Source organism: Pongo pygmaeus, chromosome 4, assembly GCF_028885625.2.
Source record: "Pongo pygmaeus isolate AG05252 chromosome 4, NHGRI_mPonPyg2-v2.0_pri, whole genome shotgun sequence".
NCBI lineage: Eukaryota > Metazoa > Chordata > Mammalia > Primates > Hominidae > Pongo > Pongo pygmaeus.
The window spans coordinates 5385789-5441142 of NC_072377.2; the positions used below are offsets into that span (position 1 = coordinate 5385789).

At 43.4% G+C, this 55354-nt stretch overlaps 1 pseudogene; it reads right to left on the reverse strand.

The window, feature by feature from the left end:
* Positions 1-4506: 4506 nt before the first annotated feature.
* Positions 4507-54034, reverse strand: LOC129036129 (dol-P-Man:Man(5)GlcNAc(2)-PP-Dol alpha-1,3-mannosyltransferase-like; annotated as a pseudogene).
* Positions 54035-55354: the final 1320 nt, after the last annotated feature.

A 55354-nucleotide genomic window follows, 5' to 3' on the forward strand; every position in this document is an offset into this window, starting at 1 on the left:
CTGACTCATTTGCAATAATTCACTGTTATCCTTATTTTTTTGGAATGCCACTTGTCCTGGGCTTGGCTAGTGGGAGCTCCTTCTGGTGGCTCCGTGTCCTTGTGTGACGTGCTCCTGTCATTTTTTATTTTAAGCAGTTTCTTACTTTCTAACACAATAAGATGTTTCAAACTGACAAAGATTCTCTCCTTGACCAAACTCTACTCAGGCCCTTTTGAGAACTTTTTCAACTAGACCTTGACTTTGGGACTGCTGGGTTTGTCTCTGTGTTGTCCAATTTTAGCAAGAATTTTTTTAAGTCAGTTTAGCCCGAATCCACCATTCTCCATATCTGGTCATGCTAGATATCTAATCAGGTTTCTCATTCCCCACGATCCCCCAGGAGATGTCAGCTCACCCTGCCTGCCTTCAGCAAGCATCCTGCCCAGCCGGTTTAGCTAGACTCTCCCCTGGCCTCCATTGTTGCCCTTCAGTAATTTTCCATCCAGTGACTCTCATCCTGCCCCTTGGCTATAAATTCTCACTTTTTCATGTATTCAGAATGGAGGCCAGTTCTGTACTGGGGTCTCTTTTACCCTATTGCAATAGTTTTTCTGAATAAACATGTTTTTACCATTTTAACTAACTGCCATCTATGGTTTCTCTTTGACAAAACTCATCTATTTTCCCCACCCTCTCTCAGGGTTCTGTCTTTTTTAAGCCTAAAACAAGGCAACTGACCTCCATCTATCCAACTTACTTTAATGCTATAAAGAGTGTGTTCTTTACTACGTATCTGGGGTTCTGAATGGAAGTCTACTGGTCAAATAGGACTCCTTGGTAGCAAGAGACAGAAAACCTGACTTGAATGAGCATGAGAAAAACATCCATTAATTGGTCAAAAGAAGCCAAGGGAGAGTTGAACAATGAACCCCTGGGAGGGGAGGGATGCATCTGGCCCCAGGGACTGCTGACAACCAGGATGCAGATGCTGCCAGGAAGTCTCCCAGAGCCTCACCTTTGCTTCTCCCAGTGGGCCACTGCAGCCCTGAGCCGTGTCCCTCAATGGCAGGACATGGCATGACACCCCTGCTGAGTTTCTACCACCAGGGAATTCCTGTTCAAAAAACAGGGAAGAAACTTTGAATTTTCTGGCTTGGACAAGGTTTCCAATCCTGGATTAATCAAGAGGGCCATGGATGCAAGCTCATAAGAAAGGACAGACCTGGCCAAATGGAAGAATGAGAGGAGGAGGGCCAGGGAGCACCGAGCAGAAAATCGTGTGCCTGTTTGTCACAAACATGATGGTTGCTGACTCCTGCTCACTATTCTCAGGTGTCAAAAGGGAGTTACTTTTTTTCTTCTAAGTGACATTGGATGGTAAAGTTCCCAACAACTACAAAACCATATGATGTTCCTGACAAAGTTACATGGGTAATAGCAGTGAAGTATTGAGAATGTCAACCAACACCACCTCCTTGTCTCATATTTACTTCTCTGCACTGTGGCATTATGTATGTTGTGTAAATACTGAAAAAGCCATCAGGAGAGACAGGCACTTGGAGATCAGTTCTAACTCTCTGTGACTTTGGGCAACTGGCTCAGCCTCTTGGACATGTGTCAGCAGTGGTGAATCCTCATGGGTCTGCAGCAACCTCAGTTCTTGCCTCCTCAGAAAAAAGAATTTGACTGAGGAGGCAGAAGGCAGAAGGAAAGACAGAGTCCGAGGCAAGTTTTAGAGCAGGAGTGGAAATTTATTAAAAAGCTTTAGAGCAGGAATAAAGGAGGTAAAATACCCTTGGAAGAGAGCCAAGCAGGCGACATGAGAGATCAAGGGTACTGTTTGACATTTGACTTGGGGTTTTATATGTTGGCATGCTTCTGGGGTCTTGTGTCCCTTCTCCGTGATTCTTTGCTTGGGGGAGGCTGTCCACATGCACAGTGGCCTGCCAGCACGTGGGAGGGCCACATGGGCAGTGTGTTTACTGGAGTTGTGTGCATGCTCACTTTGAGGCGTTCTTCCCCTCCAGTTGAATGTTCCTAGAGGTCTTAGACCAGTCAAACACCACCATTTTGCCTCTTAATGTGCAAGCTTGAGCCCACTTGCCCAACTCTTGAGATCTTATCAGGAAGCTGCCGATCACCAGCTTCAGCTGTTTTCTATCTATTGGGAGACTGCCTTTCCCTGGTGCTGGCTGTGAGCAATTATTATTCTAGAGAGACAGTGTAACAACTGCCTGAGCATCACCAGATGGTGGCCTGATATTCCTGGGGGAAGGGAGGGGCCTCTCCTGCCCTGGTCATCTCCACCAGACTACCCACTGCAACACTTGGGCTAGCTTGAAAGTCCCTCGCTGCTCTAACATCCCATGATCGCATGGTCTGTGTTCAAGGAGGCTCATTATTTTGACAGCTTTGGCCTTGCTTTGTGTAGCGCTCAGCCAACCCATGACTGTTGGTGACCACAGATGGACACAGAACCGAGTCATGGACCAGCCTCCTTCCCTCCCTATTACCTAATTCCCAACTCCCTTCTGGCAGCCTTTGACATTCTTCTGGTTTGGAATCCATCCGTGGGTCCTGTTTCATCCATCAAATTCCAAATTAGGTTCATCTATTGCCATAACAACAAGTGGACAGCATGAGGCTGCCGGCCTTTTCTACCCCAAAGTGACAGCCACTGTGCTCATCATCCGGGAACAGCCTCGCCACACAAAGCCACCCATGTTTGCAGACCTCATCATCACCGCCATGGTGGTCAGAACAGCAGCCACTCCCACCACTCACTGGGAGGAGCTCCATGAGGCTAGGGCCTCCACCAGGATTACAGGACCTGCAGAAAGACATTTGGAAGTGGGTGCTGAGTTACAGAGAGGGTTAGGTGACTTGTGTTTTGACTCTATTATGAATGTGTCATGTTTCTAGGAGTATGAACATGCCTGGAAAGTGGAGTTGAGACTAAACTATTGGTTCCACCATAAGGGATGGGATTAGTGGTTCCTGGGCCCTGCCAGCAACGCAGCTGTATAGACAAGCCACGGTGACCTAATCTCCCCAAGTATGAGCTGGCCCCTCCAGCTGTGACGGGGGAGTTCTAGCTGGAGGGTGTGAGATAGATTTGAGTGGAGTGGGAAAGTCTGTGAGTGCCTGTGGATGAGAGAGGAGAAAGGGGATGGCTGTAATAAAGAGAAAGAAATACACCCATGATTATAGAGGGAGACCATGTGGGCAGGTGGTGAGTATTCCTGTGCTCAGCAAAAAGGAAAAAGGCAATGGAGAAGATATGGGCACCAAACAAATTAAGAAGAAGGCAATGCCCATGGGAGAAGAAAAGACCAGCAAAAAAGGGGACGGACCACTCTCGTCCAAAGGAAGTGAGTCATGTTCCATTTGCAGAAAAGTGGCTAATAAAAAAAGTTGGTAAAATCAGTAAGTTTTAAACTACTTGGTTATTTTCAAAAAAAGGATTAAGGATTAGGGAGATGTTGAGTCCTCATTTTGAGCAGATTTTCCCTGGTGCTGAGCGTGGTCAGGCTCACATCTTCCCCCACATGCTTCCTTGAGGAGGCATTCTTGTACGTATTTCTTCCATTCACCTTGTTAATTTCCAGCATATTATTCCAATTGTAGTTAAATCATTCATCGTGTAATTAGCTGATGGTCTAATTTTACTCTCTCTCTTCCTTTTCTCCTTCCCTCCTGCCATCCTATCTCTTTTGGATAGATTTACAGGTGAACAACAACTGAAAGTGAAGAAATTTCAACAACTCTTTGGTTTATTTTAACCAAACTTTTTCTAAGTATGTTTAGATAGTTAAAAAATCAATAAGGAATTATTGAAAGCGTGTTTTTCCAGGCCTTTTGAGCTTAAAAATTAAAGACAATATCCCAAGGAAAGGATGCAACTAAATTTTTTAGACAATAAACTTCAAATACTCATATTTCATGTATTTCTTCATATCAAAATGAAACTGAACATTTAAACTAGAATGATAGAGCATGTAAATTCAATTACTTAGCTATCACTCATTCTACGAATACAACATATAAGTGACTCAATCAAAAGTGGATATTTTTAAAATATGTAGAACAAATTATAATTTCTGAAAGGCTCAAATTAACCAGTATAGAATGTTCAAAATGTGGTCCAAAAGCTGGATACCAACTCTTATAAAATTAGCATATTTTATACAAATGGATTAATCCAGCAGATAATACAAGATCCGTGTGTACTCCTGTGAATTCAACTTCCTTCTGTGTCTTTGAGTCAATATTGTAGCCATAGCATTGTTGATCGAGATACATAAAAGTCCCAGTGATTTTGCCTGGATGTGTGGCTGTCTGTCACCTTTCCCTGCACATCCTGTGTGAGTCCCTCTATATATAGAGAGGGGAAGTCTATGTGTGTGTGTGTGTGTGTGTGTGTGTGTGAGCTGGACTTGGCAAGGTTTATTTGGAAGGGCACAGAGTCTATCCCCCCACCCCCGCCCTGGTCCTGAGAGTGCACTGGAGGGAAAGGGGTGGATTTCAAGGAACTTTCTTGATGCATTGGATGCTCTTGGGGAATGGCTGCAGGCCCAGCCAGAGCTGCAGTAAGAGGATAGCATGGCACACATGCTGGGCAGCAGAGTTGCAGGATGTGGAGGGGTATGTGTTCCAGGAGAGCTCCATGAGCCCCAGCACCAGAAACCTGAGCAGGTGTGTGAGCCAGTGTGCAGTCCTGGCCCACAGGAGGTAGGGCAGTGTGTGGAAATACCAGACATAGAACTGGTAGTGGAGGGGGGTGGCTGAAGCAGATGCCAATGAAGTTAGAGGTGAAGAGGGTAGAAACGATCTGGTTGGGTATGAAGGGGTGGGGTGGAACCTTCCTTTTGGAGGGATCCTTCCTCAGTGACAAGATACATTCCCCCATCCTGTGCCACCCGTAGAGGGTAAACAGCAAGAGCAAGGTGAGGTGGGTGGCCAGCAGGGCCAGATGGAAGGCATGGTGCAGGCAGAGAGCCCCTGGGAGGAAGCGCCGGTTCACTGTCCAGCAGAACAGAAACTGGCGGCCAAGGTCAAAGGAGCGAGACAGGTAGCCAGTGGGCTTCTCCAGCAGGAAGGGCAGCCCCAGCACCACCTGAAGGCCAACACAAATGCCCAGCTTGCGGAAGGCCCCATGGCAGCCAAACTGTGTGAGAAGAAGAAACAGTAACCCAGGGGCGAAGAGCAGCACATTCATCTTCACAGAGGCTGTCAGGCTGGAACACCAGCAGCCCCAGCCCCAGCCCCAGCACTGGACTAGCAGGAGGCTGGTACTAAGGGCATTGGGTCATAGAAGAGCCACAGCACAAAGGTGGAGTGAACACAGTAAGAGGCGTGGCACATGAAAAATAAGACGAAGGGAGGTACCTTGTAGGTCTGGAGGTAGATCAAGAAGACGAACAGCACGGTGGCCAGGTAGAGCACAGCAAAGATGTTCTGGGCGTGTGAAAGTCAGTGCCTCGGCCAGGGGCATAGAATAGCCCCATAAAGATGGACACAAAACCAGCTGGGTACACAAGTGGCCCACTGTCATAGGCCACTGTCATCCCGCAGTTGGGTCTAGTCATAGGTATTGCCGATGATGCCTTCCACCTGGGCCATGTAGGCCTTCTGGTCGATCTCTGTGTCTTTCACTAATTTTCAGACTTTGTAATAGGAGTCGTTCAGGTACCTGTAGAGGAACTGGCACAGGATGTGCAGGGAAAGGAGAAAGACAGCCACACATCCAGGTGAGCCAGGTGTGAGAAAACATGGGCAGGGCCAGGCGTGGTAATCCCAGCACTTTGGGAGGCCGAGGCAAGTGAATCACCTGAGGTCAGGAGTTCGAGACCAACCTGAGCAACATGGTAAAACTCCATCTCTACTAAAAATACAAAAATTAGCCAGGTGTGGTGGCGGGTGCCTGTAATCCCAGCTACTTGGGAGGCTGAGGAAGGAGAATTGCTTGAACCTGAGAGGTGGATGTTGTAGTGAGCTGAGATGGTGCCACTGCACTCAGTGAGCTGAGATTGCACCACTGCACTACAGCCTGGGTGAGAGAGCAAGACTCCATCTCAAAAAAAAAGAAAAGAAAGAAAGAAAGAGAACATGGGCAGATGCAGTACAGATTTGACTCAAAAGCAACTTGTTTCAGAGGGTCAAATTGATCTATGCACCCTTCTAAAGCACTCAAATGGTTAAGAATGTCACCAGACAAATCTCAGAGTAAAAACCAAAGCCCAGAAAGACTGCTCCAAAAAGAGACTCATCATCAAGAACTTCTAGGTCAATTACACATTTTAAGGTCACCAAAGCAGGAATATCACTAAGGTGAATTTTTTCTTCAGTGCCTGCTAAACAATGACAATACTCAGATCAGGAAAGTAAATGAACTTATTGGGACTGATTTTAAATTATTTCAGTTGCCTGAATGAGCACTATATTCATTTTCATCATTGTCCCACCCCAGGCTTCTGGTAAAGCCCTAGTGTTTCAACTACTTTACAAACAGTCTTAAAAAGCAAGTGGATTCTCATTTCACACTCAAGTGAATCAGCTTTTACTTTGAGTTTCCATAATGACAAAGTAAGTCTTTGATATGCTTTGGCTATGTCTCCACTCAAATCTCATCATGAATTATAGCTTCTGTAATCCCCACATGTTGTGGGAGGGACTCGGTGGGAGGTAACTGAATCCTGGGGGTGGATTTTTCCCATGCTGTTCTCATGATAATGAATAAGTCTCACGAGATCTGATGGTTTTATAAAGGGAAGTTCCCCTGAAAGCACTCTCTTGCCTGTTGCCATGCAAGATGTGCCTTTGCTTCTCCTTTGCCTTCCACCGTGATTGTGATGCCTCCCCAGCCATGTGGAACTGCAAGTCCATTAAACCTCTTTTTCTTTATAAATTACACAGTCTTGGGTATTTATTCATAGCAGTATGAAAATGGACTAATACAGCCTTAATGAAAATTGCCCTTTGAGTATAAAAATTACAGGGCCAGAGCAAATCTTTCCAAAGCAAGCATCTTGGATTCTGTCTACAAGTTGTGATTAACCCACCTGGGACAAGAAGAATGTGTGTTTTCAAATGGCCACCGATCTGTTGCAATAAATAGTATTTTCAAAAGTAAGGGATGCGGGAGTAGAGCAGTAGCATTTAGTCAACTTAATTTATTAACACACTTAGTGTGTACTCTAAATGTACCCTGAATGCAGGTTCCTGAGGTGCCAGTCTTTTGAGATGTGTTGGACCTGAGAAAGGGGTCAGGGGTAGTGGGTGCTTAGGGCCACCAGGTGCTTTGAGCCATGGCAGAGCTCAACAGTCATCCTTGTTTTCCTAACACACAGTCTGTGGAGGCTGCTGCCCTTGTGAAGCTGTCCCGACCATCCTCCAGTAAAGCCACAAGCCCAGGAGGGAAGAAGTCCAACAGATATGGGAGATGTAGGAGAAATATATGGAGAAAAACATGGACTACTTCTATTTCAATAAAACTTCTTTGAGCATCTGAGCATCTTTTGTCACTACACTTTTGTCCCCTTGTGAATTTGGTGCTGGTACATAAATCTGCTTCCATGAATATTTCCTAAGTTGACCTTCTGCTAGAACTTGAATTTCAAGCTGGGAATGCAGGGCTAAGGAATACCTGTCATGCTGTGGATGGCCCAGGCAGAAGGACAGGGCCCACCTAACTGTAGAACCCATATCTCCTGGCCACCAAATGTGCCAACTTTGAAATGAAATAAAAACCAATAATCTCTTCTGTCCGTTTTAGTTGTGAAAGGAAAATAAAATCTTTGCACCCCAAACTCATTATGCCAAGGAGACAGTTAAGCTTGGGAACTAAGTCATGCAAAAAAGAAAAAGAAAAGAAAAGAAGAAAACTTGCCTTCCTTTTTGTTCCCATACAGATGGCTGCAATGACAGAAGGCCACATATCTCCCCAGGTGGCCTCCCTCACAAATTGCTTACATGGAAATTTTGTATGGGCTCCCAAATATTTCAGAATACATATCCCCCTTATAACCCATAACCCTAAAGCAGAGTTCTATGGAATCTCACCTGACAGTGTAAAGTAGTAGCTTATCTTCACAGGCATGGGACAAAAACAAGACTAGAATGCTGCCTCCCTCTGCCCACCCTGAAAAAAATGTACATTTGACTTCTTCCTCTACTCTGTGTTTACCTTATCCTGTATAAAATGCAGATTTACTGAATGCAGATTTACCAGTGCAGATTTACAAATGCATAATTAACTGTTTCTTTACCGCCTCTTTTCACATGTAAAATGTGGATTCAGCCAGTGCTAATCAAAGCCTCCCTAGAATGTAACACTCCACTCATTGTCGACCTTCCTCCCCTTCTTTTCTTCCTTCCCTTGCTGCTCACTCTTTGCCTTTTAAATACGGAAGTCCTCAAAACCTTCTTTGGAAAAAGCCCTGACCACAAATCCTATTGTGACTTGTGTCTCTTTCTCCTGGACACATCCTCAACCTTGGCAAAAATAAACCTCTAAATTGATTCAGATCTGATTCAGATACTTTTTGGTTTACATAGTCCTCTCAGTAAAGGTAATACATTGTTTTCCTGGTTAAATTTGCAAAAACCAGGACAATCCAAGGCTTTTCATTGGACACACGTGGTGAAAATCCAGCGTGCCAGGCTGAGGTCAGTGCTATGCGGAGGTAGTGGGAGTTATCACAAACCTCTGCTTTCTCCTGAGCAACCCAGAAGTGCAGAAGGAGTTTTTGCAAGACATACACAGATTCTTACCTACATGTACTTGAGCTGTTTTCTCTAGTTTAACTGCCCTGATAACTTGCCTCATAGGTGAACTTTTACAAAGTAAAAAGGCAGGCTTAAGGAAACAAAAAGATAAAACTGCTTGTCCAGAATAAGATCAATCTGAAACTGGATTCTATTCAATTGCCATTACTAATTCAAAGAACCACTGGAATCTAAAACTGAAATATCTCCACGCCTCTGTTTCTCTCCCTTGCTCTCCCATACCAAAGTATGGGGTCTTAAAAAGGAAGCCAAATTCAACAGGGACAGATATTTTAGAAGAAAAACTCATTTTATTTAAAACTTCATTTTATTAAACTAAAGGTATTTGTCTCTAGTTGATCTGATGACTCAAAGGTTTCATGTTGGCCTCCTCTGAGGGCTTTGGAAAGCCTCGCATGCCCACAGAGGATGCAGCTGATAAAACAGAGACGGCCAGAGACAGTCACTTATCCCAACATCAATGGGTGCTTTCAGTTGATTCAGATGTAATTGAAATGCCCCATTTGCATTGAGTTCGCCAGTGCAGGAAAACACAGAAAAGAAGTGTCGGCCTTGCCCCGGGTTATAAACAATGTCCGGGTTTTTCACGAATTACATCTTATGACTGTTTCTAAATTTGAGAAAATAAATTGTCTAGCCACCAATGTGTGCAGATCTCATTTCATCTTCATTCAATATCCACTCAGCAGACAGAAGGTAAAAACCAAATGAACAGATCACCAGACTCCATCCAGAAGAGAAGACATTCCTGCCAGGGCATAGTCCACATAGTCCCCACCCCATCCCCTCATAGCAGCAAAAGTGTGCTTTAAAACAGCAGATTTCTCTGGCAGCTGTGTGTTTGTAATCACCAAAAGAAATATGTCCCCCACAATAAGCTCAAAACCATCACATACGTATAGAACGATTAGGTGCAGATGTTGATTCTTGTACAAATATTTTACTATGGATTCAATTATTAAACTTTTGCCATACTTAATCACATAAACTATGCTTGAAGAATATATACGCCTCTTTTCAACACAGCAAATGCTGGGTAATGCTTGGATTAGAGGAGGGATAGGACCATGTGCCACTGTATATTGGGGGAAAATTCATTTTCTTCCTAAAATGACCCCATAGTGTGATACGAGAATGACTGGAGTCATTTTATTAAAATGTTTAGTGTGAAATAAGGCAAAACTTTTAGAGACACACACACACACACACACCATGCTAACATCCATGCCTTTAATTATTACAATTAATTAGTAGAGTAGTTTTTACTTAGAAGGCCTTAGTTGACAGATTTGTTTGTGGTAGAGCATCTCCCCCTCTATGGAGCTAGAAATATCATTGTAAATGTGGCGGTTAACAACATCTCTATCTGCTGCTAAGAAAGTGTTGACACAGATGTTTGGCTAATCATTTATAGCAAATAGCTATTCCCATAAAGGCTAAGATTAGTCGGAATTGGCATGCACTTCTTTCTTCTGTGAGTCTCATTTGATTATGGATGATGTTTTGTTAGAGTGTATCCATGCAACCTCATAAATGATGTAAAACCCAAGAAAAACACAGACTCTGTGCCAAAACTGAATTAAATACACATCAGAAAAATGTGAGCTTGATTCAGGTTCAGGTACCATGAAATTTGCCTTGGTCTATTGTTGTTAAAACCTTCAGGAAAACTATAAAAAGCAAGCTTGACATTAATATCAATTTAAAGTTGGCGTGGCTGCCAACAGTAATTCCACATGAAGCTCAGTTGGCTGCATCGTCTCCAGCACAACATATGGTGGCAGCAATTGCAGCCTCCAAAAGCTGTGAAAAATGGCCCACACAGAATGGGCAAGGAAAAGCCGTCTTATCTGTGTAGATGTGCTGCCACTGTCAGCATTTTTCTAATGATGAGCACAGACCCATCTGGGAGTTGGATGTGGAGGTAGTTGTTCCTCCCACTTGTGCTCTGGGTGAGCAGTTTCAGAGTCTCTTATCGGTGCCATACTCCCTTTCTCCTTCCATCAACTGACCCCAAGAGGTCTATTCAGCATGCCACCTCTCTTCTCTCCTTTGCCACCCCCTCCTCACACAGATTCTGGGAGATACAAGTAGAACTACCCGTAGTATTACTTCTGGAGCCTCTCAAGGAATCTGGAAGTCCTCTATCTTATTTCTCTACTATCCACAGTCCCAGTAATGGGGCTTAGGAGAACAAGGGCAATACCAAAGGCCAGTCAAGCACCAGGGCCTCCAAGAACCAGGAAAGCATCTGTTCATTTGTGACTTGAAACATCATGTATTCGTATGGCATGTGCCTGCTACTGGGAAAGGTTCTACCAGGTGTTGGGGGAGAAGGGAGAGGGACAAAGACCTGGATGTGAAATGGTTGCATAAACTTTACCTGCTTGCCTGCTCACTAGGGAACTGAATGATAGACACCAGAAAGCAAAGTCACAAAGGGAAAGCAGTAGAGGGTGTGAAGAGTTGAAACTCTTGAGTATCAGGTGGGCTGATAACCATTTACCCTGACAAGGAAATAACTGACATCAGGTGAGTTGAAGAGAATGCCAAGTTAGCTTCTCCCAGGGGAGGAGGCTAGGCCATTAACATTGTGAGTGCACAGGACACCCAAGTTTGTGGAGGAATCCTGTTCTAAAGCTGAAACCATTACTTATCACAGGAGTGTCTCATGTCCAGAAACCTAAGACTCTGACTCCCTTCTTGAGAGTTTTTATTTGTATGAAAATACAGCGTCCCCTTCAAAATTCATACTGAAACTTAATCTCCATTGTGGTGGAAGTAGAAGGTGGAGCCTTTTAGGAGGTAATTAAGAGGGCTCCACCCTCATGAATGGATTAGTGCCTTATCAAAGGGCTGAAGAGAATGAGCTTAAGACTCTTTTTGCCTTTCTGTCCCTTCTACCAAGTGAGGACAGAGCGTTTTTCCCCTCCTGAGGATTCAGCAACAAAGCCCATCTTGGAAGCAGAGACTGGGCCCTCATCAGACACCAAACCTTGATCTTAGACTTCCCAGACCCTAAAGCAATGACAAAATAAATTTCTGTTCTTTATATATTAACCACATGGACTAAGTCCAGCAGCTCACACAATCTTACTCCATCGCTATCTCCCAAATGCAAGTTAAGCTGCTGCATGCCATGTAACTTAGCCCAGTACTCCCCAGCACTTTTCTGTTATAAACTTCTATATATGTCAATCTCAACTATGAACAAAAGAGGCATGCTTTTTATTTTAAGCAAAATCTGTAGGGAAGAGAGTAGAGAAGAATGGGCAAGCAAACACAAAATCACACTCAGACCTTTACATCTTGTGCTGAATGCTTTTTACATGTATTTACTTTCAAGATACTTAATAGGATCAGCTTCTAATCTCCTACACTCTTCATTACCTGGTAACTCCTGGTCCTGCTTGAAGACTTGGCTCAGAAGTCAGCAACTGCAGGCCTCTTTGGCCTCTGGGCATCCTTAGCACCCATTCATACATCTACTAGGGACTAATTAGATGGTGTTGACTCACCTTTCCTTTCCCAGTGGATTGAAGTTCTTAAGAGAGGGTAACAATGCCTTTAGCAACATTGTATGGCAGCTCTGTGCAATGGAACTGATGGCAATGACAAAAACGTTGTACATCTGCACTTCCCAATTGGCAGCCACCGCCCACACGTGTGACTACGGAGCATTTGAAATGTGGATGATGTGTCTGAGGAACTGAGTCTTTTTTCATTATATTTCATGTTAATTCATTTAAATGTATATCTCAATCACTGCACGTGGCTAATGGCCCTCATATGGGACAGTGCAGCTCCCGAAGCTCCTGTACTGCTTGGAATAGGGAACCTGGCCCATTGTTAGCAAAATAAACTGACCTTAGGAGCTAAAACCTATCTTAGTTCTTGGCTTAAATGGTGAAACCTTCTGAAATATCAGGGAAGTTACTCATCTCTGTCTTTATTCATTTTCCACACATTTGACCAATCGCCCTGTGCCAGCCTGGCGGGACTGCTGTCTCACTAAACTCCCATTCCATGCAGCTAGGGCCTCTCTGCAGAACCGCATGTGAACAGAGACCTGTGCCTTGTGTGGGAAGATCTGGAGAGGAGGCTGTGTGCTCCAAGCAGGAGTCCAGTACCTGAAAATGCCCCTAAAGTCCTGGTAAGTGAAAAGGGGAGTCTGCTCTTGAAGGCAGCAGTGGAAGAGGTGGTCTGCAAAGAATGCAGGGCCCTACAGGCATCAGAACATTTGCATTCTACTTTAAGCACAGTGGGAAGCCATTGGAGGGCCCTGAGGAGGGCACAATGTGATGTTCCTGAGGGTTTAAACCCCCTCTTCTCGCAGTTGGGAGAACACTAGACACAGGTCGGGGGCAGGAAGGAGAGCAGCAAGGCAGGTGAGGGCCCCTCCCCGGTGGTCTGGGGGCAGAACTGGCCTGGCCAGAAGGAGGCAGGCAGAGGGACAGAGCCAATAGGATGTCTCCAGGTTGAGCTGGAGCACTGGGCACTCCAGACACAGATGTTTCCTGCAGTGAGGTCGGAGTGGGTGGCAGAGCTGCTTGCTGAGAAGTCCAAGATTTCAGGATTGCCAAGGTGGATGCAGGGAAGAAATGTTGGCGATCCCCAAGGGACATCTATGTGGGCATCTATGTGGGCATGTGGTAGGTGAAAGCAAGCAGGGAGACATCCAGAAGAGCTGACCTCAGCAGCCACCACTACCCTTTGCTCTGAGATGTAAAGCCTGTTAACACAAGAAGACACTGTGATGGGAGCAGACCAGTCACATGCCTCTTTCTGTCTCTCAAAGATTACAGGAGAAGGTCCGCCCAGTGACTGAGCTCGGATCCCAAAAGCTTGGCACAGGGCTGGTGACCTACTGGGGTGCGCAGGATGGCTGCGGCACTTTAAATCGCCCCGGAGCTCTATTTCCCATGAACTGAACCCTTAGATATAGTTGTTGAGAAGAACTGGGATGCCCCCCAGATTTTCTTAAATTTTATTTCTCACAGTGGACTCTCAGCAATGAGATAAATTTAGATTCCCAGTTAAGCAACGCACCATGGTAATTGTGCAAGTATGATGTTTTAAATTACACTTTTATTATCTTGCCTTTCTCTTCCAACTTCTAATTCTCCTTTCTCATCACTCTCTGGTTGTTCCTGATCTGTAACCCTTCCTCCTCACAGGACAGTCATTAAACAGCTCCGATCTCCAGTAAATGGTGGAAAGAATGAATGGGTTTGGCTTTAAGCACTCCTAAATAGACAGTTGGGAAGTGGTCGAAAATTGAAACCAGGCAGCTTAATGATATTAATATGGTCTGTTCGAGAAAATGAGCCTCAGCCCCTTGTCTCTGGGCTTGGCTTTGTCTATGACCTCAGAGCTCAGAGGGAACAGCTGGGAAGGGGAGGCTGTTGGTGACTGGCCACCCCCAGCAGAGGAAACCAAGCAGTGGGGCTTCTCTCTAGCCCCCAGGGTAGCTTCGCTCACCTCACGTGGAAACAGGAAATCCAGCTTCCTTGGGTCAGAATAGACAGCCGACGGTTCCCACAGAGACGAGGCTAGTGGAGGCTGAGCGGATAATCCCTCAGCATCTCTCCAGCACCTCTTTCCCAACTCTGCCTGAATATGGAGAGCTGCAACCAACTCACCCACACCCCAGGCAACCTGTTAGGGCTAATGTTTTTACTTGCTGGGATCTCACTGAAAACTTTACAAATGGAGGAAGTTTTACAAATCTGACATCAAGAATTCAGAAGGTGTGTCAGCTATAGCCTGGTGAATACAATGACCTGGTGCAAGGATGTGATATTCATATCCAAATGTCTCAGTGTGAGAATTTGCAGTTGGTCATTGCTTTTGATTTATCATTGGGGGCAAACAAAACGTGAATTATATTAACATCCTGTCAAGAATAGCAGTGCCATGATTGTTTGTCATTTCATTGCCCGAAATATATCGAGCACCATATCAACCACAGACAACAGGGAAGCCTAAAATGGACTTTTTAAAAATCATACATAAAATGGTAACTTGCTAACAACTATGCTGATTATTCTGATCTCTAGAACAGGAAGCAGGCAGGAGGGAACGCATTTTGTCAGACATAAAGGCTTTTCCAGGTTGTCCTCATTGGCATCTTCGGATGCATTCTACTCACACTAAAACAAATCTGTTCAGACTCATTGATTTCCCCAATCACATGTGGATCATCCTAGTAGCACAGGAAGGATCTAAAGCAAGTACAGTCCTGATGCCCCAGTGAGAATGAAGTGAACAAGTGGCAAAGTTCTAAGATGACTCCTGAAAGTCCCTCTTCATCCCCGGGCCTGGTATACACAAATTGTCACCCAGTTATTAAATCAATTACTAATCTAGGTTCTGCTGTGAGGAGATCTTGCAGATAAAATCAAAGTCTTGAAGATGAATCCAATGAGTTGACTTCAAGATACAGAGATTATCCCAGGTGGGCCTGATCTAATCAGGTGATGAGGCTCTTCCTGAAGAAAGATATTTGAGGGTGACCGGGAGGGAGATTCTCTATTGCTGGTTTGAAGATGGAGGGTCCCATGTGGCAAGGAATGTGGGGAGCCTCTAAGAGCTGGAGTTCTCAGTCCTACAGCTAGGAGGAACTGAATTCTGCCAACAACCTGCATGAGGCAGAAATAGATTCTTCCCAGAGCCTCCAGAAATGAAAAATGCCCAGCCAGCACCCAAATTCACTGCACAAAACCTTTAGCAGAAAATCCAGCCTCATTCCACCCTGACTTCTGACCTGTAAGATCTATGAGCTAATGAACAGTTATTGGTTTCAGTAATTAAGTTTGTGATAACATTTACACAGCAAAGGAAACTACAAAATCTGTTTTGGAACCAACAGATAAAGACTGCTAAGCAGACTCCATGGCTACACGGTTTCCATGCTCAGCCTCAGTTTCCTCACCATACCCGTGTGGCAATGCCTGTCTATACCATGCCTCATTGGGAAGGGGTGAGGACTGCCAAGAAAATGTGTAGAAATCTCTCATAAAAATAGAAGCTGCCACCAAAGGTAGAATAAATCCTATTCTTGTTGTCAGTGAGTATAAATAATTACGGTCATTCTCATTTTCACTGTTGGAGACATTTCATTTTTTTTCACAATGTTGTTTGGAAAAACAATAGTATCAGGAAAATAGCCTTTCCCAGGCAGCAGTGCTCAGAAAGCAAGCATTCATTGAGATGTTGGTGGTTATTTCTTGAAGAAGTGTGCCAAGGTCTAATAATCATCACATTCTCAGAAAGTCACAGGGTATCAGAGATGAAAGGTCCTGAGAAGTCCTGCAGCAGAGGAATTTGCTCAGTATTATCTAACCTGGCACATTTTTCCTCACTGACTCAGTAAGCACTCTCCTCCAGCCACTCGGCTGAATCTCATGGAAATGGAGTGGTCCATGGAACGCACTTTGAGGAGCTGGTTGAGAAGCTAATACAAACAAAGAAAGAAATGAAGATCTGCTGACTCTCTGTAGCAAGTGATCTGGTCCTTCCATCACGTGGGGCTGTGAGAGTGCCTGCATCCCATCTAGTGCCCAGGGCTCTCTGCCAGCTTTTAGACACCCCCACCCCTTTGTCCTTGGGCCTCAATGTTCCAGGCACTCCGGGCAAAGGAAAATGAGCTCTGGTAACAATATTTAAGTTGAGGGGCACCGCACTTCAATACACGGGGAAATGTACATCCTCAACATGTTCACTAAGAAGTTAAAGGCCATTTTTAATGGGAAAATATTTGGCTAGATAAGAGAATGAAAAATCACTGTCCTTAAAAAAAAAAACACCACCTTTTAACTTATCCAAATTCCATAAAAATGAACACTCTATCTACTGGCAAATAAAAGATAAGGCATTTAAAAGAAGACCTGCTATGCCAGATAAAGAAGTATATTATAAATCAACAGGAATTTATATTGTATGGCCTTGGGCCAAGACAATAGGCAGATCAAGGGAACAGAGTAGACAGTCCAGAAATGGCCTGTCACACACAGGGACTAAAACATGAGCAATAGGACTTAAAAAGATGAATTACTCAATAACGAAGTCAATAAAACTTGCTAATTCTTTGGTAAAAAGAAAAACAAAGTCACCAACTCTCATCTTATTTTAAAATAAATTTCAAACAAATTTAAGTATAACCTCTAAATATACTAAAAAAAAAAAAAAGATACATAAATATTTAATCCCAGGGTTAAGAAAGAACTTTTCCACATAATCCCAGGAGTGAAAGCACAAAAATAATTGATGGATTTGACTACATATAAATTTCTATATTAAAGAAAAACAAATGAAAAGGCAAAGGAAAAATGGAGAAAATTTTTGCAACATTTATGAAAGACAAGTGGTGTTATACAGATGTAAATGAATAAGAAAAAGTTGAATTCCCCAAAAGGAAAATGGACAAAGGACATGAATAGGCAAAGTAAATTAAAACACAAATGGCCAATAAATATGTGAAAATATATTTAACCTCACTGTTAATGAAATAAATGGAAACAAAATAATGAGTTATCTGTCCAATAGGGTATAATAAAAATGAGTAATAATTTTTCCTGCTGGTTTGGTTATGGGAACGGAGTCAGTTAAAGGGAGGGTAAATTTTAAAATTTCAGGAAGGCAACGTAAGAAAAAAAAAATCAAAACTTGGAAATAGTCAAAAGGATGGCTCTGTCTTTCCGTGTTCTAATTAGGGGTAACGGTCTTTACTTTGACTTACTATTTCTATTGGTTAGAATCTACCACAGCCATGTGAGGGTCCCTGGTATTATAACGCACAGAACACTGACAGCAATGCCCATGAGTCTTGTCTGGTGTTGACACAAAGGAACGACGCCCCGTGGACTCGGAAACAACCGCAGCCCAAGCATCAGGGTGTCCTTGTATGACTGAATGACCTTCTTCCGAGGCTTCTGCGACCTCTTTCTGCACTCTGTCCCCGTGCTGCTGCAGCCTCACTGTCCTGCTGGCTCACTGCATTAGAGAAATACATCTTTGACATATGTTCTGTAGGTGTTTGTATGAAAGTCATGTTTTTAACTTTTTTTTTTTTTTTTTTTTTTTTTCTTTTATTATTATTATTATTATTATTATACTTTAGGTTTTATGGTACATGTGCAAAATGTGCAGGTAAGTTACATATGTATACATGTGCCATGCTGGTGCGCTGCACCCACCAACTCGTCATCTAGCATTAGGTATATCTCCCAATGCTATCCCTCCCCCCTCCCCCCACCCCACAACAGTCCCCAGAGTGTGATGTTCCCCTTCCTGTGTCCATGTGTTCTCATTGTTCAATTCCCACCTATGAGTGAGAATATGCGGTGTTTGGTTTTTTGTTCTTGCGATAGTTTACTGAGAATGATGATTTCCAATTTCATCCATGTCCCTACAAAGGACGTGAACTCATCATTTTTTATGGCTGCATAGTATTCCATGGTGTATATGTGCCACATTTTCTTAATCCAGTCTACCATTGTTGGACATTTGGGTTGGTTCCAAGTCTTTGCTATTGTGAATAATGCCGCAATAAACATACGTGTGCATGTGTCTTTATAGCAGCATGATTTATAGTCCTTTGGGTATATACCCAGTAATGGGATGGCTGGGTCGAATGGAATTTCTAGTTCTAGATCCCTGAGGAATCGCCACACTGACTTCCACAAGGGTTGAACTAGTTTACAGTCCCACCAACAGTGTAAAAGTGTTCCTATTTCTCCACATCCTCTCCAGCACCTGTTGTTTCCTGACTTTTTAATGATTGCCATTCTAACTGGTGTGAGATGGTATCTCATTGTGGTTTTGATTTGCATTTCTCTGATAGCCAGTGATGGTGAGCATTTTTTCATGTGTTTTTTGGCTGCATCAATGTCTTCTTTTGAGAAGTGTCTGTTCATGTCCTTTGCCCACTTTTTGATGGGGTTGTTTGTTTTTTTCTTGTAAATTTGTTGGAGTTCATTGTAGATTCTGGATATTAGCCCTTTGTCAGATGAGTAGGTTGCGAAAATGTTCTCCCATTTTGTAGGTTGCCTGTTCACTCTGATGGTAGTTTCTTTTGCTGTGCAGAAGCTCTTGAGTTTAATTAGATCCCATTTGTCAATTTTGGCTTTTGTTGCCATTGCTTTTGGTGTTTTAGACATGAAGTCCTTGCCCATGCCTATGTCCTGAATGGTAATGCCTAGGTTTTCTTCTAGGGTTTTTATGGTTTTAGGTCTAACATTTAAGTCTTTAATCCATCTTGAATTGATTTTTGTATAAGGTGTAAGGAAGGGATCCAGTTTCAGCTTTCTACATATGGCTAGCCAGTTTTCCCAGCACCATTTATTAAATAGGGAATCCTTTCCCCATTTCTTGTTTTTGTCAGGTTTGTCAAAGATCAGATACTTGTAGATATGTGGCATTATTTCTGATGGCTCTGTTCTGTTCCATTGATCTATATCTCTGTTTTGGTACCAGTACCATGCTGTTTTGGTTACTGTAGCCTTGTAGTATAGTTTGAAGTCAGGTAGTGTGATGCCTCCAGCTTTGTTCTTTTGGCTTAGGATTGACTTGGCGATGCGGGCTCTTTTTTGGTTCCATATGAACTTTAAAGTAGTTTTTTCCAATTCTGTGAAGAAAGTCATTGGTAGTTTGATGGGGATGGCATTGAATCTGTAAATTACCTTGGGAAGGATGGCCATTTTCATGATATTGATTCTTCCTACCCATGAGCATGGAATGTTCTTCCATTTGTTTGTATCCTCTTTTATTTCCTTGAGCAGTGGTTTGTAGTTCTCCTTGAAGAGGTCTTTCACATCCCTTGTAAGTTGGATTCCTAGGTATTTTATTCTCTTTGAAGCAATTGTGAATGGGAGTTCACTCATGATTTGGCTCTCTGTTTGTCTGTTATTGATGTATAAGAATGCTTGTGATTTTTGCACATTGATTTTGTATCCTGAGACTTTGCTGAAGTTGCTTATCAGCTTAAGGAGATTTTGGGCTGAGACAATGGGGTTTTCTAGATATACTATCATGTCATCTGCAAACAGGGACAATTTGACTTCCTCTTTTCCTAATTGAATACCCTTGATTTCCTTCTCCTGCCTAATTGCCCTGGCCAGAACTTCCAACACTATGTTGAATAGAAGTGGTGAGAGAGGGCATCCCTGTCTTGTGCCAGTTTTCAAAGGGAATGCTTCCAGTTTTTGCCCATTCAGTACGATATTGGCTGTGGGTTTGTCATAAATAGCTCTTATTATTTTGAGATACGTCCCATCAATTCCTAATTTATTGAGAGTTTTTAGCATGAAGGGTTGTTGAATTTTGTCAAAGGCCTTTTCTGCATCTATTGAGATAATCATGTGGTTTTTGTCTTTCGTTCTGTTTATATGCTGGATTACATTTATTGATTTGCGTATATTGAACCAGCCTTGCATCCCAGGGATGAAGCCCACTTGATCATGGTGGATAAGCTTTTTGATGTGCTGCTGGATTCGATTTGCCAGTATTTTATTGAGGATTTTTGCATCAATGTTCATCAAGGATATTGGTCTAAAATTCTCTTTTTTTGTTGTGTCTCTGCCAGGCTTTGGTATCAGGATGATGCTGGCCTCATAAAATGAGTTAGGGAGGATTCCCTCTTTTTCTATTGATTGGAATAGTTTCAGAAGGAATGGTACCAGCTCCTCCTTGTACCTCTGGTAGAATTCGGCTGTGAATCCATCTGGACCTGGACTTTTTTTGGTTGGTAAGCTATTGATTATTGCCACAATTTCAGCTCCTGTTATTGGTCTATTCAGAGATTCAACTTCTTCCTGGTTTAGTCTTGGGAGGGTGTATGTGTTGAGGAATTTATCCATTTCTTCTAGATTTTCTAGTTTATTTGCATAGAGGTGTTTGTAATATTCTCTGATGGTAGTTTGTATTTCTGTGGGATCGGTGGTGATATCCCCTTTATCATTTTTTATTGCATCTATTTGATTCTTCTCTCTTTTTTTCTTTATTAGTCTTGCTAGCGGTCTATCAATTTTGTTGATCCTTTCAAAAAACCAGCTCCTGGATTCATTTATTTTTTGAAGGGTTTTTTGTGTCTCTATTTCCTTCAGTTCTGCTCTGATTTTCGTTATTTCTTGCCTTCTGCTAGCTTTTGAATGTGTTTGCTCTTGCTTTTCTAGTTCTTTTAATTGTGATGTTAGGGTGTCAATTTTGGATCTTTCCTGCTTTCTCTTGTGGGCATTTAGTGCTATAAATTTCCCTCTACACACTGCTTTGAATGCATCCCAGAGATTCTGGTATGTTGTGTCTTGGTTCTCGTTGGTTTCAAAGAACATCTTTATTTCTGCCTTCATTTCGTTATGTACCCAGTAGTCATTCAGGAGCAGGTTGTTCAGTTTCCACGTAGTTGAGCGGTTTTGAGTGAGTTTCTTAATCCTGAGTTCTAGCTTGATTGCACTGTGATCTGAGAGACAGTTTGTTACAATTTCTGTTCTTTTACATTTATTGAGGAGAGCTTTACTTCCAAGTATATGGTCAATTTTGGAATAGGTGTGGTGTGGTGCTGAAAAAAATGTATATTCTGTTGATTTGGGGTGGAGAGTTCTGTAGATGTCTATTAGGTCTGCTTGGTGCAGAGCTGAGTTCAATTCCTGGGTATCCTTGTTGACTTTCTGTCTCGTTGATCTGTCTAATGTTGATAGTGGCGTGTTAAAGTCTCCCATTATTAATGTGTGGGAGTCTAAGTCTCTTTGTAGGTCACTCAGGGCTTGCTTTATGAATCTGGGTGCTCCTGTATTGGGTGCATATATATTTAGGATAGTTAGCTCTTCTTGTTGAATTAATCCCTTTACCATTATGTAATGGCCTTCTTTGTCTCTTTTGATCTTTGTTGGTTTAAAGTCTGTTTTATCAGAGACTAGGATTGCAACCCCTGCCTTTTTTTGTTTTCCATTTGCTTGGTAGATCTTCCTCCATCCTTTTATTTTGAGCCTATGTGTGTCTCTGCACGTGAGATGGGTTTCCTGAATACAGCACACTGATGGGTCTTGAGTCTTTATCCAGTTTGCCAGTCTGTGTCTTTTAATTGGAGCATTTAGTCCATTTACATTTAAAGTTAATATTGTTATGTGTGAATTTGATCCTGTCATTATGATGTTAGCTGGATATTTTGCTCGTTAGTTGATGCAGTCTCTTCCTAGTCTCAATGGTCTTTACATTTCGGTATGATTTTGCAGTGGCTGGTACCGGTTGTGCCTTTCCATGTTTAGTGCTTCCTTCAAGAGCTCTTTTAGGGCAGGCCTGGTGGTGACAAAATCTCTCAGCATTTGCTTGTCTGTAAAGTATTTTATTTCTCCTTCACTTATGAAGCTTAGTTTGGCAGGATATGAAATTCTGGGTTGAAAATTCTTTTCTTTAAGAATTTTGAATATTGGCCCCCACTCTCTTCTGGCTTGTAGGGTTTCTGCCGAGAGATCCGCTGTTAGTCTGATGGGCTTCCCTTTGATGGTAACCCGACCTTTCTCTCTGGCTGCCCTTAACATTTTTTCCTTCATTTCAACTTTGGTGAATCTGACAATTATGTGTCTTGGAGTTGCTCTTCTCGAGGAGTATCTTTGTGGCGTTCTCTGTATTTCCTGAATCTGAATGTTGGCCTGCCTTGCTAGATTGGGGAAGTTCTCCTGGATAATATCCTGCAGAGTGTTTTCCAACTTGGTTCCATTCTCCCCGTCACTTTCAGGTACACCAATCAGACGTAGATTTGGTCTTTTCACATAGTCCCACATTTCTTGGAGGCTTTGCTCGTTTCTTTTTATTCTTTTTTCTCTAAACTTCCCTTCTCGCTTCATTTCATTCATTTCATCTTCCAGGGCTGATACCCTTTCTTCCATTTGATCGCATCGGCTCCTGAGGCTTCTGCATTCTTCACGTAGTTCTCGAGCCTTGGTTTTCAGCTCCATCAGCTCCTTTAAGCACTTCTCTGTATTGGTTATTCTAGTTATACATTCTTCTAAATTTTTTTCAAAGTTTTCAACTTCTTTGCCTTTGGTTTGAATATCCTCCCGTAGCTCGGAGTAATTTGATCGTCTGAAGCCTTCTTCTCTCAGCTCGTCAAAGTCATTCTCCGTCCAGCTTTGTTCCGTTGCTGGTGAGGAACTGCGTTCCTTTGGAGGAGGAGAGGTACTCTGGTTTTTAGAGTTTCCAGTTTTTCTGCTCTGTTTTTTCCCCATCTTTGTGGTTTTATCTACTTTTGGTCTTTGATGATGGTGATGTACAGATGGGTTTTTGGTGTGGATGTCCTTTCTGTTAGTTTTCCTTCTAACAGACAGAACCCTCAGCTGCAGGTCTGTTGGAGTACCTGGCCGGCCGTGTGAGGTGTCAGTCTGCCCCTGCTGGGGGGTGCCTCCCAGTTAGGCTGCTCGGGGGTCAGGGGTCAGGGACCCACTTGAGGAGGCAGTCAGCCCGTTCTCAGATCTCCAGCTGCGTGCTGGGAGAACCACTGCTCTCCTCACAGCTGTCAGACAGGGACATTTAAGTCTGCAGAGGTTACTGCTGTCTTTTTGTTTGTCTGTGTCCTGCCCCCAGAGGTGGAGCCTACAGAGGCAGGCAGGCCTCCTTGAGCTGTGGTGGGCTCCACCCAGTTCAAGCTTCCAGGCTGCTTTGTTTACCTAAGCGAGCCTGGGCAATGGCGGGCGCCCCTCCCCCAGCCTCGCTGCCGACTTGCTGTTTGATCTCAGACTGCTGTGCTAGCAATCAGCGAGACTCCGTGGGCGTAGGACCCTCTGAGCCAGGTGCGGGCTATACTCTCCTGGGGCACCGTTTCCTAAGCCCGTTGGAAAAGCACAGTATTCGGGTGGGAGTGGCCCGATTTTCCAGGTGCCGTCTGTCACCCCTGGAAGGGGAACTCCCTGACCCCTTGCGCTTCCCGAGTGAGGCAATGCCTCGCCCCTGCTTCGGCTGGCGCACGGTGCGCTCACCCACTGACCTGCGCCCACTGTCTGGCACTCCCTAGTGAGATGAACACGGTACCTCAGATGGAAATGCAGAAATCACCCGTCTTCTGCGTCGCTCGCGCTGGGAGCTGTAGACCGGAGCTGTTCCTATTCGGCCATCTTGGCTCCTCCGTTTTTAACTTTTTAAAAATGATACTTGGACAGAAATTTGGCAAATATATATCAAGGTTATCAAGCGAATATCTCTTCTCTGCAACAGGAACGTCGCTTCTAGGAATTTTCCCTCTGAATAGAATTAGATAGAAGTTGAGGCCAGGCGTGGTGGCTCATGCCTGTAATCCCAGCACTTTGGGAGGCTGAGGTGGGCGGATCATGAGGTCAGGAGATGGAGACTATCCTGGCTAACATGGTGAAACCCCGTCTCTACTAAAAATACAAAAAAATTAGCCAGGCGTGGTGGCAGGTGCCTGTAGTCCCAGCTACTCAGGAGGCTGAGGCAGGAGAATGGTGTGAACCCGGGAGGCGGAGCTTGCAGTGAGCCGAGATCATGCCACTGCACTCCAGCCTGGGCAACAGAGCAAGACTCTGTCTCAAAAAAAAAAAAAAAAAAAGAAGTGAAGAGACATCAGCAAGGAAGTTCAGGTGGCTTTGTCTTACGATGATAGTTTAAAAAAAAAAAAATGCCATTGGTTCTCAACGTAGGGTGATTTTGTCCTCCAGGAGACATTTGGCAATGTCTAGTGATAGTGTTGATTGTCACAGCTAAGGGGAAGGGATGTTTCTGGCATCCAGTGGGCAGAGACCAGAATGTGAAGCCACATCCTGCAGTGTCCAGGGCAATGTCTCTGAAAAGGATGGGCTAACCCAAACTGCCCATGGTACCGAGGCTGAGAAACCCTCACTTAATGTACCACCCTAGGGATTAGGAGGAATAAATTAAAGTGGAATGTTTCACAACCATTTTAATTATGATTTAAAAAAAACTATGATATTGTCCATGTATATTTATGTTTAAGACTTATTGTTAGGTAAAAAATTATAAAATAATATTTGTGGTGTTCATATGATCAGAAAAAATTAATACATTAATTAAAATTTCATATGTAAAGAATATTACATCTTTCATGTTTTCCATAGAATGAATATATTTTTGTATGTATGTGTATACACACAGAGAGGGAGAAAGAGAAAGTAGCATATAAATAAAAATACATGCATTTTATTACCTATTACAGTATTTATTCTTCTACACACTTCTCAGTTCATGTATATACAGGAGCTTTCTTGCATCCTGCACGGATGCCTGAGTTTCCACCACTAAGGTGTCTTGTCTCTAAGTGAAGAGGTCGTTAAAGCTGTTTATGTAAAGCCTGTGTCTTGGAGACAGGGCGTTATCTCTTTATCAGTCACATGCATTGGGTATGAAATGGCCGATTGGATTGGCTGGCATGCCTGTCACTCAGCACCACCCTGGGACCAGACAGCTTTGGTGACGGAGCTGGAGAGGGGCTCCAGAGCTGGAGAGGGGCTCCAGAGCTGGAGAGGGGCTCCAGAGCTGGAGAGGGGCTCCAGACCTGGAGAGGGGCTCCAGAGCTGGAGAGGGGCTCCAGAGCTGGAGAGGGGCTCCAGAGCTGGACTGACCCTGAGAAGGCTCCACCTCAGAGCAGCACAGGGAGGAGATGAGGCCCCACAGCTTTCCCTGGGGCCAGGCCTCATGTCAAGTTGCAGAAACAGCCTGAGGACAGAGCCATGGAAAGCCGAGGAGAGGGCAGGCTTGTCCATTCCAACTTCCATCTCTGCCTCTGACCCACATCTGTGGAATCAGGGCGGTGAACCAGAAGCCTCTGGAGTTTCTCAGTGCTCTGATCCCGTGAATTCCTCCTCTGTCCCCGCGATTTCGCAATGAATGGATGCTTCCCATTCTCACCAAGTGCCTGTTGAAACTGTTTCCTCAGCCTGACAACTTTCTTCTGTTACTTTCAAATGATCACAGGCTCCCAGGAGGAAAGTTTAGGTAAACCTCTCTTCAGGTGCTGTGTCCCAAAAGTCCCAAAGAACTGTCTACCTATGAAGCGCTCTCAGGACCTGGGACATGTGACCACGGATATCCGGGGATCAGCCAGCGCAGGGCCCTGGGGAGAAGGAGGCGCCGGGTTACTGGCTCCGGGCTGCATCCCCTAGTCTGGGTCTGTGCTGTTCCTGCACTTCATAACATAATTTTCCTCTTATTCCTTAAGGCTCAGTAAGTCTTCTACTGCTCTCAGTCACTTTATCCTGGGAGTCGGATGTTTGCCTGGTTTTTTTAGTGCATGGGAATACCTACCCAAAATTGCTATGTGATTTTCAAAATGCTGAATTCCGTAGATTCTTTGAGACCAGTGACTTTCACTCTTTCAATCCATTTCCATTGTGTTGAACTGTGAAGTATGATGGGGAGAGAAAAGAACACCTTTGTAAATAGCAACAAAACAAAACAAAACAAGAAAAACCTCCACAATGTCTTGAACGTCACAGACTTGTGCAAGTTGGAGCCAGTGTTCTTAACCCTGGCACTATTTATGTTTTAGGCTGGACAATTCTTTGTGTTCAGAGACTGTCCTCCCTGTGGTAGGGTATTTAGCAATGCCCCTAGGCTATACCTACCAGATGCCTGTAACTCTGCCCTTAACCCCCACTACAGGGTGAAAAGTCAAAAATGTAAAAATGTCATATCTAGGGCAACACAGGGATCCATGTGCCCCGTTGAGCAATGGCCTTCACTGTGAAGGTGCAGAAGGAGCCCAGAGCTCGTCTCTCTTCTGTGGAGATGGATGCCTCCTCTTGGTGGCCTGCAAGAACATGGTTGGTCCCAGACCATACTTCTGAAGAGTCATCAGTCCCATTGAGCAGTAGACCATAGCTGGGATGGTTTATAAAAACTGGTCCAGTACATACATGCAAGCGTTACAAGTGATCATCTTTGTGGTGGAAACTGTGATAATTAGGAATGATAATATGTTCTTCTTTGTATTCATTCATGCAACCTAAATTGTCTATGTTTATTCGTTTAGTAATTTTTTAAAAGCTCAAGAAATGGAAGAAATGAGAGAGATGTTTCATGTACTCTTAGGTGATGTGGCCAACACACCCTAAGGTCACCCCTCCCCAGTGATCTATGTTTTGGATAATCCACTCCCCTGAGCATAAAGGGGCTTGTGACATAATTCTAGATAATACAATACAGCAAATGTGATGGTTACATCTGATGTGAGATTCTGCTTTAGCAAGTGGGGGCAAGAGAGACTCCCTCTTGCTGACTTGTGTAAGAAGGGCTGCCGTCCTGTAGGAAGGAGTGTGAGAGGCCACGTGGCAGGAACCATAGCAGCCCCTGGATGCTGAGAGTGGTCTCCAGCTGATAGGTTTGGCTGTGTCTCCACCCAAATCTCAGCCTGAATTGTAGCTCCCATATTTCCCACATGTTGTGGGAGGGACCTGGTGGGAGATAATTGAATCATGGGGGCGGTTCCCCCATACTGTTCTCATGGTAGTCAATAAGTCTCACGAGATCTGATGGTTTTATAAGGGGAAACCTCTTTTGCTTGGCTCTCATTCTCTCTTGCCTGCTGCCATGTAAGATGGGCCTTTTGCCTTCCACCATGATGGTGAGGCCTCCCCAGCCACATGGAACTGTGAGTCCATTAAACCTCTTTTTTTTTTTTTTTTAAATAAAGTACCCGGTCTCAGGTATGTCTTGATCACTAGTGTAAAAATAGACTAATACACCAGCTGACTATCCCCCAAAAACAGGAACTTCAGTCCTACAACCACCAACAACCTGAGAGAGCCTCTGACAGGACCACAGCCCTGATTGAGCCCTGATTGTAGCCTGCTGAGACTCAGAGCGGAGGCCACAGCTGGTCTATGCCTGAACTTCTGACCTACTGAGAGTGGAGGTAACTGGTGTGTGATGTTTTGAGTCACTAGGCTATGGTCATTTGTTATGCAGCTGCAGGTAACAAACACAGACAGCTTCCCTCTCCTTTGAGAACACATCAGCCAAATGCCTTTCATTATTGCAGCCACCTCTAGGCTAAGAGAATGTGAACCCTTGAGTATTCAGTATCTGCCACATCAGAACTTACAGGACATTGAGGGGGACATGCAGCGTGGAAGAGCTGGAAGCTGACCTGGCTCTTGCCGCTTTGCCTTGATGGACTCCTATGGACACAAGCAATGCCACAGAGCACCAACCCCGGACAAGGACACCCTGTGATGGTGGGGGCGGGGGCAAGGCAAATCAATACCCCTCTGTAATCTGGTCTGGTCACAAACAAAAACAAGAACGTGGTCAATACCACAAATACGCCTAGGCATCCCCACCCCCGGCTAATGTGAGCAGCTGCGGCTTTTACATCAATTGTAGCACCAGCCTCACTCCATTTCTCCCACCTTCCAGGACAATTAATTAAGACATTCAACCACAGAATGACTCCCATTTCCAGACAGCACTCCATCTGAGCACGGCCTGTGTATTAGTCAGGGTTCTCTAAAGGGACAGAACTAATAGGATAGGTGTACATATGAAAGGGAGTTTATTAGGAGAACTGGCTCACATGATCACAAGGGGAAGTCTCACAATAGGCCGACTGCAAGCTGAGGAGCCAAGAAGCCAGTCTGAGTCCCAAACTTCAAAGGTATGGAGGCTCACAGTGCAGCCTTCAGTCTGTGGCTAGAGGCCTGGGAGACCCTGGCAAACCAATGGTGTAAGTCCAAGAGTCCAAAAAAAAAAAAAAAAATGCCGAAGAACTTGGAGTCTGATGTTTGAGAGCAGGAAGCATCCAGCATTGGAGAAAGATGAAGGCTGGAAGACTCAGCAAGTCTGCTCATTCCAACTTCCGCCTGCTTTATTTTAGCTGCTGTGGCAGCTGATTAGATGGTGCCCACCGAGATTGAGGGTGGGTCTGCCTCTCCCCGTCCACTGATTAAAATGTTAATCCCCTTTGGCAACACTCTCACATATACACCCAGGAACAATCCTTTGCATCCTTCAATGCAATCAAGTTGACACTCAATATTAACCATCACAGCCTGTTTCCTTGACCCTCCCCAAGATCACCTCGTATAAGCCAAACCCTCCAAGTCTTTCCCAAGGCCCTCTCACTGCTGCTGCGGAGCTGCTGCTGGGTCCCGGTGGTGCACAGCCTTCCTTGTTGTGATGAACCAGTTGATGGCCTCAACTTTGCTGGGTTACAGGTGTGTTCCTGGTGGCCTTTGGATGACATCATTGACAAGATTATGACCAAGATAATTTTGATGCATCCTAGTTTCAGCTTAAAATTTGGGAAAGCATTCATTTAAAAATAACCCATACCAAGGTTTTCACAAAATACAATCAAAATCCAGGGCATATTAGTAGATAGCTCATATGTGTACCTGCTCCGTGCGTGCTGTTGTCATTGATGTCTGGAATGAGGTAATGAATTAGAAAGTCTTCAAACACCAAATAATTATTTAATGAACTATATTTACATAGTGTATATAACACATATAATTACTATGTACTAAAAGATAAGAAATTATAATTGTGCATTTTAGAAAGATTTGGTCAAAAGAGGAGGAGGTATGAGGATTTTATCATGATTCTCAATTTCACAAGCATTTCTGTAAATTAGGAGCCTACTGTACTAACTAGAAATGGTGGATGGGTTTTTAACTTCAATTCCATCCATCATGTCCCATCTAAATTCTCTGAGGTGGTAACAACAAACTGTGTCCTAGATCTTCTTCAAGCTGAAGTGCTTTGGGATGATCGCATATTCCAACAATGCCCCCTGGAGGCCCGCCTGGCCAGGGCCAGTGGACACTTGTCCCCACGGAAGCAGGTCTGTGCCACTTCTCAGCTGTCAGGGTTTGGATTTCCACCCTGATCCAGCTGCTAAACTGTCCCTACCACGTGTCCCTCACCCACTACCAGCCAATGACTCCTAGCTCATGCAATTTCCGGTGCTCACCTCTTGCTGTCCCCCACCTGGCCCTATCATAAGTTTGTGTCCATGTTGCATTCAGTGCATGGGACACTGGGAGCGGTCCCCAGCCGACAGCCACCCATGATTCATTGACAGAAGAGAAAGGGGACACAGGGAAGAAATCTGTTACACCTGCGAGACAGAAGCCGCCCCTTTACAAAGGTGCATGGTGGGGAAGGCAGAGACATCCCAGCTCTACTGCAAAAAGACCACATTTGAAAGATGGTTTCAAGGCCAGGCATGGTGGCTTACAACTGTAATTCCAGCACTTTGGGAGGCTGAGGCAGGCGGATCACGAGGTCAGGAGTTTGAGGCCAGCCTGGGCAACATGGCGAAACCCCGTCTCTACTAAAAATGCACAAATTAGCTGGGCGTGGTGGTAGGTGCCTGTAATCCCAGCTATTCAGGAGGCTGAGGCAGGAGAATCGCTTGAACACGGGAGGCGGAGGTTGCAGTGAGCCGAGATCGTGCCATTGCACTCCAGCCTGGGCAACAAGAGCAAGACTCCATCTAAATAAATAAATAAATAAGTAAATAAATAAATAAATAAATAAATAAATAATGAAAGATGGTTTCAAACCACATGTTCAGTCAGTGTAGAAAATACATAATAGCAAAATGAGCTTTAGCCTAGGCTTGATTGAGTATACAGCCTGAAAATAGAGGGAATCAGTGAATACAACCCCCTACAATAGCAAATACGGCTCCTATTGATAAGACGTAATGGAAGTGGGCTACAACATAATATGTGTCATGTAATTACAATATCCAATGATGAGTTGGCTAGTACAATGCTGGTCAAGCCTCCTACTGCAAAAAGGAAATAAACCCCAAGGCTCAGAGCATTGCAGGGGATCATTTAGTATTGCCGCCATGAAGTGTAGCTAGTCAGCTAAAAACTTTGACACCAGTGGGAATAGCAATAATTATAGTAGCAGAGGTGAAGTAGGCTCATGTATCTACATCTATGCCTACTGTAAATATATGGTGAGCCCATACGATAAACTCTAAGAAACCAATTGATATTATAGCTCACATCATGCCCCTATATCCAAATGGTTATTTTTTTCCAGAATACTATGTTATGATATGGGAAATTATCTTGAAGCCTGGTTGGAGGAGGATGTAGACTTCAGGGTGACCAAAGAATCAGAATAAGTGTTGCTATAAGATAGGATCACCTCTGTCTGTTGCTGGACGTATATAAGAGTCAGTCAAAGCTTAATTCTTCATAATCTGTATATTCATAACTTCAATACCATTGATGCCCAATTGTTTTAATGGTGAGAGAAGGGTTCTTGATTTTGTCTGTTATATATAAGATGCGCACAGATGGGAGGGCAATCAAGACTAAGATGATGGCAGGCGAGATAGTTCAGATGGTTTCTAGTTCTTGGGCATCTATCATGTATTAGTCAGTTTTGTTGTGAATATTAGAGAAATAATGTATAGAAGTAATGAACTGATTAGAAAGATAATTATAAGAGTACGGTCATGGAAGGTAAGTAGTTCTTCTGTAATAGGGGATGTGGTATCCTGAAGGCCTAATTGAGCTGGATGGGCCATTAAGATATATAGGGCTTAACCTACAACTTAACTTTGACAAAGTTATGAAATAATTTTACTAATATCTTATCGAAGAAGTCATAGAGGTTATGGGATTGGCTTGAAACCAGTCTTTGGGGGTTGAATTCCTTCCTTTTTCATTTAGGTTTTCATGTAGGTTGGTTCTTCGAATGTGTGATAGGGTGGGAGACAGCCATATAGTCATTCTAAGTTGGTAGATGGTCATTCAATTATTAGAACTTTTCGTTTTGAAGTGAAGGCTTCTCAGATCATGAAAATTATTAGAATTACTGCTGTCAGGGAAATAAATGAGCCTACGGATGAGATAGTATTTCATGTGGTGTATGTGTCGGGATAACCGGAGTAGCGTCGAGGCATGCCAGATAGGCCAAGGAAATGCTGTGGGAAAAATGCTAAATTGACGCCTATAAATATAATAGCAAAATGAGCTTTAGCATAGGCTTGGTTGAGTATATAGCCTGAAAATAGAGAGAATCAGTGAATAAAGCCCCTATAATAGCAAATACAGCTCCTATTGATAAGACATAATGGAAGTGGGCTACAACATAATATGTATCATGTAATACAATATCCAGTGATGAGTTGGCTAGTACAATGCCAGTCAAGCCTCCCAGCTGTTCCTATAGGGATTATAGTCAGTCATGGGAAGCTTCTCTTATTGTGCAAAGGAGAAATAGATTTCCTTACAACACCATGTGAAGGCAGAATTCTGGAAACCTGCCTTGGGGACTATCTTTCCTTAATTAAACATCCTAAGAAACAAGCGCAAAGCACTGTAGCCTGGCATAATTTGGATCTTCAGAAAATCTATCAGAATTTTCCAAAACTTGAGAAAAGAGATATAGGATCAAAATGAGATTTTCATGAAATGCCTCACTAAAAAAGAGCTGGAAGAGAACTTTCCTGAAATAAAGTAGAAAATATTGACAGAAAAAAACTACTGCAAGAAAAGCCCATGTTTGTGTGCATGGTCAGACATTATTTATAACTATCAACACATTTGGGACACAACTGAGGAACCAGGTATTACACAGAAGAGGACAGCAAGAACAGAAAATTCCAGCTAAACCACTGAGACTGACCCAGCATAATCTTACAAATAGCCACTGTCCACATGCTGATGGCTGATCAAGATTCAGATCCCATCTACCTAACTTGCTGTGAGCCTCACTAATGTGTGGGGCAAAGGTGCATATCACCCTCAAAGCTGGCTTAGAACAGCCACACTGTATTCATCATGTGGACATACTTAGGCACATCCTAAAAATCTGAAAATATAAATTAGGCCATATTTAAGATGGACTTGCTGGCTGTCTATAAGATATGTAAGGGGAACTTGTGGTGAATTGTTTTGGAAATTCAATCTGGCCAGGCACGGGTGCTCATGCCTGCAATCCCGACATTTCGGGAGACCGAGGCAGGAAGATGGCTTGAGGCCAGGAGTTCAAGGCCAGCCTGGGCAACATGGCAAGACCTTGTCTCTACAAAAAACAGAAAAATTAGCTTGGTGTGGTGGTATGCACCTGTAGTCTCAGCTAATCAGGAGGCTGAGGTGGGAGGATCTCCTGAGCCCAGGAAGTCAAGGGTACAGTGAGCTGTGATTGCTCATTTGCATTTCAGCCTGGGCGAAAGAGCAAGACTTTGTCTAAAAATAATAAATAAATAAATAAATAAATAAGAAAAGAAAAGAAAATTCTATCTGGCTTCCCCAAGTTTATGTCTTTCATTTTTTTCTAGTGGGTTTTCATGGGGCCATCAGAAGAATGATGAATATAAAAAAGTGTGAGCTTCCTCTTCGGCATTTTGGAGCCTACGATGGTTAACTTCATGTGTCAATTTGGCTGGGCTATGGTGCCCAGCTGTTTGATCAAACACTAGTCTAAATGCTGCTGTGAAGCTATTTTTAAAATGTGATTCATAAATTAATGTGGGTGGGTCATCCAATCAGTTGAAGGCCTCAAAAGCCAAGACTGACATGTTCCAAAGAGGAAGCAATTCTGCCTCAAGACTGCAGCACAGAAACCCTGCCAAGGTGCCAGCCTGCTGCCCTATGGAACTCAGAATCAAGGCTGCAAGATCAACTCTTACCTGAATTTCAAGACTTCTCACCTGCCCTGCAAATTTAGGGCTCACTAGCCCCTCCAATCATATAAACCAATTCGAATCAATAAATAAGTAAATGAACAAACAAATCCCTCTCTCTCTCTTTACTCATCTATCTGTCTCCAATTGGCTCTGTTTTTCTGGAGAACCCTGAATAACACAGGGCCTGCAGGTCGCTTCCTGTCTAAGGATAGAATATCTGAGTGCCTGCACTGTTCCGTTGTCTCTGCTAGGTGTCCATTGCTGACTTTCCCTTCCTTACTTCGTTTGGCCCCTTCCACTCAGTACAAACCCAGGCTATTTCTTCCATCTTTGGGTTGCTTATCAAGGGAAAATGAATTATGTAAGACTAAGACACAATGAGGAAGATAATTCTACTGCCATCAACACTATATAGTTTATTTCAGAACCAAACAGAAATAACTTCCGGGTTTTGTACTGTTTAGAATCACCTCTTCAATTGGTTTCTTTCACTAACAAGGCATTTTAAGGGATGAATCTCTGGCATGGTAGAGAAAGCTGTGCATCATCCATTGACCTGCCTGTCAGCAAATAGTCATGGAGGCCCTGTGGGGTAGTCGGCACTGTGCCAACCACTGCCTCCCAGAGTTGGGACAGACACCCTGGCCATATGCAGCCTCATAGACATAATATAACACTCAGTATTAGAGATATGAGAGCTATAATAACAATTCTCAGTATTTATTGTCTGCTTATTATATCTTGGACACTGATATAAGTGCTTTACATAAATTAACTCATTTAGCCTTCGTACAAACCCTAGGAGATAGGTTCTGTGTCTATAATGAAGTTTAAAGTTGTAAAAAAAATGAGTTAATTTGTTTCCAATTTCTGCTGTAACAAATTGGCATAAAGCTGCTGGCTTGAAATAACACAAATGTGTTGGGTGTGACCTGCAGTTCTGGAGGTCAGAAGTCTGGAGTCAGTCTCATTCCAGTGTCTGAAGTCAAGGTGTGGGCTGGCTCCTTCTAGAGGCTTGAGAGGAAAACACATTTCTTTGCTTTTTCAGTCTCTGTTGGCTACGTGCATTCCTTGGCTTGTGGCCCCTTCCTCTGTCTTCAAAGTGCATCACTCCAGTCTCTCCTTCTGTCTGCACATTGCCTCTCCTCTCTATCAAACCCCCCTCTGCCTTCTCTCATAAGGATACTTATTACATTTAGGGCTCTTCTGGATAATCAAGAGCAACCTCTCCACCCTAGGATCTCTAAGCCTAATTATATCTGCAAAGTCCCTTTTGCCATACAAGATAGAAGGGGTTGGCAGTGGGTAACTCTGGAGCCATTATTCAGCCCACCACCCGCAGACACAGAGACAGGGCTTACCCTAGGTGATGGTGCTGGTCAGTGTTGGCATCTAGATCTACGGCAGACACTTTTAACCACCTTGCACATGGCCTTGCACGGTCCTCAAAGAGACGCGCACTCAACAGTGAGCACAGGACACCAAAGCAACTACAATGACCTGGCCATGATGGCATTTCTGCTACCAAATGCTGCTCCCCAAAAGTCCTACCAGAGCAGGCTGGTGATAAAGCAAAAATGAGCTTGTTGCTTACAAAGGTCAGGGGAACACCACCTGGATTGTCTTAGGTTCATCTTGGAAAGGGTGGGACAAAGGAGGGATATTTATGAGGTTTTCATTGTCTAGCTTAAGGCAGGTTTTCAAAAGGGGAGGGTGGTTAGGATGGGTTAGTGTTCCTGATACACTCATTTAAGAGGGGTGTGTACCTCTCCTAAGGTATAATAGAGAATGTCCAATGTTCTTTATTGTAAACTGAGTAGCTGAATGTCGATTTAAGTTAATTTTGGAGAAGTCATTGAAATTAGCAAAAATGTTGTTTGATAAGTTTAATCTTCCTGGGCAAGAGTTAGCAGCAGTAGCAATGTCAGGTTGGTTAAGACAATGGAAGAATAAATGGATGTTAGTGTAGACAGTAAACTAATGTGGGTGTAGATGTTTTGATTCTCAACACTCAGCCCACCAAAAATGCCTGGGTGAATCAGAGGAAAGAAGATCGTGTCGCAGTGTGAGGCTGTTGCCTCTGAGAGGCCCCCACTTTAGAGAAAACCCAGAAGTCACCCCAAGAAATTAAGAGAGCAGTGGTGAGGTGGGAGGTGAGACCCTGGGTGACCTACAGAGAAGGCAGCTGTCGGACAGGACATTTTCTTCACAAGACTTCCAAAGGCCACACCCAGAATGACTTCCACGGGTGTGTTCAAAAGGAAATGGAGAAGAATTCCTTAAGGGACAATCGCGTGTGCTGCAAGCACAGATTAGCAGAATTCTGATCTGCACACCCACTAGCCACGTAGGAGTGCATTTCCACACTGGAAGAAAGAGCATGCCAGTTACTGCACACTGGGGTTAATTTTGAAAGTGGGCACAATGTAAGCCTGTTTTAAAAAAAAAAATTTGAAGAAACAAGGAGGCCATTTTGTTAACCACGTGGACCTACTTCCAATGAAAGTTCAGTCTGCAGCAAAGGGTGAGACAGAAATTAACAAGTACTGAGATTTTGACTATGTCTTCATATTTTAACTTCTATTACTTACTGGGAGCCAATTTGTCAGCCAGATACATTATATATGCAATTACCTCAATACAGGTGAAAGTCTTGTTGCCCTCATTTTATGATGTGTGAATAAAGACCCTCTTCAAAGGTTGTTTGGCCACAGCCACACAGTAAGATGTTGTGTCCTAAGAGTCTCCGTCTTTGTGTCACACCATGCAAATTTCTAGAAGTCAAGTATTTCTAGAAGGCAAGCCCCTTAGCTTCTGCTCCACTTACTGTTACGCTGTGCTGTGTTTGCACAGTATGTACATATAAATCCACACACTGGCATGAATCCACTGTAGTCTGTGGGTTTTAATTTCTGTCTCATAGAAAAAAAGAAATCCATCCCTAGAAAGGTCTCTTCCTTGGAAGTCCAAATTGTTATACAAATCCCCTCCATGCCCTTCCCTGATTTCCCAAAAAGCTCAATATTCTTGCTTCCCAAATTCCTTCCCTGCAACTTAAAGACCCCTGAAACCCACTTTTACATAATCTTTCCTTATTACTCCCTAGACAACCTTCCTTGCAGCCGTATGCTGATACACACCTCCCTTCATTAAGCCAATATTTTTATGCCAGGTGCCCTTGCCAAAATTGTTCCCTCTCCCCTGGGAATGCGCTATCTCTAATGGCTCAGTTCTCGGCAAAATCCTGTCTTAGCCTCCAGCTCGGAATTCGAGGCCTGTCTCCTCTGTGAAGTATGCCTGGATGTCCGGTGAAAAGTCCTGCCCTGACCCTGCCCTGCTACCCCTGCACCTCTGTCATTGTGCTCAGTGGAGAGCATCATAACTCGCAAGGGGCTCACCTGGCCAGTATGTGAACACCCTGAGGATGGGGAGTACATCTTCGCCATCTCTACTTCCCCAGAGCAGTGCCCGTCCTGGAGCAGATGTTTAGCTTATTCAATAAATCAGGATCGAATAGGAATGTGTTGATTTCTAACACAAACACTTACTTTTCTGGGAAGATGTTTAGATGAGGAAATCATGTACTTTACTCCTATAACATATGGGAGTTTCATCAATCTAGTGGGATATAGGAGTTTCCCCTCAAAAACAACAACAAAAAAAATAGCAAAACTTTGGATAAGTGAATTGAAAACATAAACTCTGGCAGAAACAAGGATTTTTTTCTTCTTTTCTAAATTAGTACCACTTGGTTCAAGGACAAAAGGTCACCTTTGTCAAGTTCAAAATTTATTGGATTTTTTTTGCTTCTCTCAAATTTTAGATCCGTGACTTAAACATACTTCATGAGGAAAGTTACACTGGTCTCTTCATGTTGCTGTTTATCAGAGGAAGGAGATGCTTTACAAACAATGCTGCACTTCACAGGACTCCTGATAAATGAGTCAATAGACTTACCCCCATTTGGGGGGCAGGAAATCTCAGATACAAGTGAAAAAACATTTTATGCACAGAAGACATGCATAACTGAGCTGATATTAGAATAAACAGTATTTACCATCACCCTCTGGGGTTGATTGCGTGAGCTGTTTCCCCATCCATGAGTCTCAAACGTCCATTCAGTTGAATAATTATGGATTAAACCCTGCTTTATGAATCGATTTGTAATATGCATTGTGGATGACACAGTGATAATCTGTGGTTCTCAGGATTTATAACCTACACATTAAAAGAATGTAGAACAGTTTAAGAGATAACAAACCAAAAACGAAACAAAACAAAAAAACACATAAAAACAAACAAAAACATCCAAGAGATAGCAGAAGGCAGTGTGAGATTGAATGCATGGCTCAGTTCTTTTCTAAATCCTGTAGGAACTCATAGAACAGAGTGGTTATTCTGAGCTAGATAAATTAGGGGCAAATCATGGGAAAAGTGGGCCTTGAGCAGGAAGTCAAAGGTGGCAGAATTTGGGCAGATGAAGGTAGCCAGTCAGCACTCTCCAGGAGGGAGATGTTTGGAATGAGGGCACAGCTAGAATGATTCGCTGCATGACCACGGGGCTGAGAGTTGCTGTAATGTACCAATCAGTAATAAGGCTTCAAAGATGTGCGGGAAGGAGAGGTGGAGGCTGCTAACTCCATACTATGGTGCTGGGGGCTTTGTCTTGTAGATTACCTTAGTGACCGGGTTTTTACAACAAGAAAATAACATGCTTATTTTTGTTTCGTAGTTTTGCTTTTTCTTGAGACAGGGTCTCACTCTCTTGCCCAAGCAGGAGTAGAGTGGCACCATCATAGCTCACTGCAGCCTGAAACTCCTGGGCTCAAGTGATCCTCCTGCCTCAGTTTCCCAAGTAGATGGGACTAGACGTGTGTGCTATCATGCCCAGTTGATTATTTTTTGTATTTTTTGTAGAGATGGGGGTCTCACCGTGTTTTCCAGGCTGGCCTCAAACACTGGCATTGAGCAATCTTCCTGCCTTAGCTTCCCAAAGCACTGGGATTAGAGACGTGAGCCACTGTGTCCAGTTGTTGTTTTTTTTTTTTTTTTTTTTTTTTTAAGAAAATGAATGTGTCAAAGCTCTAAAAGCTCTAAAAGAATGCGGAATGGAATGAGTGAAGCCACATCATAGATGAGTAGGTGATGCTGAGTATACCTGTGTGGTAATGGAGCCTGCCTGCACTAGGAGTGAGGCAGTATGGATGAGAAGAAAGAGGAATTCAGACAAGGCATGAAGAAAACAGTCAGCAGAGAGCTCACAGGGAGAATGAGCTATCATTGATAGAAAGGAGGAAGATAAACTGAGAAACTAGCTTGGGAAAAATCGAGAGTTCATATGTAGTTTTTGTGTCTTCTTCCAAGGCACTGGAAGAAAGTATCCAAGCCATACTCAGGCTAAGAAGCAAGAAGCAGGAATCACTAGCTATCTTAAACAGAAAGGGGTTTAATGCAGAGAATCAGATGCTTCCAGAAGGGTCAAAAAGCTGGAGAAGTGGTCTGTGCCCTGGGCTCCAGGCATAACTCTGGAAGGCCTTTCTGAAAAGCTGTGCTTATGGAAGAGGTTAGAATGGAGTGTCGATCCACCAAAAGTGTCACAGAAACCTGTTTAGGCAACTCAGCATCTGCACACCATTCTATAGTGAACCGGCTGCCATACTGAATGACAACAAATGATCCTTCCCAACACAATGGATTTATTCTTCATACAAATGAAAAGAAGCCCCATCTTCTCTGCAAAAGAAGAGCTATCCAGGGTCTTGTCCATCAGCACCTTCATTACTGGAGATGTTTCTCGCCAGTCACAATCATAATCTCTGCAAACGAAAGACTATGTTAAGGCGTCAATCACTGCCAATACATCTATCAAATTAAAGGAAAAGGAAAAAAGACAAAAGGAACTTGGCTAATACATGAATGAGCAAGAAATTGTAGTTAGCATAGTCCTCATTTCTACCAGTGATCATAATTATAATTATTTACAATTGACTTCTTTTTGTCCACTCAAAAAACACTTTGGCTATTTGCCTGGTAAATGAAATCTTCATTCTTCATGGGCTTGAGCCCTTTGGGTCCTGTTTATATTGGATTGTTGTAGTCTTCTGTTAACGTTTGCCACTGGCTTGGCAGTACCGATGTTGCTGATGATAACCTGAGGTTCAGCATTTTCTGATCTGGGAACTGATGCTTTTAATCAAGGAAAGCACAAAGTTAGAGGAACAGGAATTCAACATTTGTGAGTGGGTTATTAGGTGTAATAACAAAGGGAGTTGTGTATTCTCACTTCCAGGAATCTGGGACCCATATATTTTGGCCATTGGGAAAACAGCTTCACATCTTGGTCATCCTTTCAAAGTGCATACTGCATACTATAGGACATCACCCAATCTCACACGATGCCACTGATGGATGTTATCTGTGTATGCAAGAGGTCACTCCCCAATTTTTAAGGCCAGCTGCACATGTGTGTTGAGATAAATAGGAAGACTGCAGAATGCCATAGGAATAAGGCCATTGCTTCACTTCTCTTGCTAGAAAATGACTTATTAGGTCAGAAACAAGGTTTATGGGATACCATAATCATATTAATTGATTCTTTTTGATGGTAGTATTGGCAGAAGCATTTCATACCCAAAATATCTATTCCAGAGAGGACAAATAACTGTTTTTTTCACAATGAAAAGGGTCTTATGTAACGAACCTTCCCCTGCGTGTCTGTCTGCCCCCAACAGAATGACTTCATATATGATACTCAACGTTGTCTACTCTTTTTTCTTTTCTTTCTTTTATGTATGTATTTATTTATTTATTTGAGATGAAGTCTTGCTCTGTTGCCTAGGCTGGAGTGCAGTGGTGTGATCGGCTCACTACAACCTCTGCCTCCGGGGCTCAAGCGATTCTCCTTTCTCAGCTTTCCAAGTAGCTGGGACTACAGGTGCGTGCCACCATGCCCAGCTAATTTTTTGTATTTTTAGTAGAGACAGGGTTTCACCATGTTAGCCAGGATGGTCTTGATCATCTGACCTCATGATCCACCCACCTGAGCCTCCCAAAGTGCTGGGATTACAGGCATGAGCCACCGCGCCCAGCCCAATGTTGTCTACTCTTAACAGGAGGTGCACACAGCAGGGATGGGCCAACTCAGCCTTGAAGAGATAAAGCCCATGTTGTGGAACTCATGTTTAATCTTCATCCCTGACACCATGGCTGTCTTATTCCTGAGCTCACTGGGAAAACACAGATGGCATAAGAAAAGGCTGGCTGACCTTCACAGGCTGGTTATCTCCCCACGTGGTTCCTGAAACACTTATCTGAAATTGATGTCCTTTGGTTAAGAATCATAAAGAACACAAGTATCCTATACTCTGTGCTTATGCCTCTTCTACAGAACTCTTTGTCACTGATTCTCCAGGGTTATTTCTTTCAGGTCCTCAAGTATCCAACCTGCCATCGATTTCCTGTGAATCAGTTATGAACTATATATCTGGACATGTATCCTTCCAAAAAAAATGAGACATTTCATATTCTGCTCGATTTCTTCCCTTGGGAGAAATTCCCTTTACTACTCTTCTGTCGGAGCAAACCTGGGAAGAGCTGCAGAAATCCCTCATGAGCTGTTACCAGCATACCATGCAGAACCTTCTGTAAACTAGCATCAACATTTGTTTTCCTCAGACAATCAAGGGAGGCCATAGTTGAGGGCTGGTTAAAAGAGAGGCACCTGTGCGGCATTTGTGAACATGCTGAGAGAGGAGTCTCTGGATCATGCTTACGCTCAGCCTCACATATGCCACTTTCATTCCACCCCGTGCTGTTATAAAAGTCAAATTGTGTGACTCATGATTTAGATCTTATGGTCACTTAATGTCCCATAGTTAGGCATCTGGTCTCTACAGGGCCCAGGAGCAACAAAGAGCCATTTCAGAAAAAAAAAAATGTTGTAGTTATTTTCCAAAAAGGCATTACTAGGTGATATGGCTTGGATTTGTGTCCCCTAGCCAAATCTCATGTCAAATGGTAATCTCCAACGTTGGAGGAGGGTCTGGTGGGAGGTGACTGGATCACGGGGGCAGATCTCTCGCTTGCTGTTCTCCTGATAGTGAGTGAGTTCTCGCAAGATCTCGTTGTCTAAGAGTGTGCAGCACCTCCTCCTTCTCTTTTTCCCTCCTGCTCTAGCCCATGTAAGATGGGCCTGCTTGCCTGCTGCCTTCTGCTATGATTGTAAGTTTCCTGAAGCCTCCCTAGCCATGCTTCCTGTGCAGCCTGGGGAACCATGAGCCAATTAAACCTCTTTTCTTTATAGATTACCCAGTCTCAGGTAGTTCTTTATAGCAGTGCGAGAATGGACTAAGATACTGGGATTGCAATAGTTTCCATGAAGCATCTGGTCCTTCCTCTTGCATCAGCTGGGATACCAGATAGCAGATCTCATTGCTCTCTCTTGCTTCAAGCTCTCCTTAAAACTGTATTTTCAAGGTACTCAATAAGTGGGTCAGCGCAGCATACCTAAAGGATGTATACCCTGCCTCCAACATCAAATAAAAAAAAAGAAAGGCTGACCAAATAAAAAAGGAGCATTGAGCTTCATTTCAATATCAGATGGAACAAAAGTTTAATGCTTATTTTTTAGTTATAGGGTGTCAGATAACAACAATTGACTTTCACTCCCCACCGTTGGGTTACATCTGGCCTAGCAGAAACTCCAAAGTTGTGGTGGCCCTTGCAAATTTTCACTGGGCTTATCTCCCCTGTTCTATCTTACATGTGATTGACAGGATATTTCTGGCTTACCTAGTTCAATAAGTATGATGTCATCAAGAAATTGAACCAATATACTGCCCTGTTGAATGGGAAGGTAATCAAGTTCCCTAGGGCTAAATTGTGATAGAGAATAAGAATGCTGGTATCTAGCAAAAGAAAAAGACTCCAGAATATCTGATACATTTTGCCCAAACTCATGTTCCTTTTACCCTGGCTTAACATCTTTATAATATATGACAAGACATATTACCTAGCTTCTTCTGTAATTCAATATGAATAAATATAAATTAATGTAAATAAATATAAACAAATTGTAACACATCGTAATTACATTGACGAGTAACTCCTTTCTTCCTGAGTCAGATTCTATACTGTGCCTCTGGGGTATGCAGGGATCTGATTATAACTATAGGTGTAGAGGCAGTGGGGGAGGTAGAAATTGGTATGAGAAGAACTGTCCTTTCTTTCAAGTTAACTACATTAGGTGTCGGTAGGATTGGCCTCATCAAAGGAGGAGCCTCTGTTAGCAGGAGAAGCTCTGAAGTCCTCATTCCCTTGTCTCCTATTCTCACTCCTAACCAAAATATTTCCTATATTTGCTGAAGAAGACCTGGTGAACGAAGTTCTGAATCAGCTTACACTGTAATTCAGTCATGTGCATGATTGGCCTCCATTTGGGAGTTTTGGTGAAATCTGGCCAGCAGCTACAAGAGATAAGCAATCATTTAGGACTTAGAGATTTGTCACTGGACATACCTTGAACTGAGAATGTAAACCCCTGAGCTGGCATTTTCTTTCTTTGAACGCTTCAGTTTGGTCATGAGCAGCCATCCCCCGCCCTCCTTAGAGTCCTCATTCTCACTATGATGTTGCTGCAGTCACTGGGTCCTCCGTCTGCCTTCAACAGGCTTTGTATTCCCAGGGACCGCAGGTGATAATTTAAGCAGCTGTTTCCTAGTGTGTCATATGTCCAAGTTCTCATTTACTAGTGGTAATTAGGTTCTTACTGCCTTCAAATCCAACCAAGGCTGATAAGCAGTTCTATGGTCTTGTTCTTGAGGGACTATTGCCTACAACTACTTTTTCTACCAAATTCCATATTAGTAAGCATTAAATTGCAAGAAATTAAAAGAGGCACAAAAAGAAAAATACTGCATGATCTCACTTACATATGGAATCTTAAGAAGTTGATCTCATAGAAACAGACAGAAGAGAGGTAGTTACCAGAGTAGGGGGCTGAAGGGGTAGGGTAAGGGGAGATGTTGGGAGCTAAACAATGTGTACGCATGGACATAGAGAGTGGGATAATAGACATGGAGACTAGGAAGCGGAGGGAAGGTGGGAGGAGTGAGGGATAAGAAATTACTTAATGAGTATAATGTACCCTACTCCAGTAATGGTTACACTAAAAGCCCAGCCTGTGTCACCACTATACAATATATCCATGTAACAAAAAATTGCACTTATACCCCTAAATTTGTACAAATGTTTTAAACAAGAAACAAAATTTCAATTAGACTAAGGGATAAGTTTTGGTGGTCTACTGCACTGCATGGTGACTACAGGTAATCGTAATGTATTGCATATTTCAAAACTGCTAAAAGAATAGATTTGTAACATTCTCTCTATATACACACTAAACAATAAGTTAGTGAGGGGACGGATATATTAATTTGCTTGATTTAACTTTTCTACAATGTATCTATGAATCAAAACAGTACATTGTACCCCACAATATACACACTTGTTAATTTAAAATATATAATTTTTTAAGCCCACCCTAACCATTTTAAGTAGAGAGGAATTTAAAATGGAGTGTCCACAATATTGCTGTATGCTGGGTTGGAAAACTGGTTCCAGCCTGGGCCTTCAGAAAGGACCCCAGAGCACTGCAGGCCAAAGTAGACCGAAGGCTGCTACCTCTGCCGAGTGAGGAAGGCAGAGAGTCAGGAGAGCAAGCACCTGGTGTCTGCAGGTCCTCCTTTCCTAGCGAAACAAGAAGGCTCCAGCCATCTCTGCTGCAAAGGGTCTTGATGCCTACAAGACGAGTGAGGACATCCTGGAACACTATGGGGATGGCAGGGCAAGCTCTCCTATACAGCCAGAGCAGCAGAAGTGGGTCTTTCCCTTGCTTCTTCCTTCCACAACTTTTGTGAGTGCATCTAATCGGCAGGTTCTAACTCACATCCAAAACTCTAACTATGAACATGGAGGGTTACTGTCTAGACCCTCCAATCCACAAAAGACCTACCAGAGAGATGATCAAGGATGCTGTTGCCGACCACCTCTATCTACCACATTAAGCCATGTTTAAGATGATATCTACCATAACTTAATGCAATCAGTTTCCTTCGCTGTGATTTATCATATGTGTCATTTGTTTGCAACCTCAGTACCACTGGAGAAGTTTGTTGTTTTCTTTTCTAATTGTTTTTCTACAATTTGATTTCATTTCCATTACTTAAGTTTTAGGGTCCTATGATAGCTACTTAATCCAAACAACGAATCTTCAGCTGGGGAGTTAACTAAATGAGTACTGAGCAAGCATTTTTGCTCACTTCTTTAAAATAACTACTCTCGTAGGGTCAAACATTTTGCTTTTTATATGATATTCACAGAAAGCTCTTTTTTTTTTCTTTGAGATGGAGTTTCACTCTTGTTACCCAGGCTGGAGTGCAATGGCACAATCTCGGCTCACCGCAACCTCCACCTCCCACGTTCAAGCAATTCTCCTGCCTCAGCCTCCCAAATAGCTAGGATTACAGGCATGAGGCACCATGCCTAGCTAATTTTGTATTTTTAGTAGAGACGGGGTTTCTCCATGTTGGTCAGGCTGGTCTTGAACTCCCAACCTCAGGTGATCTGCCTGCCTCGGCCACCCAAAGTGCTAGGATTACAGGCGTGAGCCACAGTGCCCAGCCCACAGAAAGCTCTTTAAATAAATATCCAGATGTAAAACTATATATATGTAACAGGGTCTTGCTCTGTTACCCAAGATGGAGTTCAGTGGTGCAATCACATCTTCCTGCAGCCTCAACTTCCTGGGCTCAAGTGATCCTTTTGCCTCAGCCTCCTGAGTAGCTGGGACTGCAGACACACATCACCACACCCAGCTAATTAGAGATGAGGTAATGTTGTGTTGTCCAGACTTAAAGCAATAATTTTTCCTGTGATATTTTATCATTAGGTTTCTTAAGGCTTCTGTTTTTTTCTTTTATGGTTTCAATGGCAGGCACACTTTGCTCCTAACTCTCAGTTACTAGACTCAGCAGCATCTGAACCTTCGTGGCTTAGCTGTGGCTTAGTTGGGGCTCACTGCTACATCTCTACCAGTAGGCAAGTTCCTGGGGAGGAGGCCCACTGAGTTTGTTCACCTCCACATCCCAGCACATGAAACAGGGCCTGGCGTGAAACAGGCCAGCAGCTCTATAAAACATGTTCAATGAATGGACAAATTAATGGAGTTTGTCTTCATAGTTACCTTCCCAAATCTGGTTTCCTACTATTTAAGTCGCTATTACAGTCAGTCATCTTAGGAATAAAGGTAGGCATTGACCACCCAAAAGGCTATGTTTCTGTTTTCTTCACAAAGTGGGGCTGGAAAGTGGGTGGCATTATCACTGACAGAGTCTTCTGTAGTGGCTACTTGCATGACAGGAATGGCCAGTACCCAGCACCTTTCCATGGTAGTCATGCCTGATACCATGTGTAAGGAACATGGCTGTGCTGCAGCTAATCAGGCATAGGGCAGCAGGCATAGGCTGAGGTAAACAGCCTGGATGACTCAGCGGGTTTGTGGTGCAGGCGCGCAGTCCCATGACTTATATAATCACAGCCATGTAGACATAACAGAGAAGCTCACCACCTGGCTCTCAGCCACTATTGTGTAATGTATAAAAGTAATACTGACCCTGTGAGGGAGTTGCTGAATAAAGGCATGCCTCATCTACCTGATGTCTCTTGAGTGTTGAGTGTTCTTCCAGCTCCCTGCCCCACATCCACCTGCTCCTCTCAGCCCTCACCTGGGGCTGGAACCTGACTCTGAGCATGACCCCATGTAGGTATCCGCCCTTGTCTGTTTGTGCAGCCCATGGAGCAAGGGGAGCTAACTTCACTGCAGTAGGGCAGGGCACAGGACTGAGACTCAGGCTTCTCTCAGCTGCAGGACTGGCGTGAAGTCCAGCATGAGGACCTGACCCAAGTGAGCCAAACACAGTGAAACATGGGATTTTGTTAGCTAGCGGCTGGCATAGATGTTCTTTCCTAGTGGATGAGAACCCAGAGGGATGCAGGCCAAGGAGTGGCTATAACCCATCAGGTGATTATGAAGAGGGGGCTTGTCTGATCCTTGAAATAGAATCCCAAGGTCAGATCCACTGAACTCTGGATCTGACAAGTTACATGAGCCAATACATTTCCGTAACATAAAATGAAGTTGAACTTTCTGTTTCGTACAACTGAAGTATTTCTAAGTGATAGAACTACCTGACTTTGGCAGAATCTCAGATAACTTTGCCTGATCAAAAGTCTCCATGATTGTTTATACTTCTTGGGGGGGAAAAGGAAACATTGTCTGCATTTTTCCTTTCCTCTTCCTTTCCAACACCTTTGAGTTTCTTAGCCAGTTCTTGAAAGCAAGGATGAGTCTGACAACCTGCAATGTGTTTTTCAGAGTCTAAGACATGACATGTCTTTGCAAAAATCCTTCTCATATCTTATTTCTGAACTTTCAAAGAGGTCTCAACCTGTACTTCAACAGACATTTAAGTTTTCTTCTTAACACTCATAAAGCTCCTTACTAGATAGGAAACCTTTTAATAGAAATTTATAATATAAATAAAGAGGATATATTCAAGAGACATTTGGGGTTCATATTTTCCTATCTTTTTTTTTTTTTTTTTGCAGTGAAGACTCTTTTTCACTATGGTGTAAGTTGAATAACGTGTAAAAGTCTTGAAACTTTCAGCACATATCTGGAATCTGCTGTTCAAGTGTAGCACTGTTTTTCTTCATGTCAGGGCTGGAAGATGAGGCCACAAGAAAATTTCTGGCCAAACATGTTGCTATTAAATGTTTATTCTCTCTGAAACCCATGTTGAAACCTAATTCCCAGTATCACAGTACTAAGAGGTGAAGGGCCAGCACAGTGGCTCACGTCTATAATCCCAGCACTTTGGGAGGCTGAGGTGGGTGGATCACTTGAGGTCAGGAGTTCAAAACCATCCTGGCCAACATGGTGAAGCCCTGTCTCTACTAACAACAACAACAAAAAAATACAAAAATTAGCTGGGCATAGTGGTGCATGCCTGTAGTCCCAGCTACTCGTGAGTCTGAGGCAGGAGAATCACTTGAACCTAGGAGGCGGAGGTTGCAGTGAGCCCAGATTGCACCATTGCAATCCAGCCTGGGCGACAAGAGCGAAACTCCAACTCAAAAAAAAAAAAAAAAGAGAAAAAGAGGTGGAGTCTTTAAGAGGTGAGTGGAGTAATCTAGTCCTGGATTAATGGGTTATAGAGGGCATGGGTTGGTTTTCAGAAGAGCAGATCTATACTAAGAGCCAATTTGGCCATCTCTGCTGAGACCCTACCATGTGATGTTCTGCACTGCCTTGGACCTCTACAGAGTGTCCCTACCAGCAGGAAGACCCTCACCAGATGTAGCCCCTAGACCTTGAACTTCCAAGTCTCCACGTCTGTAAGAGCTGTGTGATCTTTTTTTGTTAAATCTAGAAAGAAGGTAAACAATCTCCTCTAAGTTACAGGTATCTTTGAAGTAACACATCTCAATTTCCTGCCCAAAGCTGACTCTTCATTCTGAGTTCAGGATGACAACCTCCCACCCCTTCTGTACTCTTACTTTCTAGTGGTTCAAACTGGAATCTCAGGAGTCACTCATGATTATTTTCCTTAATTCTACATGTAATCCCCATGACCGCCTTGCTGGCAATAACTGCATGAATCCTCACTCCTTCTCCTTTTTTTTTCAGTTATTTTATTTGAAATTCCCTGTCATTACCCTGCATTTACTTTCTATTTAACATCTTTATTAAAGTATAATTGACATATAATAAACCGCACATATTTAAAGTGCACAACTTGATAAGTTTTGACATATGTATATGCCCGTAAAATGAGCACCATAATTAAGATAATGAACATATTATCATCCCCAAAAGTTTCCTTGGGACTTTCTGTAACCCCTCTTTCTTGCTTCTCCCTACTATCACCAGGCTACCACTGATATGCTTCCTGTCACTATATATTAGTTTGCATTTTTTAGAATTTTACATAAATGAAATCACATGGTATGTACTCTTTTTTATTGGCTTCTTTCATGCAGCATAGGATTCAATAATTTTGTAGCATATATCAATAATTCATTCATTCTTTATTGGGAAACTGTTTGCATACTATCAATAGAATGCAATACAATTCCACAATAAAATATGAATGTCACAGTTTGCTTAGCCATTCACCGGTTAACATTTGTTTAGCCATTCACCAGTTTGTTTAGCCATTCACCAGTTAACATTTGGCTTGATTTCAAGTTCTGGCTATTACATATAAAGTTCCCATGAATACTATTTTTTTTTTTTTTTTGAGATGGAGTCTTGCTCTGTCACCCAGGCTGGAGTGCAGTGGTGCGATCTCAGCTCACTGCAACTTCTGCCTCCTGGGTTCAAGCAGTTCTCCTGCCTCAACCTCCAGAGTAAATGAGACTACAGGTGCACACCACAACGCCCCTCTAATTTTTGTATTTTTAGTAGAGATGAGGTTTTCCCATGTTAGCCGGGCTGGCTTAAACTCCTGATCTCTGATGATCCACCCACCTTGGCCTCCCAAAGTGCTGGGATTACAGGCATGAGCCACCATGCCCAGCCAGTACGAATCTTATATAGTCAAATGTCTTCATTTATCTTGGGTCAATATGTAGAAGTGGGATGTTTGCATCATATAATACGTGTATGTTAAACATTTACAAAACTCCCAAGCATTCCTATACACCAACAATAGACAAGCAGAGAGCAAAACCATGAATGAACCCCCATTCACAATTGCTACAAATAAAATAAAATACCTAGGAATGCAGCTTACAAGGGACATGAAGGACCCCTTCAAGGAGAACTAAAAATCACTGCTCAAGGAAATAAGAGAGGACACAAACAAGTGGAAGAACATTCCATCCTCATGAATAGGAAGAATCAATATTGTGAAAATGGCCATACTGCCCAAATTAATTTATAGATTCAGTGCTATTCTCATCAAGCTACCATTGACATTCTTCACAGAATTAGAAAAAAAAAAACTACTTTAAATTTCATATGGAACCAAAAAAGAGCCCATAGAGCAAAGACAATCCTAAGCAATAAGAACAAAGCTGGAGGCATCATGCTACCTGACTTCAAACTATACTACAAGACTATAGTAACCAAAACAGCAGCTACTGGTACCAAAACAGACATATAGATCAATAGAATAGAACAGAGACCTCAGTAATAACACCACGCATCTACAACCATCTGATCATCAACAAATCTGACAAAAACAAGCAATGGTTAATAAATGGTAAACTGGCTAGCTATATGCAGAAAACTGAAATTGGACCCCTTCCTTACACCTTATACAAAAATTAACTCAAGATGGATTAAAGACTTAAATGTAAAACCCAAAACCATAAAAACCCTAGAAGAAAATGTAGGCAATACCATTCCAGACACAGGCATGGGCAAAGACTTCATGATGCAATTGCAACAAAAGCCAAAATTGACAATGGGATCTAATTAAACTAAAGAGCATCTGTACAGCAAAAGAAATTAGCATCGTAGTGAACAGGCAATCTACAGAAAGGGAGAAATTTTTGCAATCCACCCATCTGACAAAGGTCTAATATCCAGAATCTACGAGGAACTTAAACAAATTTACAAGAAAAAAAAACCCCATAAAAAAGTGGGCAAAGGATATGAACAGACACTTCTCAAAAGAAGACATTTATGCGGCCAATAAACATGAAGAAAAGCTCATTATTACTGATCATTAGAGAAATGCAAATCAAAACCACTATGAGATACAATCTCATGCCAGTCAGAATGGCGAGTATTAAATAGTCAAGAAACAATTGATGCTGGTGAGGCTGTGGAGAAATAGGAATGCTTTTACACTGTTGGTGGGAATGTAAATTAGTTCAACCACTGTGGAAGACAGTGTGGTGATTCATCGAGGATCTAGAACCACAAACACCATTTGACCCAGCAATCCCATTACTGGGTATATACCCAAAGGAATATAAATCATTCTACTATAAAGACACATGCACTCGTATGTTTATTGCAGCACTATTTACAATAGCAAAGGCATGGAACCAACCCAAATGCCCATCAATGACAGACTGGATAAAGAAATGTGGTACACATACACTATGGAATACTATGCAGCCATAAAAAAGAATGAGTTCATGTCCTTTGCAGGGACACAGATGAAGTTGGAAGCCATCATCCTCAGCAAACTAACACAGGAACAGAAAACCAAATACCACATGTTCTCATTCCTAAGTGGGAGTTGAACAATGAGACTATATGTACACAGGGAAGGGAACAACACACACTGTGGCCTGTCGGGGGATGGGGTCAAGGGGACAGAGACCATTAGAACAAATACCTAATGCATGTGGGGCTTAATACCTAGATGATGGGTTGATAGGGGCAGCAAAACCACCATGGCCCAAGTATATCTGTGTAACAAACCTGCACATTCTGCACATGTATCCTGGAACTTAAAGTAAAATAAAATTAATTAATTAATTAAAAAGAAAAGCAAATCGAGGAAGTGTGCATTAAGGAAATACACAAGAGGAATTACTACTACACTCATATTAAAGTGGCTAAAATTAAGAGACTGATTATATTTAGTGTTGGCAAGGAAGGGGAAGAATTGGGACACTCATATATACTGCTGGCAGGATACAGTACAGCCTCTTTGGAATACAATTTGGGATCCTCGCTCCTTCTATTTCCATCTAACTCCACTGCCAGGACTGCAGCCATGCCTCCATTCTCTGTGTCCTGGATCACAGCCTGGTCCCTGGTGTCCTGGCTTCTTCTGCTGCCTTGTCCCTGTCCATCTCCCATGAGAGGCAGTATGAAATATATTTAAAGTAAAATCAGATTATGCCACTCCATTTCTTTAACCTCTTCAAAGATCTAAAACTTTTCTACCCTGGCTTACAAGACCCTATATGATCTGGTCTGTGCCCCATCTCTCCTCTTAAGTAAATCAATACCAAGTGGCCCCTTGTTCACTATAGTCTGGGTTACCTGAGCTGACTTCCGATGCTTTAACATGCCACATTCACTCCAGATAGGCAGACTTCCTGTCATTACTCCCACTACCTGGAAGTTTGCTCTTGGTTTTTGTTGTTTTTTTTCTCCAAAAAGACTTTATTTTTTAGAGCAGTTTTACTTTCACGGCAAAATCAAGCAAAAAGGACAGAGTTCTCATATACCACCTGCCCCCATGCATGCAGCCTCCTCCACTATCAACACCACACTCACAGTGGTACATTTGTTATAACCAATGAGTTTACACTGACACATTGTTATGTGTCACACCAAAGTTCATAGTTTACATTGGGGTTCACTCAGTGTTGGACATTTTAGGAGTTCTGACAAATGTAAGACTGTATCCACCCCTATGATATACAGAATTCCTTACCTGCCCTAAAAATCCTTCTGCCTATTCATCCCTTCCTCCCCTATCTCAAACCAAAGAAACCACTTTTTTTTTTAAATGTCTCTATCATTTCCCTTTTCTAGAATTCCATATAGTTGGAATGATACAGCATATAGCATTTTCAGGTTGACTTCTTTCCCTTAGTAATGTTCATTTAAGATTTCCCCATGACTTTTCATGGCTTGAGAGCTCATTTATTTTTTAGCACTGTATAATATTCCATGGTTTGTGATAATGGTTAGGATGTGTCCCCACCCAAACCTCATCTTGAATTTTAGCTCACATAATCCCCACATGTTGTGGGAGAGACCCAGCGGGAGGTAATTGAATCACGAGGTTGATTACCCCCGTCTTGCTGTTCTTATGGTAGTGAGTTCACACACGATCTGATGGTTTTATAAGGGGCTTTTCCCCTATTTGTTTGACACTTCTCTTTCCTACAGCCATGTGAAGGGCATGTTTGCTTCCCCCTTCCTCCATGATTGTAAGTTTCCTGAGGCCTCCCCAGCCCTGTGGAACTGAGTCAATTAAACCTCTTTCCTTTATAAATTACCCAGTCTTGGGCAGTTCTTTATAGTAGTGTGAGAACAGACTAATACAGGCCGTATGCATCACAGTTGATTTATCCATTCACCTACTAAAGGAACATCTTGCTTTCTTCCATGTTTTGACAATTCTGAATAAAGCCACTTAAATATTCATGTGCAGGATTGTGTGTGATGTTAAGTTTCAACTCATCTGGGTAAAGACCAAGGAGCATGATTGCTGCAGCTTTTGGTTTTTAACCTCACGGGATTATACTTTTACCCAGATATCAGCTGTTTAACATATTAATGTATTAATTCACTCAGCTTACTGATTCAGCAATCATTTCTTGGTAACTGATGTTTGGGAGACATGGTCTGGGTGTTGGGGACATGACAGTAAGTAGAGTGGGTTCTGCCCACTGAGACAGATGTGAGGGCACAAGGACTGGAGAGGATGATGCACACAATGAGAGGTGCTGGGAGTCACACACATGCTGACTATGGCTGGCTGACCCTGTGACAGGGTGTGGGAGTAAAGAGCAGTCAGGCAAACTCCTCAGTTTTCGGTCCTAGCAAGTGGGAGAACAGGGGTACATGCAGGCAGCGTGCTGCAGGGAGATGCTCCTCACAGAACCCAGGACAGAACTGACTGCCAGGGATGGCAGTCACCATGATGGCTGTGGTGGGACAGGCAGACAGCCATCTTACCAACAGAACTCATGCTGCTTATATGTGGGGAGGAGACAAAGGAAAAAAAAGGGAAGGACCAAGAATGATACCAAAAAAAAAAAAAAAAAACAAAAAAGTTTGATATTCAAAACTCTATCAAGGACATTTCCCAAAGAAACTGGATTTGAATGGACCTTGGAGAACTGGTTGGATTTACTGCCTGGGACAGCAAGGGGGTGCCACCTGCACGCCAAGCCCAATCTCGCAGAGGGGCTGCCTGGAACTGTGCACTGTGAAGGATGAGAGCTGGGCACACACAACTGAGGAATTCACTGGGAGGTAGGTCAGAAGAACGAGGAGGAGGATGAAGAGGAAGAGGAGAAAGAGGAGGAAGAGGAGGGGGAGGAGGAGGGGGAGGAGGGGGAGAAGGAGGAGAAGGAGGAAGAGGAGGAGTGGAGGGATGCACATGTCTCAGGAAGGGCAGCACTGAGCAGAAGATGATCATAAAGTCACTTCCTCCATGTCTTGGTTTTTAAATCATTGTCTGTGGGATTTGTCCTCTGGGCTCTTTCTTACCCCAGATCCAGTCTTGGGCATGCACCCTAGCCTTTCCAGTCACTCTGAGACAACACAAAGTCCAGTGTGATGTGCTGTCACTTATTTCTTGTCTTCAACTTAGCTTCTTACACATGGAGCTGGTAGCCGTTCTTAGATGCTAGCAAGATGGGTGTGGGTGGGTAGGAATGGGGCATGACAGGCTTTTCCTTTGTTCCAACATTTTCCTTCTTCACCAGCTTGTTTGTGACCCCTCCAAGCTTGGGGTAGGAGAAGGGATCAGGAGAAAAAGATGCAGTCTTTGTAACCTGGCTTCCCAAAGTGCTTGAGTCATAGTCCAAGATCAAAGAACAGGCTGGTGGGGTGAGCTTCTCTGCTGCAGGGAGCTCCTTGGGACGGAAGAGCATCTTCCACACATGACTGGGGCAGAGTTCAGCCAGGAGACCCACATTACACCCAAATTATTTTAAGAGAGAAAAGGGAAAAGCAAAACACTAAAATATCATAGGAGGAGCCACTGCAAGAAGCAGCTGACACCTTGTGCTGGAGAGAATAAAGGAAAGAGGACGGAGTGAGCAAAACTCAGAAATGTGGAGGAGCCGCTGCCCAGAAATCACACTCAGACATCTGAAGAAGGGACCTTCTGGGCTGGTGCTGGGGCCTCTGCTCTTGGAGTCAGGGCTCTGTGGAGCTGGGAAACCAACTTTGCTGGTATCTCCGAGGGGATGCTATGAGGCTGGCTCTGCGTGTGTCAGAGAAACTGCAGACTGAATTTGTATGCTGCTCTGCTCATGAACTGCCACTGCCACGGTGCGAAAGCAAGGACAGCATGACGCTGGCAGGGCCAGGAGTCAGACAGGACAGAATGGGAGGCACAGGCCCCTCTCCCACCTCTTATCTTCTGGTTGCCTTGGGTGCATCTGTTGGCACAGCTGAACAGAATTCTGGCAGGAGAGGTGGCACGTGGCTCCTCAGTCCCTACATCACAAGGCAGAGTATAAAAGGGAAGGTGTGGGGCCGAGAGACAGTAGCTTAACCACCAGCTCAGGGTCCTGGGATTCATCCCTCTTCCAGTCAGCAGGAAGTGACAAAGAGCACAGGAAGGCCCTAGGCCCCTTTTGCTGATGTTTGGCTGGTAGAACTTAATCACGTGTCAGGTGCAGGGAGGCTGGGGAATAACTAGACAGAATAGAAACAAGTTTTGGTGAGTGGCTGCCATTGTCTGCCACTGGTGCTGTGTGGATACAGTTCAAAGTGAGGACTTTCCAGCTGTGGACATCCAGCTACAGTTCTTTCAATGGGGGACGGAAGAGCAAAGTTTTATTTCTGGCTGCTCACTTCTGGCTGCTCACTTTGCCTCACCCTCGCTTTCCTCCCAGCTGCCACTGAAATGCCCACCATATCCAGTATGCAGAACCCCTGCTCACCCCAGTGCGAGTGAGCATGCGGCTCAGTCACCTCCAACCCATCTCCTGGAGCTGTCCCACGGTTCCCTTGGAACTACTCTAGGGCATGCAGTGTCTGACTCTGAGTGCTTCACTTCGTGGGGGCACTGCTTTAAAACAAAAGCTCTGGAATACAGCATCATCGAGAGGCAACTGTTGATTTAATTTATTAACATATACGTCCACTGAAATGGCTGCTACATGTGGTCTAGAAACCAAGGAGATCCCTCACTGGCCTCAGGTGAAGGGGAAACATGTCCCTCCCTTTCCTATCCCTCCTCG